Below are 72,089 nucleotides of genomic sequence, written 5' to 3'. Positions count from 1 at the left end.
AAGTTGGATATTACCAAATTCCCTCCCGACCGTCCACACCAGAGGATATGGTTGCGTTAATTTGTGGCGCCAAAGCATCACCATCACACACTCACAGACTCCTCCAACTCTCAAAGGCATAAAGCACGCAAAAATTCAAAGCCCAAAAATCCTCAAAGCCATGATTCTCTGCAGCTGCTACCCATTTCTCTCCAAATCCCCAATCTTCTCCCTCCCGTTTCCTCCCACCACCAAAACCCCATTCCCCATTTCCTCTCTCTGCTGCTCCACAACCCCCTCTTCCGTCCCAGACCCTCAGACCGACACCAATGACACCATCAGCGACGGCGGCGGCGGGCCCAACAAGAAGCGGCTTTCTGACCAGTCCTCGTGGGAGGCCAAGGACTCCGAGGGAAACGACTACTTGTACAGGTTGGGCAAAGAGGCTGATAACATGAACATCGCCGTCGGTGCCCGGGCCGGCCTCGTCGACGACCTCTTCGTCGGAAAGTTTCTCGGCCGAGACTCCGATATCGTGTTTGATTATCGGCAGAGGGTCACCCGGTCCTTCCAGTACCTTCAAGGCGATTATTATATTGCGCCTCTGTTCATGGTATGATCATGTTTTGCTTGTTTCTGATTATTTGGTTTGTATTTGATTCAATAGAGATTGGAGCAATGGTCCTTTAAAGCTTCCATCCAAACTAAACGGTTTAAAGGGGCAAAATATGGATAGTTCTTACGGACTTAGCCAAAAGGACTAATACTCACGAATTTTTAGTTCAGGACCAAAGCTCCAATTGAACTAAAGTTAAGGGACTATTGCTCCAATTATCTCGTGATTCAATTCTTGTGAAATTGATTAATTTCTGATTCAACAGATTTTAAGATGCTAATCCAATGATCAACTGCATTGATTCTGTCGGAATTAATGCCATTACTTATGATTGAATGCGCAATTGGTGGGAATTTTGATGATTTTTCATTATGGGTTTGTCAGTTTAGAACATATCCATTGATGTTTTTGCTTAATTTTTATGTCTTAACGCTTATGAATTTAATCTGACAATTTCTGGTCAGTGATTTTATGTTTCTTTTTTGTTGCCTTTCTGTTTCACAGGATAAAGTTGGTAAGTTCTATGAAACTGGGCAAAAGATTAAAATAAAAATGTCATGATTCAGGTCAGAGCAGTACAAAAGCTTGGTAAAAATCGCTGTACTTTTGTCACCTTCCTGACATGGTTTTTCCAATACTTGTTTGCAGTCATTTTGGTGGCCATGCTATGTGTTTGGACATTTGTTTTGCAAATTTGAACAAAAATAAAAGTTTATCTGGTATTTGATCAGTTTGCTTAGGGCCGAATCAAAATCCTTGTCTTTTCGCATATGTTATTAGTAGCTAAGATGAAAGGAAGGTTATATTAAAATTTTCTAATAAGATTAATTTGTCCATCCACCACCACACCTTGTACAATAACGGTTCATTGTGCATGTCTTTGTCACAAATTTTGAGTGGAATATTTTTAATATTAATAGCTATGTTTACACTATAAGAGCCTGTACCAGATACCTCCAGTTTCTTCATTTACACTTAATGCTTTCCCTCAGGTGTCTAGTTATCAGGATTTTTGTACTCATGATTTGTGTTTCCTTATGGAATCTGTAATTGAAAATTTCTTGTTTTACCATTGGAAACTTTCATGTTTTGCGCAGCTCATCAAAGACACGAGGCTATAGTTATTTGTTGTAATCTTATGTGCGTGTGTTGTTTTTCCCAATGCAGTATGCCATATTGCGAAGAACTACCTTGCTCCTCTTCTAAATACTAAAGTTCCATTAATCCTAGGTATATACAGTAACTATAATCTTTAGCGGCTATTCTTTGTGGGTTCTTGTTGAACTTTTGTTGATAGTTTTCATAAAGCTTTTTGGTCATTGATATTTCATGTTAAGATTACTTGATCATGTTTCATTTTTTTTTTTTCTCCTCTTGGAGTTATCAATCTGATTCTTAAGATGTTTTGACAAATTACTACATATTGAAAAGTCACATTCATTCCTTTTGTAACACTGGTCGTCCAACTTTTTGTATGTGGTTACTTTTAGAATCTTACTTTAAAACTTCTCTATCTCCTAAGTCCTAACCTACTTTTTTAATATCTTCTGAATGAGTGATAATGAGTTTAGTCTTTCGGGGTGACACATTAACAGGATATGTCCTCTGAAAATTTAGCATTTTATCATATAGGTATTTGGGGAGGAAAAGGGCAAGGAAAATCATTTCAGACTGAACTTATATTCCAAGCCATGGGAGTTGAACCTGTAATTATGTCCGCCGGGGAATTGGAATCAGAAAGAGCAGGTAACTTTCTACGATTATAAAGTTACTTCCTAAAATTTTTGCTGTTTTTTTATTGTAGAATTTCCCACAATACATATCTTCAATTGAATTTGTTCATTTCTTTGGGAACTCCTTCTACTGATCTGAAACAAGTAATTGAGCTGGCATACTGCAAGGATAATGGAAGATTTGTTACCCTGTTTATAATTTCTTGTAGAATCAGGCTTTATATAATCATAAGTTCCACTGCAGGAGAACCGGGAAAATTGATACGGGAACGCTATAGAACAGCTTCTCAAGTGGTCCAGAACCAAGTTAGAAGCTCTACTACTTTCACTGTTAATATATGTATGTCTGGGATTATGCAGTTAAATAGTGCTGTTTGACGTTGCCATGCAAGTTTATCCATATGTATGTCTTGGGTTGTGAAGTTAAATAGTGCTTTTTGATCATTTTCATGCAATATTTCTTTGGTTTATGATTCTATATTTTTTTTTCTTTCTGTTATTGAGTTGGGTCTGCGAAAATTACCTGACTTCTTTAGAATAGTTAAGACACAGGGAGGGAGGGAGATGCGCTCTCCCAAAGTATGAAAGAAAGCACGAGCAGAATTAGTTCCTTTTATCTTCCAAATCCTGTGGACGATAGGCCTGCCAAAGAATTGTTTTGCGGGTAGTAGTAATACCTTCGTATTCTTTCTATAAGAAAGTAGATGCTGCATTAAAAGATTAACTCAAAGACTAGCGCATTCAATTTTTCTCTTCTCTGGTGTACGTCATGCATTGATGCATATGTGTCCGACAAAGCTTCTTTAAGTCTCTTTTAGACACTCCATGCATAATATGCGGAACCATCTTGAAAATCAGTGATTACGCCTACAGGATCAATTTAGTGAGCTAAGTTTTAAGATGAAATTTATGTTTTAGACTTTAAAGTATACTGACAAGGCATTGCGGAAGGGTATTTAAGACTACCAAGTTGCCAGAAACTGAGCGAGGTTGCAGAGTATTGAAATATTTGTGAAAATCTACAAAGAAGTTTTTTAGGTGCTTTATGTTTTGTCCTTTTTCTCCTCAATGCTAGGGATGAAATTCTATGCAATCATGACAGTGTTTGAAAGGGTTGGTAGATAGAAGGACACTGATAATGCAAACTGGAAAACTAGGGATAAGTTACACCATATAGAGAAATTTAGAATTGGGACATGAAGCAAAGAACTACAACAACAACAGAGCCTTTTCCCACTAAGTGGGGTCGGCTATATGAAAAACTACGGATAAGTTACACCATATAGAGAAATTTAGAATTGGGACATGAAGCAAAGAACTACAACAACAACAGAGCCTTTTCCCACTAAGTGGGGTCGGCTATATGAATCCTAGAATGCCATTGCGCTCGGTTATGTGTCACGTCTTCCGTTAGATCCAAGTACTCTTAAGTCTTTTCTTATAGTCTCTTCCAAAGTCTTCCTAGGTCTTCCTCTACCCCTTCGACCCTGAACCTCTATCCTGTAATCGCATCAACTAACCGGAGCGTCAATAGGCCTTTGTTTCACATGTCCAAACCACCATAACTGATTTTCTCTCATATTTCCTTCAATTTCAGCTACTCTTACTTTACCCGGATATCCTCCTTCCTAATCTTATCCTTTCTTGTGTGCCCACACAGCCAATGAAGCATTCTCATCTTCGCTACACCCATTTTATGTACATGTTGATGCTTCACCGCCCAATATTCCGTGCCATAAAGCATTGCTGGCCTTATTGCTGTCCTATAAAATTTTCCCTTGAGCTTCAGTGGCATACGACGGTCACACAACATGCCGGATGCACTCTTCCACTTCATCCATCCAGCTTGTATTCTATGGTTGAGGTCTCCATCCAACTCTCCCTTCTTTTGCAAGATAGATCCTAGGTAGCGAAAGCTGTCACTCTTTGGTACTTCCTGATCTCTAATCCTCACCCCTAACTCATTTGAGCCTCCATTTGCACATGAAGCAAAGAACTGCCGTTCTAATTTGTCGCCAAATGCACACTGTGTCAACTCTGCTGCTTTTAAGCTGGAATCGTTCTTCAAGGGCTACGATTCTAAATATCACCTCTTAAAATCCATTTGAAAAGTAATTGAGAGGATCTGTTCAGCTTGAAGATGGGGGCTGTTCTCCGTTAGATCTTTGACCATAAATTGAAGATGGAGGCTGTTGTATGGAACTGTTAATTTTATTGTCTTCTTGGAACTGTTAATTTTATTCACAGATGACAACACAACAAAATAGTTGTTTGTTACAGTCTATATATGTTTGGATCGTGCTAATTATGCTTCATTGTTGGACATCATTTGTTTCATACTGTCTTTACATTTCTATGGATTTTTAATTTTTCTTGACTATTGCAGGGCAAGATGAGCTGCTTGATGATCAATGACATTGATGCTGGCCTTGGTAGATTTGGTGAGAACTGTTTAATTTAGACCAGAAATTCAATAACTTACAAAGAGAGAAAGGAAAGCATTAAGCACATAAATATGATAGTGCCAACTTTTTCTTGGAATTTTCTTTTGTTGGGAAAAATCAGTTATGTATGGTGTTAGTTATACGTTCCCAACATTAGTCATTGGTGTAGGAATGATTGAATTGACCTTTTAGTTTTCATTCATGTTTCACTTTTAGTGATGTGTTATTGTCTATTTTTTTTCTAGGCAACACTCAAATGACAGTCAACAATCAAATTGTTGTCGGAACATTGATGAATCTTTGTGATAATCCTACAAGAGTTAGTATTGGACAAGACTGGCGAGATTCAGATATTACAAACAGAGTTCCTATCATTGTTACTGGAAACGATTTGTCAAAAATATATGCTCCCTTAATCCGTGATGGAAGGATGGAAAAGTTTTACTGGTATGTGATTGTTTAATGAACTTTCATTTTCATTTTGCTGGTATGTGATTTTTAACAAAGGATTAAGAGCTTTTAATTGCTGATTTGCATGGATAAATCAATTTGCAATGACATCTAGCTCCCCTGCGTTGGATGAAAACTTGATGTTTGTTATGAAGTGTTTTAAATATATCCAATTTCTATCTTCAAACTTGCACACGAAAAGGAGAAGTTGATTTGGAGATTTGTGCCTTAACCATTCATAATGGCATCAAAATTTCTTATTGATTTTCCTCTTATCAGTGTGAATCGTTGTTAGAATAAAAATCAAAATATATACATTGAGACCTTTTACATTGAAAATTCAATCAATTTGGTCAAGAAAATCCGTTACCTTCTCATCCATGTTTGTAGGCAGATGGATGCCTTTAACATGCGTTTCCCAGTGAAGTGATTTCTTCCTCATGATGGGCAATAAATCACGACAAGATAGTGAATGACATGCCTCGTATCCATTTCAGACACCTTTTCTTGCCCTTTTTTGCCTGTTCGTGACTCTGTCAAATGCACTGGGCTTTCTTTCTGTAAACATTTGACTAATTTTCCAAAATTACTGTGCTAAAGTATTGTTAGAAATTAATGTAAACCAAATATAGTTCTTGATATTCTGAAATTGATTTGTTGTAGTGTTATTCTTAATTAAATTCTTTTCCAATTGACCACACTGTATCATTTATTATTGTGTTATGTGTCAAATGCTATTATATGTATGTTTGATATTTCCTTTCCTTTTCTCCACGATATGTAACAGATCCATGTGACCTTTGTTTGATATTTATCTGAAACAGGCAGCCTAACCACGAGGACATTATTAATATTGTTCACAGAATGTATGAGAAAGATGGCATATCTAGGGATGAAGTTGTAAGGATTGTGGACACATTTCCTAATCAAGGTATCCCTCTGTTATCGCCTTCTATCTAATCACAAAATCAATGCCTTTAAATTTCTTTTGAGCAAACACATGGAATTTCAATTTCTGGATGTCATGGATTCACCAAAGGCTGTTGATCAAATTTGAAGACTTCTGCATTCTACTTTATTTCTTGTTCTTATTTTTATTATTGTTATTGTTATTGTTATTATTGCTGTTGTTGTTAGTATTATTATCGTCGTGGTTACTTTTGTACTATTCTTATTCTTCTTCTTTTGATGATTGGGCAGCGCTAGATTTCTATGGAGCTCTAAGGTCTCGAACATATGACCGGTCAATTTCTAAGGTATATGACATTCCCGATTTGAAATTTGTTAGACCATTGCAACAAGTTACCATGTCAAATGCAAAGATTCATAGTGTATCTGTCATTAAGCAAATGAAATCCATAGTTTTACCCATTGGCATTTGGGTATAGGATATCGTAGTGCTCATTTTAATTACTGTGGAGGATTGACATGATCTCCGTAGGATAAATAATACCTAAATTGTTGCCGAGTCTTCATATCTAATGCCTAACCTGCTGAGGATCATTTATAGTTTTTAATGCTCCAGCTTCTCGAAGTCTTCCTGCCTAACTAGTTGATGAATAGCCAACAAACGGAATCTCAAAAACTTAAACAGGATAAATCATGTTGTAACCTTTACTGTCAAAGATTTGAGGGACTAAAATGATGAGCCACTGATTAGCACAATAATTATAAGAAACAGAATTTCATATTTCATTTAGATCGTAATTATTTTTTTTGCTTTTAAAAGGAAACCAACAAACGGAATCTCAAAAACTTAAACAGGATAAATCATGTTGTAACCTTTACTGTCAAAGATTTGAGGGACTAAAATGATGAGCCACTAATTAGCACAATAATTATAAGAAACAGAATTTCATATTTCATTTAGATCGTAATTATTTTTTTTGCTTTTAAAAGGAAAACTATTTTTTTTGCTTTTAAAAGGAAAACTTCCACAGAATTAAATAGGAGAAAAATTACAGGAAATTCATTAGCAAAACAATTCATCAACAAATGTGGACCCCTTGCTCATAGAGAGCAAAGTGAGCCAAAACGACCAGCGACCATATTACTCTCTCTTGGCTTGAAAGTTACTGAAATAACCAGCAATTTAGCCAAGACAAGCGTAGTATCTTCTGTCAGATTCCCTCCACCGACCAACACTCATCAGCACAATGACAAAATTAGCCACACTCAAAGAATCCGTTTGACAATCAACGAAAGGACGGATGCATTTGTAGCGGAAGGAATGCCAGCATAAAGAGCATGCAATTCAGTCACAAGGATAGACACATTAGCAGTTGGCTGCCAAAGCACCCATCAACTAGCCTTGTGCATACAAACTACAACACCAACACCACAAAGACCCAAACTAGGATCAACAATCCCATCTATGTTAAGCTTAAACCATCCCCTTGGCAGTGCCTCCCAGGACCCTTATAGGTGATGCATCCCCACCCCAACGGATCTCCTATTTGCTGTCTGGAACTCCTACAAGTCTGCTCCATGTTGATAAATTACCTGGGCTGGTCGTGAATGTCCTTCATGCATTACCATGTTCTTTTCACCTCCACACAACCCACAAGATGTTGGCAGCTAGACAAACACTAATAAGAGAAGGAGCATCACCATTAAGTGGCAAAAACATCAAAGAAAGCCTTAGTCCATATCTCATGTGCAAACAAGAAATTAGTGAACACAAGTTTCCCCTCTTAGGTACACCTTGTACACAGCTGCATCCACAAGTTTACTCTCAAGTCTTGACAGCTCTCCACATAAAATTGATAAGCTTCCCAGGAATTTTAGGCTTCCAAAGATGTTGCCAATATAAACTTAACAATGAGAGTTCTAACAGCTCAAATCTTCCTGTTCTGATTTAAAATTGGTCTGGATTTGCTTGTTTTTCAACATTTTCTGGTACTAGAAGTCATATTATTTCTTGTAAAATTTTCAAATTATTTATGTGCATTTATTGTCTTAACTAATTTCTTTTTTCTCCTAGTGGGTTGATGATATCGGAGGTGTTGAAAGTCTGGGAAACAAACTTATAAAGGGAAGGAAAAATGACAGCCTTCCCGTGTTTACTCCTCCAGAGGTAGTCTTATCAACTTTAACCGATGTTTGCTTTCCAAACCTGCATCCTATAAAAACGTTCAAAAGTTTGATTGATATGATTGTTCATTTTGTACATCCATCAGTGAACTGGTTATACTTTCGCCATCTCAGATACAAAATGTAAATAGATTGAAGTATAGTGCAACAGATTTCTGTTATTTTATAAAATGAATAGGAGTTTAATGATCTACCTTGTCTGGTTTTAGAAAACTATGCAACATATTTGAAGCATTTTTATGCGTCTCGTAACTCATTTGGTTGGAATAAAATTTCTCTAGTAGGATTAATGCATTGAGTGGGTTTGCCTCTCCCTTGTGCAGCAAACAATGGAGGCCTTACTTGAATCAGGTTATTCTCTGATCAAAGAACAGCAGTTGATAATGGAAACCAAACTTTCAAAGGTATACATGAAGAACATGGACGATTAGAAATGGAGATGCCATTGTTATGTCGTCCCATAATGCTTTGTTATGCACGGGTGAGTTCAATGTTTCTGGCTTGTTGTGTTTGCGTAATTGGAATTGTACAAATGTTATGGTCTGCCTTTGTTTCACCATAATCTCCGAACAGGAGAATGTTCGATAATCGCTAATGTTGAACCATGTTTTTCCTCACGTGGATCACCAAATATTGTTTTCTTCTATGTTTCTGCTTTCTGGACTGTTGGTAATGTTAGTGTATCAACATATCATAGGTTTATGACAACTCTTTTAGCAGCAGATGCTCAAGACCTTCTTCTTGAACTGCCTGCCAAGGCCGACAACACCTTGCGAATCAGATTCAGCTAATAAACTAATGCTCAAACGAATGATAATATGAGGATCTTTATTCGATCGCAGTTGGATATCTAAATTGTTCTATTTTTATTCATTTTTGGTGGATGATCGTGTTCGTCGAAAAGAATCCAAAAGCAAGTCAGTGAGAATCCCAAAACCGTATCTTCGGGATGCCTTGAAGTTCTTTCTGTTTATAAAAAGAGGAACCTCTTTAGACGCTTCGGGTCATATTTGGCTTGAACTGAATGTCACTTATCCCTCACTAAATTCAGACAGAATATGTGCTTCAAATTAGGTCAACTTTGGCCCGTTGTGGACACACCAAGAGAGCAATGTGCCCCCTAATTAAGAATCTTGGACAACAAGAAAGCTAGATGAATGGCGCATCGAGGGGAAGAGAAATTAACCTCCACAAATATAGAAGAAATTCTAAGGACCTGCAAATCTCCTACCACTAATTATTTCTTAAGCTAAGATCTTTGTAACTTTGTAACATGGAATCAGTTCTTCAAAGCATAATCAAGGACGACCATATCAAGAAGAGACTGATAGCTTGGTTGATTAAGAACATTCATTATGGCAGTTTAGGTCTTGGTTCTGCAAAAGCCACCACCATCTCTAAAGAATTACAATTTTTTTTATTATTTTTAAAATCTGATTAAAACAGTTTTTATTCTTGCCTACATGGAACCAACTACCAAGGACGTCAATACGTGGCCATTCATGTTTTGGTTTCAATGTTGTCAACTTTTTGTCCCCCATTATCTATTTAAGTGTGCAGTATTATATATTCAGATTATGTAAACAAAAATTCTATATTAAATTTTCATGTGACTTTGAAAATGGAGTATCCAAATTGTATTTATCAAATCACGTCATAGTTTTTAACTGACTCAAATCTGAGGCTGGTTTAATTTTATTATAGCTAAGGATAATGATGACGATAATTATGAAATTTATCTACAAGCGATTTTCAGATGATGAAAAAATTAATGAAAATTAATTATGACATTTGTATAATTAAATGATGTCACAATAAAAATGGAATGCGGAATTTCCTCCTTATTGGGAAGCAGGAACGTATTGTCCTACAACCAATATGTATTGATACATATATGACACGTCATTTAGTGAACAAATTTAACTGAATAAATTTTGTAACATTTTTTGTCAAGGGTTAGCGCTTTGTATCAAGAAAAATGCTAAAAGAATATACACGACGATTTGTGCTATCTGGTTTCATTGGCTATGGATTAATCATTAAAGCATGGATGCCTTTGATAAAGAAAGATGCTTAAAATTAATTTTTTTAATGGATTTTAACTCTAAAATGATGTGGTTCTGATTAATCGTGTGCTTAATATGGGTTTAAGGTTAATTAAGAAAATGATATGATTAGCTGGGATGGCATCACTTGCCCTTCAGCTCCTTTTCATTGCTCAAGAATAAACCCAATGAGGAAAGTAGTAGAGCATGATTGTTCGAAATTTCAAATTTTCAACACCATTGAGAACATGAAAGATGCTTCATCATCATCCTTTTGGTTGGACAAACCATATAATATATGACTGGTTCTAGCAGTATGGTTCTCATTGTTAAAACCACATTACAATATTCTCACACTATCTAATTGAACTCTCTTTCCACCCACACATGTATTTAATCATCTATTTTATATTTATGAGTGCTAGGGTTGGAGCGACACAGTTTTTCTCATACCTACAACTTATGGGGTCGTGTACCCACATGACCAACACTAAATCCTTCTTATTGCAGATTGATCAAGCATGATCACCTCTTATGACTTTATAACTCTGCTGACTAGAAGAGGGGGTCAAACTACAACACCAATCGACCTCGAAAGTAGTGATCACATGATAAATATTTACCAGGTCACGATCTCATGTACCACGTTGCTACATGATGTACAAATACTCAAAAACAGTGATTGCATGATACAGATTCATCGTGTCATGATCTCATGTACCACACAAATAAAAAGCACTTGATGTATTAAGGCATTTTTCCAACTTACCAAAGTACTCAACTTAAAACTCCTCTAATTTCTTTGTTATAACTCAAGATCGCTTACGCAGTCGTGCGATTGAGAACTATCCATCTAGTCCCAAATCAGACCCAAAAGGACAATTTGATTTTTTAGTCCCTCAAAGTCAAGTATAATCCTACTTAGGTTAAATATGAGAATTCAATGAATGAAAGTTAACTAAGTTCTCAAAATCCTTCATTAATGAAATAAATCTTTAAAATTTGAGGCAATAGTTCACCAAAATACTCCTGTTGCGTAATTAATTCAAACCTAGTTCCGTCAAGGAGAAAAACTTATGTGGGGCTCAACGTGACATTGGACAATGCCTAATGGCACTACGACTCAATCAAAATTTAACATGTGGTAAGATTTTTAATTATGATTTTAGAGTTATGTTACCTGTCACATCCCGGCCCGGGGCGGATCACTTCCCGAGCCCGCTCCACCACCGTAGCACGATATGGTCCGCTTTGGGCTTACCATTCCCTCACGGTTTTGTTTTTGGGAACTCACGAGCAACTTCCCAGTGGGTCACCCATCATGGGATTGCTCTAGCCCCTTTCCTCGCTTAACTTCGGAGTTCCAACGGAACCCGAAGCCAGTGAGCTCCCAAAAGGCCTCGCGCTAAGTAGGGATTAGAATATACATTTAAGGATCACTCCCCTGGGCGATGTGGGATGTCACAATCCACCCCCCTTAGGGGCCCGACGTCCTCGTCGGCATATTTCCGGCCAGGGATTGGCTCTGATACCAATTGTCACATCCCGGCCCGGGGCGGATCACTTCCCGAGCCCGCTCCACCACCGTAGCACGATATTGTCCGCTTTGGGCTTACCATTCCCTCACGGTTTTGTTTTTGGGAACTCACGAGCAACTTCCCAGTGGGTCACCCATCATGGGATTGCTCTAGCCTCCTTCTCGCTTAACTTCGGAGTTCCTACGGAACCCGAAGCCAGTGAGCTCCCAAAAGACCTCGTGCTAGGTAGAGATGGGAATATACATACAAGGAGCACTCCCCTAGGTGATGTGGGATGTTACAATCCACCCCCCTTAGGGGCCCGACGTCCTCGTCGGCACATTCGCGACCAGGGTTAGGCTCTGATACCAAATTGTCACATCCCGGCTTGGGGCAGATCACTTCCCGGACCCGCTCCACCACCGTAGCACGATATTGTCCGCTTTGGGCTTACCATTCCCTCACGGTTTTGTTTTTGGGAACTCACGAGCAACTTCCCAATGGGTCACCCATCATGGGATTGCTCTAGCCCCCTTCTCACTTAACTTCGGAGTTCCTACGGAACCCGAAGCCAGTGAGCTCCCAAAAGGCCTCGTGCTAAGTAAGGATGGCAATATATATTTAAGGATCACTCCCCTGGGCGATGTGACGGAACCCGAAGTTAAGTGAGAAGGGGGCTAGAGCAATCCCATGATGGGTGACCCACTGGGAAGTTGCTCGTGAGCTCCCAAAAGGTCTCGTGCTAAGTAAGGATGGGAATATATATTTAAGGATCACTCCCCTGGGCGATGTGGGATGTCACAATCCACCCCCCTTAGGGGCCCGACGTCCTCGTCGGCACACCACGGCCAGGGTTAGGCTCTGATACCAATTTGTCACATCCCGGCCCGGGACGGATCACTTCCCGAGCCCGCTCCACCACCGTAGCACGATATTGTCCGCTTTGGGCTTACCATTCCCTCACGGTTTTGTTTTTGGGAACTCACGAGCAACTTCCCAGTGGGTCACCCATCATGGGATTGCTCTAGCCCCTTTCCTCGCTTAACTTCGGAGTTCCAACGGAACCCGAAGCCAGTGAGCTCCCAAAAGGCCTCGCGCTAAGTAGGGATTAGAATATACATTTAAGGATCACTCCTCTGGGCAATGTGGGATGTCACATTACCTTTTAAAGATTTCATAATTACATAAAAAATTTATATATATATATATATATATATATATATATTATAAAGATTAGTAAAATTAGAAGTAGACTCCAATCACCCAACTAGAGCAGTCCTCCATCATTTGAGAATTCACTCCTCCGGCACAGATGTCGGTATCACTTGACTAAACTTCGAGGTAATAAGCTTTATATTTTCCATTCTCATAGATTTTCTTGTCATGACTAGCCTAATTCTTTGAAAAATAAGGGTGAAATATTTTGTGTTTGCAGAAAATGATTCATCATTGAAATAAATAAATAAAACGAATCTGAATTCAATTACATGTATTTGTTTTCATGACCAAAGTCTATACAATTCCAATTAATCCCTTACTTAGGAAACTGATCAACATCAACCCATATAAAAGTTTATCTCCCAAGTTCTTCCTGTGGAGGAAGTTTGGGTGGGTGTTTTTGTTTTATTTGTTTTAATGTTGGAAATAATATTGTTTTAGTTTTCATGTAAATAGGAAATTGTAGTTAAATTTAACCACGTGTCAAATTTTGACTGAATCGTAATGTCACTAGGCATTGTTTAGTGGCACGTTGAGTCCCGCACAAGGTTTTTTCCCTATCAAGGGATAAATTGGGTCACTTTAATTTTCAAAGATGTATGATTTGACCATACTCAAAATGAGTTGTCTGGTCTTGCAATAGGCAAGTTTGGTAGTCTCACTTTATGCGAGTTTGATAGTCTTGCTATAGACAAGTTTGTTCACTGCGAGAGCGATCTGGTAGCTTTTTACCATAAGATTAAATAAAATTGAATGGTGTATCATGTCTCCGAGTTTGGAATGTGAGATTTTTATGATTCAATCTTGGTACAGATTTTACCAGATTTATGAGTTACGATTTATGGCTTATGATATATGACGATGATGATTTTATGAACATTGGATTTGTTACTACTTATCTTGTGGCACGCATACAACCGTACAAACTTAGAGCATTGTACCACGTTCACGGCCATAAAACACAACTTGCACGTGTATGGTTATATTTTCAGCTTGTCCATATTATGGACATGTCCTTCCACCTTACACTAGCTACCGCTAGTGTATGGTTATATTTTTAGCTTGCACGTGTATTGGGGTACTACATTTATATTTTTAGTTTGTCATCACTTCAGAGTTTTCTTAGTAATGGCATGTTTATACATTTAGAATATTGTATCACGTTCGCGGCCGCAGGACACAACTTGCACATGTATGAGTATTTTCAGCTTGTCCACATTGTAGACATGTCCTTCCAGCTTGTCATTTGTCTCAAGATTACTCAACAATATGACATGCTTATATTATTCAATTTCCGCTAGTTGTGGCTAGTGGATGATATTGTATGCCATGCCACTGGTAAGTAACAACTTAGTATATATGTAACGATTAGTTCTCAGCGTATATAGGAATCAATAGTAGTTGACGTGAGCATCTTTGACGTCAAGGCATCATTTCAAGCAATGACACATCCTTATTGAGTAGGATATCTACTCAGCTTTACCCATAAACTGGTATTAGACAACTGTGCTCTGAACTATTATTGTATTTGTAATTGAGGGTCGGAGACGCATTAAGTGGGGCCCTTAGGTGATGTGTTGATATAAATGTGGTTTTCCTACAGGTATTTTAATTTAGGCTTATCCGTATTTTAAGGGAAGTTTTGTCGAATTTTCGGTGAATTTTATTTGTTATCATTAGTTATATTTTCATGCGTCTCATGGCTATAGGTGATGTCTAGCACACCTCGATTTTGGTGCCTATAGAATTCGGGTCGGGGTGTGTCAAGTCATCTTTGAGAGTTAATACCATGTATTAAAAATGAGATATAATTAGAGTCATTGTCCCTAAATTTTAGCTTAATTGGAGCTTTGATCTCTAAACTAAAAATTCATAAGCGCTGGTCCTTGAACTTATTATAATGTGATGCAATAGTCCTTTGGGCTAATTTCGTTAAAATTTCCATTCATTTTTTACCCCTGTAAACTCTTTATTTTGGATGAAATTTCTAATAGTGTTAATTAAAATAGATTAATGCTCTTTGTTCTGGCAAGTTTAGGGACCTATTTTTAATTTAGGGCCAAAGCTCTAATTGACTCAAAGTTCAGCGATCATTACGTCAATTTTCTCTAAAAATTAAGAAAAATAATTGCAGATCTAGTTCTAACTTAATTAATGAGATCATATATATTCAAAAATATATAAGATATGTTGTGGCCTATATTTAACTGATAGGAGAAGGGGGGCTGGCGGCACAGAGAAAAAAAAAAAAATATATATATATATATATAGAGAGAGAGAGAGAGAGAGAGAGATGTGTTTGTAGGATTGTGTAGAGGATGTGTTATTCCCCATACGTAGTGCCTTTATTTATAGTAATAAGAGAGAGAAGAAATCCTACTCCTCCAAGGAATACAAGCCCTAATAGAGAAGTATAACTACAATCAAATCTAATCTAGGATTTACACAATCACACTTAAATAAGAAGTTTATGACACTCCCCCTTAAGTGTGTAAATACTCAAGTAGATTTGACATCACGTAGAGGTTGAGGAAGTCGACTCGTCAGCACTGATTCTGAGAACACGCTATTCTCAAATAAAGTAGGAACTTGCATAAGGAAGTAAGTCTCACAAAAAACCCTATGGCTATGGTAAAAACCCGAGTAGGGATAAAATCCGTTGTCTAAGGAAAAATGTGTGAGAAATGCAAAGTCAAATGAAACGTCTACAGGACATCATTAGGAATATGATCAACCCAAGGTGGGTGCCTCGTCAAAACCTCGTTAGATAGCAAAAATCCAGTGGGAAAAATACTCTTAATCTTAGGGAAAAAGAGTACATTATGATCAAGCAAGTATACTTCAAGATACTCCCCCTGAGTTTGACATAATTCGAAAGAGAACTAGCAATGTTACAATTGAAAAAGTTTACGCATACTAATTCCTCAAACAAGCTTCTGCAACGTCTCATTCAGTAGTGATTTGGTGAAGAGGTCAAGCAGATTGTCTTGTGAATGGATTTGTATGACTTCAATCTTCTAATGCTCTTGTTGTTGATGTGAGAATAAGAACTTCGTTGCAATGTGCTTGGTGTTGTCTTTTTTGATGTAACCCTTCTTGAGCTGTTTGATGCATGTTGCGTCGTTTTCATAAATCGTTGTCAAGACATCAACGACAGGGTCAAGATCGCAGAAGCTTCGAATATGCCTCATAATTGCTCTCAACCATAAGCACTCCCGAGTTGCTTCGTGTAAGGCGAGAATTGTAGTATGGTTAGATGAAGTGGCAACTAAGGTCTGTTTAGTTGACCTCCAAGAGATTACAGTGCCTCCAACGGTAAAGACGTAACCCGTTTGAGAGTGTACCTTGTACAAAATCGGATAAGTATCATGCGTCAGCATAACCAACAAGGTGAGAATCGATTCAAGTTAAAGAGGGTGCGGCATCACTTAAGGATCTATAGGGATAGAACGAACTCATACCTGTAGTACCTTTAAGGTAGCAAAAATTGTCTTTAACACCAGTCCAGTGTTACGTGTTGGTTGCATTATTGTATCTTGCTAAAAGATTAACAGCGAAGGAGATGTCGGGTCTAATGCATTGAGCTAAGTACAATAAAGCGCTTATTGTACTTAGATAAGGAACTTTAGGCTCCAAAATCTCTTCATCATCCTCCTTAGGATGAAAGGGATCTCGTTTTGCATCTAGCAATCGAACAATTATAGGAGTACTCGAAGGCTTCGCTTTATCCTTGTTAAAGCAACACAACACTTCCTGGGTGTAGTTCGATTGATGTACTAAGATATCATCCGAACTATGCTCTATCTCGAGACCGAGACAGTATCGAGTCTTTCCTAGATCTTTCATCTTAAATTCTGACTTCATGTGCGTGGTTCTCGCGGGCTCTTCAAGAGTTTTAATGAGGTTCATGTCGTCGACATATACTGCAACTATCGCAAAACTGGAATGTGACTTCTTAATGAACACATAAGGGCATAGTTTGTTGTTCACATATCCTTGACTAGTTAAATACTCACTCAAATGGTTATACCACATTCTTCCAAATTGCTTCAAATCGTAGAGTGAACGCGTCAGCTGAATTGAGAGCGTGTTTTGGGGTTTGGAAATATTTGATCCAGTCAATGTAAGTCCTTTGGGAACTTTCATATAAATTTCCGTATCAAGATCTCTATAGAGATACACAGTTACTACATCCATCAACAGCATACTCAGTTTTTTGAAAACTATCAAACTGATAAGGTAGTGAAAAGTAATCATATCCATAACGGGTGAATAAGTTTCGTCATAGTCAATCCCAAGACGTTGTGAGAAGCTTTGCGCAATAATATGAGCTTTTTAATGCACAATTTCATTCTTCTCATTACGTTTCCGAACAAAAACCCACTTGTAGCCAACATGCTTCACATGTAGAGGAGTAGGAGCTACAGGTCCAAACACCTTACGTTTCGCAAGCAAATCGAGTTCAACTTGGATTGCTTGTTTCTAGTTTGACCAATTGGTTCTACGTCGACATTCATTAATGAAACAAGGTTCAATGTCATTGCTCAACATGATCTCAGTAATTACTGTATATGCTAATGCATTGTCGACGATCATCTCATTTCTACACCAAACATCATGCAAGCTAGCATAATAGATCGAAATCTCACGATTCTCGGGAGGTGGATTCGTCTCTTCAAGGACGCTTCTGTAATCTAGAATTTCCTCATGAGTTGGATAGAATGAGTAGACGACAGTCGGATTCACGGTAGGCTCTTTAGGTGCCTGTGTCGTGGGTTTCCTCTTCTGGGTCTGTGAATCCTTTGAACCAAGAGGTCTGCCATGCTATAGGTCAAAGTGGCGTCCCAGGCCTCTACGAGGGAAGTCTGTCGTTCATTTGGTACATCTATCTTTGCAAGCACATTTGCAGCTGAAATATGTGATTTTGTCACTCGCGCTAGATCGGTGAAGCATCTGGCATGCTCACGCTCTAAAGATCTAATATACGATGCACTTCAGTTTCAGGTCATGATAATTTGCGTCGTTCTTCAAGAACGTTAACGTTCTTATCTCCTCCTAACGACAGGAAGATTGTCTTATAAAAGTGACAATCCGCGAAATGAGTTGTAAATAGATCGCCTGTCAAAGGTTTTAAGTAATGAATGAATAATCGAATGAGAATCAAATCCGACATAGATTTCCATTATTCGATGAGGCCTCATTTTTGTACGTAATGGCAGCGAAATCGACACATAAATTGCAAAGCCAAAAATGTGCAGATGTGATATGTTGGGTTTGTATCTGGTAACCAACTAAAGTGCGCTATACAGTTGGGTCGCAACAGGTCTCAGTTAGACCAACATAGCTGCGTGCAATATTGCATGACCCCAAGTAGCGATTGGGAGCTTGGTATGTATGACTAACGATTGAGCAATAATTTGTAAGTGCTTAATGAATGCCTTTGCCAAGCTGTTCTAGGTGTGAACATGGGGTATTAGATGTTTAACTTCAACCCCAACTGACATGCAATAGTCATCAAAAGTTTTAAATATGAATTCTCTAGCATTATCCATTCAAATAGATTTAATCGAATAATCAAGGAGGTGAGCCCTGAGCTTGATAACCTGAGCCAACAGTTTGGAGAATGCAGAGTTCCTTGTGGACAACAAGCACACGTGTGACCAATGTGTGAAAGCGTCAACCAAAACCATAAAATATCTAAATGGTCCACAAGGAGGGTGAATTGATCCACAAATGTTCCCCTAAAACCTCTATAGAAAATAAGAGGATTCGAACGAATCTTGACATAAGAAAGCCTAATAATAAGTTTTCCCATTGAGCAGGTTTGACATGCGATTCCTTGAATCAAACCTAAACTTTGAGTTAGTGGATGCATGTGTGTTGATTTAAGGATACGGTGTATTGTTATTCGTCCAGGGTATCCCAAATGATCATGTCAAAGTGTAATTTCGTGCGCGATCCCAGAGGTAGGGTCGGCCACATAGTGGCTTTCTATAGGGTGTATGGTTGTAGTATACAGACCATTCGAGATACGCTTCATCTTCTCTAGAATACGCTTCTAGCCATATTCGTTGGAAGTTATGTATAGAAATTCAACTCCATTTTCTACATAGGTTTCAGCATGGTAATTATTATCTCTAATGTCCTTGAAACTTAACAACGTTCTTCCGGACCATGGAGAGTAAAGTGCCTCATCAATAGTCAAAATTGTACCATTAGACAACATTATATGTGCCTTACCGTATCCTTCAATCAGGTTGGATGGCCCTGAGAGGGTTGTCAGAGGTGCATTCTTAGGTATGAAGTTAGTGAAATAGATGCATTCACACAAAATGATGTGCGTGGTTGCACTATCTGCCAGACAATTAACTTTCCCACTAGTAATACCTAGAATAAAATGAATTTGAATCGGTCACATGCATAAAAGTTCTAAAAACAAATATCCATTCAAAATAATTTAAGTATTCAAGGACGGTAATTAATTAAAAACTTATTATCCAAAAACAAATCTCCAACAAATAATCCAAATATAAAGGAAAATTGATCAAGAATTAAACCAAAAACAAGGGGGGTTCAGCCACTATGTGGAATTCGGCCCCATCATCTAAATTTCAACTAGAAAACTAGTTTATGTCTAGGATTCTAATCTTCCATAGGGGTGGTATCCTCCTGAAAGTTAGAAACCTCCATCTTGGTACTTTTTGGTTCATCCATTTGCACAAAGTTTGATTAAAACTTATTACGACGAGAATGATATTGAGCTACAATCTTCTAAGGAGCTCAGCAAACACGGAACCAATGGTCCTTGGAACCACAACGATAACACATGTCCGCATCCATGACTTCAGGTGCTTTGCCGTTATTCTTGAAGTTTGGGGCCTTGGGAGCAAGGTTAGGGTGTTTTTGGGCTCGGTTTCCTCCCTTAGGTGGGCCTTGGCTCTATTGACCTTGACAGGGTGGCTTCTAGCCGCCCTTACCCTGCCTATTTTGGCGTTTTGGGCGTTTGTTTGTGCTATAGTGTGCTTCAGGCATAGCAGTCGCCCATGTAGGTCGAGCTTGATGATTTTTCATCAACAGCTGATTTTGCTTTTCAGCGAGAAGTAAAATAGAGATCAAATATGAAAACTTAGTTAACTTATGAGCCCTATATTGTTGCTGCAGTAGTAGTAGAGAAAGTCAAATAGGTCTTATCCAGAAGATCCTCTTCGGTCATGGTCTTGTTGTAGAATTTGAGAAGTGATCAGATTCGACAAACTTCAGAATTATATTCATTCACAGACTTAAAGTCTTGGAAGTACAAATACTGCCAGTTATGTCTTGCTTCAGGCAAGAAGATGTCCTTTTAATGATCAAAATGATCAGCCTGACCCAGAGTGCTCGTGGATCCTCCTCAGCAAGGTACTCTGTTTGTAGTGCATCATGAATATGTCTTCGGATGAAGATCATGGCAGTGGCTTTCTTAGCTTTGCCAATCGGGTTGTCCGTCTCATCTTCAATGGCGGGATGCAAATTCTTTGCAGTGAGGTGGAGCTTCTCATCTTTGACCCACTTGAGGTAGTTTTTTTCTAAAGACCTCTAAAGCGGTGAAGTCGAGCTTGTTCAAAATCGAGACATGTTCATATCACAAAATAAATGGACAAGAAGTGGTTAGTGTAATGGAGAAAAAATCAATCCATTCACATAAGAGTAGAACATTCAGGTTCTGATAGACATGTATTGGTTTAAATTTACATGAAAAAGCTTCGAGTTTTCATGGGTGATGTTTTTAAGGAAAACTTAAGGTTTTCAAACAAGTCATATTTCTAGAAACTCCAGGTTTCAAAATAATTATGAACTTCAGGTTCATATATTCCTACAGAGAAACACAAATAAAATATATATATATATATATATATATATATATATATATATATGCAACAATAAAATATGCAAATAGAACTTTAGGTCTATAATTATAATTGAATTAATTATTTGGACTTCGAGCCAAATTTAAAGTGTGGGTGAAAAATTATAAAACCAAAAGTACCTAAAAAATAGGCAATTAAAATTCAGGATTCAAAAACATGGACCAAAGCCCACTGGTGGGCTGAGTGAACTGGTATTATGAGGTCCATGGCCAAAACTGGGTTAGGGTAGGCACGGGCCTAGCATGTAGGCAGGCACAACATCACAGAAAACGGGCTCTGATATGGTGCTTCACGGACACGGATGCACCTATAAGGGCTGTGATCCGGTGTGTAGCAGGCATATGGGACATCATAGCCCTACAGGCTAGTGTCATGCTTGGACCAAGCTAATGGTTTGGGTCACTACAGGAGTGCCCAAAAAAGGAAAAAAAAAATATTTTTAGGCCGAGAAAAACAAGGCCCAATTGGGTTCAGGTTAGGACCAAAAACACCTCAGTTGTAGCTGGGTGTGCTCGCAAGGGAAGAAGACCGGTGCCACCACTTCAGGCTGCTATGTTTTGGGATAAAAATTCTCAGGAAAAGTTTGTGAGCCAACAGGGATCACGAATCTGAACGGAGATAAAGAAATCTCAACATTTCAATCAAAACCCTAGAAATTCAAATCGAAAATTTGAAAAATCCGACGAGATTCAATAAAATCTCGATCAAGCGTTGTCGAGGGCGAGCTGCAGGTCGTCAAAACGTTGACCCATGGCTGAGGATTGGCTGCAAGCCAACCTGCAACGAATGGGTTATGGGTTTGAACCTGGAGCCCATGGGTCCGGTGGTCTCGTGGCCCGACGTGGTATGGCTGGGGAAGCCAGCAGCTCGCGGTGATGACGAGATGGGTTTTGAGAAACCCTAAAAAAATCTTTATATTTGATGCATGAGCATATATTTGATGAAATGCATGACAATATCAAATTCACATAATTCAACAATTATGGATATAATGCATATCAAATTTATGTGTTTGTAGGGTTGTGTAGAGGATGTGTTATTCTCCCTACGCAATGCCTTTATTTATAGTAATAATAGAGAGAAGAGATCCTTTTCCTCCAAGGAATACAAGTCCTAATAGAGAAGAATAACTAAAATAAAATCTAATCTAGGATTTACACAATCACACTTAAATAAGAAGTTTATAACAAGATGTATTTTGTAGACAAACGTAATTGAGAAGCCTTCGAGCATTTGTAAAGAAGATGTAAAAGTTCCAAGTAAACATAACGCTAAAAAGAAGCAACAAAACTTTCTCTAACCAATGCTTCATTTCTGATGTGGAATAGCGTCTTGGCTCTTACTGCCTAATTTGACGTCTTAGTGAAATTGAGCTTTTGAGTTTTATAATAGATGGGCTCTCACCACTAGTGGAGCCACACTAGGGTCATTGAGTTCACATGACCCCAATAACCCAATGTTTCCCTCTTGTTTTTTCGTCTGGACCCCTGCTAGTTTGGAAAAGAAATGGTTTGTAGGTGTGAGTTTTAGCTTTTTGTTTCTTAACCGGTCTCCTTTTTTGCTGCTACTTCTTCAATTTTCTCCTTTCTTTCCTCTATCTTCTTCTTATGTGGTGTAGCTTCCTCTTAATTCACATTTCCTATGTCCTTTACGATGTGCTTAACTCAAATTCTTATTAATTGACCAAAAAAAAAAAAAAAAAATCCTCATCTTATTTCCTCTTCTGTCCTTGACTGCATATTTCCTGGATGTATTGACTTCTTGATTCGTGGTTTATTGTCATGTGTGGTGCTTGATGCTTTCTTTTACCTTTGAGTAAATTGTAGCAATGGTCCTTTAACTTGTACTCAATTAGAGCAATGTTTCCTCAACTAAAAATTCATTACCATTGGCCCCTCAACTTTAACCCAATTGGAGGAATGGTCCCTCAACTTTAACGCAATTGTAGCAATGATCCTTCCAACATAACTCATTTTGACAAAATTATGATGAAGTTGACAAAAAAGACTATAACTACACGTTTTGATGAGTTGAGGGACCCCAATTAGCAATGATACTTCCAACATAACTCATTAAAATTCTGATGAAGTTGACGAAAAAGACCATACCTATACATTTTGATGAGTTGAGGGACCAATGGTAATGTATTTTTAGTTGAGGGACCATTGCTCTAATTTGATTAAAGTTGAAGAACCATTTCTACAATTTACTCTTTACTTTTTGTTAGCGCTTTAAGGATAAACAAAGAGTATGACAGTGGCTCTCACCCAATATTAAACTTTGGGAAAGGGATCCGCTTCGGATCCCTTTCACCAAATCCATCAAGTCTGGGAATCCGGACTGTTGAAATTTGATCTAACGACTACAAATAAGGAGTTTTTTTAAAAATTATAATAACTGTAGCCGTTGGATCAAATTTCAATAGTTCGGATTTCCGAACTTGATGAATTTGGTGGAAGAGATCCGGAGAAAACCCATTTCCTAAACCTTGGGCTAGTGTAAAAATATGAGTGGTTATCAATTTTTAATATTTATGAGTTGAATAAATACACCTCAAGACAAACTGGTGGGCGTATCATATGTTCTTGCGGGTTTCAAAAAACACTAGTGGGTTTTCAATAGCTCTCCGAGTTCGAAGTCTCCTTCCTCTTGAGTCCCTGTAAAACATTTCTTTGTATCATATCCTAATTGATTCGAGAGAGAGAAGAGGAGAGGAGAGAGAGAGAGAGAGAGAAGGTCTGGCAGGGAGAAGGAGCATATCAGCAGCAATTAGAGGGAGTAGCGGGAAAAGGAAAGGAAGAAAGAAAGTAAAAGTGATAAAAGCAAGGTTGATGGAGTTTTGGGACAAGATGATCTTCCCTGTCCGCCGTCTCTGGCTTGCCGTCTCTACCCGCGTCAAGGATCGCAAAAATGGTCACTCACTCACTTAAATATTATATTGTTCAGTTCTTCTTCTTCTTTCTAAATTTATTTATATATATATATATATATATATATATATATATATATATATATATATATATAGTTTTGTTATATTCATAATTTGCTGCATATGCATCCATTTATTTCTGCACTTGGAAAACTTGGAGGTGGATGGTTAACAATTTTCGTACTAGATTATAAGCTTCATAATTCATATATATTGATAGATGCTCCCACCTTTTTTGTTCTTTTGTTTTTTTTTTTTTTTTTTGTTTTTTTTTAATTCTATCCTTTTCCTCATCTCTGTTTTCTTTTTATGTTTCCTTTTCACTGCGTTCATAAGAAGCATATTTTCGTTTCATTCCTCCTTGTCAAACAATTGATCCTCTGTTTTTTCAATTTCTTTAATGGAAAACAAAACTTCTAGAAATAAGTATTTTTTTTATCATCCCACAATAAAAAAAACTTCTAGAAAATGCCACAATAAAATCTAATCATTGATGATTACACATCATCAAGTTCTCTATTTTACTCAGAAACTGATCATATCCGGATCTTTCTCTCCAAATTTTAGGACTTAAGTGATCTGGACCTTTAAAATTTGATTCAACAGTTAAAAATAAAAAAAATTAGTAAAAACTTTTAAAAGTTACAATAATTTTTTGCTCTTGGATCAAATTTCAAAGGTTCGGATCACTTTATTCTTAGACAAAAGTATTTATTGATGATTACACAATAATATATTTACACTAAAGATGCAAAATTTAGATTGAATCACAACGGTGAGTTGCAATAAATTGCTATTAAACTCTCATTCTATGGAGTCGTATATAGGATTTTTGACCTAGAATAAATGCGAAGTGAAGAAATTATACAAGAGTGGGGTAATATTTTCTAAGTCTTGAATCCTCCATGAGCTTATAGCCATCTCCGCCCTACCGGACCGGATTGCTAAGCGAATGAAGAAGGATTTTGAGTGGATGATATAATGGATTTAGTGGGGAACTAGTGGAGGATATAATACAGTTTAATTTTGTCGGTGGTTGTGGGTGGGTAAATGAATCAAGTTGTGTGCGCCAAAAACAAAATAACAATGTCAAAATCAGTGCCCAATCTTGAATTGTATTGTAGTCATATAAAAATCCCAACTGCCAATAGTAATTCGATTACTCTACATGTACAATACAAAACACTCAATGAGTCTTACCCTAATTTTAGGACCACTTTAATAATTAATTAATAAGTAATGGTAAATGGAGCTAATTGTTATTTCATTTAGGTCAGGAGTAATGTTGAGTAATGTTAGGTAGACCAATTTTTTAGTTTATATTTATATAGTCTAATCGGATAAATGATTTATGTGGTAGATAATTAGGTATATGGTGAGCGTACATCATAATTTATGATTTAAATTGATAATCTTCTTAACACATTAATCAACACTTGATAATTCAATCATCAACCATCATTTTAGTTCACATCTAGTAATAAAGAAACAATCAGCCTCCCCACTAAATTTTTTAATTTTTAAATAACTTTAAGCAATTTGAGAAAACAAGTTTTAATTCCATCATTTGGGAACTCTCCAACATACCAACCAATGATGAATTGCACCAAAACTTTCGTAAAGTTATTGTTTTTTTTTTTTTTCCTTTTTAATTTCTTGCAAATAGGCTCTAAAAGAGCCAAAAAAAAGGGCAGATTTAGTAACATAAATTCAAAATTAATTTTCATTTTACTATCCTAATATTTTATTTTATTTATTTTTTCGCCTTTAATATAAACAGTTTTTTTTTTTTTTTTTTTTTGTTTATCTCCCTTTCGAACTCAAAGTCTCAAACGTTGGTTTTCCTCTCACTTCCATACATCTATTTGCCTATCCGTTAAGTCTGTCACTGATTGATAAATACGAGGCATAAATTTGATGGGACAAACTGCGCCACTTCAACATATACTGAAGGACTAGTCATAAAGATAACTGATGTATGGAAATAGTAGAAAAATCAACGATTGGGTACAAAAGTTAGACAAAATAAACCTTATATACTAACATTAGAATATTTGAAAACTTGAGAGTAATAAAGTAGAAATTACGATTGAACGATCTCATCGCAATTTTGTTACACTAGAGTAAACATACTAGTAAAGGACCAATTCCTTTCATGAAACATACTTTTGAGCGGCCCATAAAATCAAAAGAAAAATTATTTGAAAATTTTGAATTTTAACAATAAGGACAAAATAAAAAGTAAAATAAATAGTACTAATCTAATTAATGATTGACTCCTGCCATCCAAAGTGAAAGATATACTTTTTGGGACCATTCCATTTTCTTTTGTCCAAGTCAGAAAGTAGTGGGACTCTGGTGAGTGACGAATCTTCTGCTTCGTGGCTGAGGCCTAAAGATAAGATGAACATCTACATCTTTACTGATGCAACTTTGCCGTCGAAATCACCAAAAGCACTGTTAATTATTTTGAATATATTCTAGATGTGCTCGTTTGCAAATATTTTAAAATGATTAAAAACATTTTTAATGAAAATATTTTAAAACTAATCTTTAATAAAAATGCAAATGAATTTTAAAAAAACATTTCAAATGCTTTTAAAACTCAAAAATATTTTCTCCAAAAATGTTTTTCAGTAATTTGAAAATAATTTCAAACGGCCTCTAAAAAGGCTGTTGAATTTGGATGGATGATGCAGGTGGTGGGCTTCTGAAGCTTCACGATGATGTGCAAACGTGTGGGTATCAAGATGTGCAAGTGATGTGGCAGATGCTGAGTAGAGAAACAACAGACAACCATCCGCCCTCGGCCAAACGCAAACACCAAAGACCCTTCTGGGGAATTTTCGAGTGGTCTTCTAGCAATACTAGTAGTAAAAACTCAGCTTTGTGATCCGAACACGAAGAATTTTAAGTAGGAGTTTGTTCTCATCCTTAAATAGTCAAGCATGAACAACATTTGCAGTTGCAGGCATGGCTTTGGCACATAACTGTTGCATGTGTAAATATAAATAATATTTTACCTGAAAACCAGGAAAAAAAAAATTAAAGAAAGAACCTCCCTACTTAAATATTTACTTGTGGGAAAAAAATATGGTTTCGTAAACCCACCTATAATTAAACATCCAACAAAAATTCAAATTTTTAAAGATGAGACTTAATTTACATCAACTTGGGAAATTTGGAAAACTAGTCAAAATTTGAACCATGAATAGAATTTTAACCAACCTTTATAATTTATTATAATTCTAATCCAAATTTGATATGAAAATACTATAACGCCCTTCCTTAACTAAAATAATTACAAACTATATCTTCTCTTTTGTTCAATTTCCCTTAAAATACCTTCACGCCTAAATTAATAACAACCTCTCTAAGCAACACAAATTCAGGGAAAGGCCCAATGGCCTCATCCGGTTTTGATGCAAAGCTATGATTTTCTTCCTTCTCAACGACGAGTACCCATTTGAAAATTTCAAGCTCCAATTTTGGTTTCTGGAGGAGGACCTATTTGTGTTGACAGGTTTTCAAGTCATTGGAGGGAGAGAAGCTGCAGAGCAATGTAAGAGTAACCCCGTTGAAGCAGTTTTGAAGCTTCTGATTCAAATGCCTACGAGTGAAGATATTTTTCTAACGAAAAAAACTGCATAGTTTTACAATTATTTTGGTTAAAAAGGGTATTTTAGTAGTTTTATGTCAAATTTTGATTAGTTTTCCAAATTTCCCCATCAACTTTCAGTCTATAATTAACACCATAAAGTCATAAATGACGTGACATTTACATATCACTTGTCATATCAGACGATACACCAATATATAAAATATAGTCATTAAAAAATGAATCACTTTGAAATTCGTAAAAAATAAAAAAGGTTCAGAAATGTTGTTTCATGATATTCCCACGTCCAAACATGGGAAAGTAAATAACTTGACATTCCCACGTCCATTATCCTGCAAACCAAACACCTCCTTAGTGTTATCATCAATGTTACCAGTTGCAACAACTTGGTGGAGAGAATATTTTCTGCCATGAAAATCAACGAAATGCCAATCCCAATCCATAACAAATAAGAGATCAATGCGAGAGGGACAGCTTGATTGTTTGCATTAAGACATATGCTTTTACTTGTATTGATAAAGAAACTATTATGCAACTTTTCTAAAAAATAAAAACTAGACCGTAGCACTATGCAAGTGGAATATAATTCGAGACTCAAACATAACTCATTTATATAAAAGAGAGTTAAGAAAAACATTGAGAGAAAAATAATTCTTCACCTTCACAATGCTAACCACTCCAAGAAAATCCAAGCCAACAGCAAAATTCTGCTAACAAACAGGAACTTCCCCTCCAAGAAATTAAAATCCGAAATCTTTAATTCGAAATGAAAGGGTTCACTTTGACCGGTAAGAGTAGATAACCCGTTCCCTATGTCTTTGTTTCTATTAGATTAATATCATCGAAACAAACTAAACCACAGTGCAAAATCTTGCAAACAAACCCATCCATCAGGTGTTTGGTAACATTACTCTTCCAAATATAAGAGCATTTCAAGAAACATCGTTTAACAAGTACAAAATACACATTGACAGAAAAGAACACAATCATCTCGGTTTAAAGTTCGATTAAAAGGAGTATTGTGAAGGGCCAGAAAATGAAGGGGGAGCGAATAGGCCTTCTGTTTTCTTCTCTTTGTTTCTTTTGTTGTGAGTCCCTACAGATGTACAAAATATTAACTTACTTTTCTTTAACTCGCCTTCTTCCTTCTTCGTCTTCTTTCATTAATCAAATATCCAATGAAACTCATTATAACAAATTTGGCTTTGAAATAAGTATGCCATCCAACCAAAATAGCCTGCCAAACCTCAAACACACGCTCGCCATGCATGTGCAGTCCTATCTACTAGGACGATGATCCTCAAACTGATAATGGAAGTACCAAATGCATATTATATTTCAGTATTTACCTGTACAAGAGATGCATCAAAATGGCTCATCACTTAACCGCCTAGCAGTACCTTCCGTGGGTCAAGTTGTCCGCTGCAGTAACTGGAAGGGATGGCAGATAGTTCCTGCCTTCCTCTCCTTTCTTCACCAGGTTTCAAAGTAACAGGCTTTTCCACAAGCAGCCTGGACACACAGCATATTCTTGTACTCATCATCCCCAAAATCAGTAATTGCATTTGCCTTCTTATCCCACAGATTCCAGACAACTGCAATGGAAAGGACAATCTGATTAGCACAAATGATGAATTTTGCTTTGTATGCCATAAGCCCTTTAACGAAACACGCAGACACTTTCGTTCCGCATTTACTCAATTGATTTAATATCTAGCCATAGATAAAAGATGTGTTCTTATTAATTCTTTTAGAAGTCTGAAAACCTCATAACTGCATGTCTATAACTGCAGATTTTCTTTGATAAGTTCCTTGACATAATAGTTTTGTGCCAAAGAACATTGACTGATCAAAACTCACCAGCATCTGGAAGCCCGTCCTTCCTTAACACAAATGTTCTCTTCCTTTCATGGTCCAGAATAGCAATTTTTGTAGGTGTGCTGAGATAAACTTTGTCCACCTTGACAATAAAAAAATTAAAAAAAAAAAAATCATTCAGCAACAAATAAACATAAAAATGAACCAAAACAACAGTGGAAAACACCAATCCTCCAAATAAGGACAAACGCTAACCTCAGACTCAAATGTTATTGCATCCCCTTGCTCAGTAAATCACTCTTTACTCTTCAGGTTATCCAGATAATCCAGTGTCTCCAGTCCTTCTACCCACACTTCACTATATAAAAGCAACATTACAGTGAATGCACAAACACAAAGGAATACTTTCCAGAGAAGGATTGTTTTGATGCACAGATGCCCCAAGGGGAGTGAGTACCATGGATTATTTTGATGCACAAACAACAGAAAGGAAAACTTTCCAGCCATAGATTAGACGCACATAGAGGCCTCCAATGGGGTTTATACCATGTCTGGCATGATTCATCCATAGGTATGCAGTAAACAGGTATCTGACACACGGAAGAGATGCCAACTATGAAATTCATATATGGAATATCCATATTCGAATAATAGTTACACTTTATTAAATTCTGTCAGTAATTAAGGTATTTACTGCTCTACTACTAATTAAGAAAAAAGGGACAAATACTTTCAAAGGAAGATGGAATAAACACCTTTGGGAAAACACCAGGAATTTTCCATTGAATCATCAGTAAGCAATGGACCTCCAAAATGGCTACTACCATATTTCAAGAGAAAGGTTTCTCATTACACAATTTCAAACAGGGACCTCCATAATGTAATAAACCCATACCTGTATGCACTCATACTTGCATGTCACAGAAAAATGTGTGATAAATTTCCCCTGAAATTCTTTAATATTATTACAATATAAGATTAATTGGCTACCAGAATATGTCTTACAATGTTTAGAAATGGAGTGGCAACCATGCATATCAAAAGTCAAAACTTAAACCTATCAGAGGAATGTTACCCTAACATATCATTTTACCACTTCCATTCTCACCATTCGATATCTGACAGGAATTACAACCTGGTATTTAAAAAAAAAAAAAAAATATGGCTTTATAATGCTTAAACAACAATAAAAACGCCAAGCAATATAACAGCATATGTCTACTGTGCCTTCCGGTTCTGATCAAAGAAAAGTATGTAGGAATGCTAAAATATTTGAATTAAACAATTCAAACAACGGCAAAAAATTGTATCTTTAAACCTGATATCAGTTACAGCCAGATAGGTGTGATAGGCAAATGTGAATGTAAATGACTTTCCATCAGTGTTTGTATTTCGGATGCGAGATGTCAACATCAAATCCCCTCCAGGTCCCAAAGTTACCCTAAGGCGAAATTCATATCTGCAAGTAATTGCAATTACATCATTACTTAACCAAGGAATAATTAGAATTCACCAAACAAGTATCCAGCAACAAAAAATGTGTACCGCTATTCACACACCCATTTTTACTTCTCACACACCCTTGTTAATTTTTGTCCATTGACCTCCTTCAATTCATTTGATCCGATGGCCGAAAATTGAGAGGCGTGTGTGAAAGGTAAAAATGGATGTGTGGATAGCATCACCCTAAAAAGTATGGATAAGAGGAGTTCACATATTTAAAATCTAACACTTCATAGATCATAGAGTTAGTATTTTAATTAACTGATTATGCAAGATAGCTACATAACCATATATGACAAGTGTGTGTGTGTGTACACAAGAGCACAAACTATTCCAGCCACTAGGGAAACAATGGCAGGCTACCTTAGTGTTGGAAACGTGCCCTAAAATATCCAACCATGAGATGATCATTCATTGATATTTCACACATTAAACTAATTTAGTGTAATCTACGGGCAAAAGTTATTATTTAATGTCGTCTTGTTAAATGTTGTACACCTAAACGATAAGTCCAAAAAATATGTAATAAAGAGAATGTAATTTGAAGAAGTTGAGAGTTATTAGACCTACCCTTTTTTTAAGCATATCCTAAACGTTCTTGATCATAGGATTATCAATAGGGTATTGACAATCCGATTAGATGAGTACGTACTATGTCTTCTTTGAATAGAGAGTAATTGGTCTCTAGCAATTAGTGTGCAAGACACCAAGGCAAGTGTGTAGGTACAATACATACTATGTCTTCTCTGAATAGAGAGTGATTGGTCTCTGGCAATTGGTGTGCAAGACACCAAGGCAAGTATGTAGGTGCTTAATAAGGAGTGAATTCACTGAACACGATCAAACCGGAGTTCTCGTGCTAATGTCATATGAGAACTCACTAGTTGGGATAATGCTAAGTAATTCTTTGACCTGAGACACCACAATTATCTTGTGGGTACATCTTTGATCATTTGACAATGTGTCATAACCCCAGGATTTGCTCCGCGCATTGATGGGATCACTAATTTATTCACAAAGGCATGTGAGTGTCCTTCAAACCGTTGAAAGAGAATACTCTATGATATGATTCAAGAGTCTCTGGCGACAACAAATGAATATGATTTCGGAAGTACATTCCAAATCGCATTTACAGTAATCATATAGACAAGAGTATCACATTTGATAGTAGACCGAATCAACCAATGTCATAAAGAGTATCAATATTGGGAAGGACCGTATTGCATTATAATTCCAAACTGAAAAGGCTCTCCACCTCTTCTGCTTAGCTTGTGTACCCATGACTTACCGCTAGGTATCACTCATGGCTGGTGGAAGCCCTTGAAGATTAGCAATCACTAATCTTTATCAAAGGGAGAGTTGAAAGAAAGTTTCAATCCACATCGATTAGTAAAATTTCTAATTGCCCATTGCCTTGCTAATTAGAACCTAATGGATAGTACACCGTGTAGGGTAGAGATTAAAAAAATAACATAGTTGAGTAAGAAAAATTAAACGGTTTAATTGTTTATGGCTAGTATTAATTAATACGTTAATTAATCAAACGAATAAGTTCGTATCTGACCTTGAGTTAGTATTGGGCTTCACGGCCTAATGGGCTTCAAACCGTCAAGCCCATTAACTTAAGTTGTATGACAACTTAAAATCAAAAGGCTTAAAAGCCCAATGAGTATTAGAGGTCAGCCATCCTTATAGAGAGAGAGTGTGCAAGACTTTCTCATTTAATCACTTAAGGGAAGTGACTATATAAAGAGAATTATAGCCTAAGCCTCATTAGGATTCCCAAGACGAAACTGAGAGAAAAACAACTCTCTTTTATCTCTGGGAGGCCGGCAACCAAGGAGAGGATACTAGCATCTTCTTATCCCTTGCTGTGGAGACTTAGAGGCTATGGAATAAAGGCCATCAGCAAAATCCATGGATCTAAGGAGACAAGAAGCAAAGGAATGAAACCCTCACTTTGGGTGATTAGCATTTGCAAATGCAAAGAGGATCTACAAAGATATACTGGATTCTCAACTCTCTCTTGTTGATTTGAGTTGAGTTATGGTTGACCACATTACTGGCCTTTGAATTTCATGGTTAAATTTATTTTTGAGTGCATATGTACTAGCTTCTGCTCTTTAACAGTTATATGCTCATTGTATGTTGCTCAAATGATCTTAATTTAGCCAACATTTTCCTATCACTTAGCTTAAGCAAACATGCAATTATCAACTTTAAGTAAAATACCTGTGAGACCAGATCTTTGCATCCTCATCAGAGGGTTTGAGGATTAAATCAATGAAAGCCTTGTTACCGCTGTTTGTTGGGAAAGGCGGGGGATCATGATCAATACTCCAAAGCCTATTCCTTGCAAATCCATGTTGTTCAAGAGAACCATGACTTCCAAACTGCATATGAACACTATTTATGTTCAAAAAAAATAAATAGGAAAGTAACCAAAGCAAATGAAAGTAGAGATAGTGATGAAGGCCTCCTACTTGAGGAAAACATATTGGGATTCCACCACGGATAGCCTTAGGAGACTTATAAGTAGCCTGCAAGAAGTAAGAATTTATATTAATAAAGGTGGGAGAAAAAACTCACAGCTATGCTAGATCAGTGAGCATTAGATACTAAAACCAAATATCAGACATGGGAGGTGGAACTGACATATTCTCAACATCCATTCTCCTAATTTCCATCATCTGATTTTGGTTCTTTATGTTATATGTCCTCTCGAAGCTACAATGAGGTCTCTCTCTTTTCTACTCATAATAAGCCCGGAGTACCATGATATGGCTGCAACAGGATTACCATGCAAGCTTACACACAAAACTCATCTTCCTACTGCTGCGAGACACTTTCCCATACTTCATGTCTTTCCAAAATCATTCCCTCAAACCTTTTCGATTTGTCTTCATTATCTTAGAGCTTTACAGAAAAAGAGAGAGGCAAGAGACAACAAGGCAACAATTTGTCAGAGAATAGGTGGAGGTCTGAAGCGCCATCGTTGATTATTTACTTTCTCAAAGATAAATAGTCTATGAAAAATGGACTTTATTTATAGTTTATAGAAAGGAAAGGAAATAAAAGGTCACAGAAAATAATTGGTGAATGGGAAGATTGCATTTTCCAAAGCCACCCAACTTCCAATTTTCGGTAGCTGTTTCTTTTTTAAAACATGTGCTTCTTTTTTTTAAGTTCAAACATGCAATTAAAATTTATCTAAAATTGTATTAGCATAAGGATTAATAATTGTCTTCATAGTTTGCTCTATAATAGCATGCTCCATAACCTTTATCAAATTTCAGAGTTATGGGCTTTATTCATTTCTCACTAATCAAACATAACGAGAATATAATGGACACTGGCCTAGTATTTGATCCAACTTTTATTGTTTACTTTTCTTATTGTTTCCTAAGAAGATAATTTAAAGTAGATTAAAGTAAGCAAGAGATAAAGGAATTCAAAAGACAAAATAAAGAATCTGTATCTGCCATAATGTTACAATGTTCAACCAATACGACAACTTACATCTCTCTAAAGTCATAAACATCCAACCCTAGAGAGTTATGATAGCAACACACACAAGAAGCATTTTTTATGATGGCAACAAATATGAAGCACCTTTATGATGGAAACCCTACATACGACATAAGATAATCTGCACTGAAATCTAATACCTTGCTACTAACGAAACCCATATTCATTTTTCCATGATGTAACTTGACCCCCATACAAATATACCTGTTTCAGAAGTATAAACAATGTTTGTCAGTAATCTTTCTGTCAAACTGATGAGCATATTTTATATTATATATTTAACCCTATTCTTAGTATATTTTGGTTAATAATTTGGAAGAATTTTGATACTTTGAATTATATTTCCAATATAGGATTTTCGACTTCCTCTGGAGCAAAAGATGGTCAAATGGACGAATTTTGGAGTAATTTCAATTGGAGGACGTTCGTGAGTCATTTAGCTTGATCTTGTCAAAATATCAGATTTTTCTACCAAGCGAATATTTTCTGGTAATAAAATAAAGGAGCAATGTGCAGTGCTGGAATAGTAACGTTTCGGGCTTGAATTGCATTTTTGGAGCCCAAGATGACCTCGGATGGGTTTGTGGCCTTCTGGAGATGTGTTCAGAATGTTCTTATCTTTAAAACAAGCTATCTTGGCCCGGATTTGGAGGAGATTTGAGGCTAAAACGTGGCTGAACAGTTTATGTGCAGTTTTTCCTAGGTTAATTAGGAATTTATTTTCTATTTTATGTTATTATTATTTTATTTCTTAGTGGGAATAAAATACTTTAGGGTTAGGGTTTGTGTTTTAGCTTTGAGGGAGATATAAAAAGGGTTTGGCCGTTCTCATTGAAGGGGTTTTTTTTTTTTTTTTTTTTTTTTTTTTTTTTTTTTTTTTTTGCAGGAACACCGGAGATCCTCATTGGCGGCTAAGGCGTGCATGGAAGAATGGCCGCGTAGCAAAACAGAGGTATAATGTTCTATCCTTTTGTGGCTGGATCTGTGATTCTGCAAGAGCTTTGTAATTTCTGCATTATATTTCGGCATGGTCTAGAAATGTGGTTGATGGGTGTGTGATTCCAGCCTAAAATAAGTTCTCTGTGTATACATGCTTGTTTGCTTTGTTTGTTGTCTGCAAAAACCCACGTTATGAAATCAGAGATAGATTATAGAAAATACTAACTGTAAACTAAAAATTAAACAAGTAAAATGAGAATTTTTATTATTATTACTATTATTATTTATTTATTTATTTATTTTTTTGAACTTTTTTTATTTTTTATTTTTTTATTTTTAGATGATTGTCGACACTAAATGATAGCCTAGGAATTTAAATGCAGCTAGACGGAAAATAATGAAATAAAAAAAACATAAAGTAATGAAAAAGTTAGAAAATTGGGTTGCCTCCCAATAAGCGCTTTATTTAACGTCTGTAGCTAGACTGAACAGAAGCCTGGTGATTAACTTGCTGGATCCTTCAGAGTTATAGACTCGGCTGCACTGTCAAAGGGTGACTCTAAGTATGGTTTCAGCCTGTGACCATTCACCTTGAATGTGTTGCCATTAATCTCGCTTGTAATATCAACTGCTCCATGAGGATAAACCTTAGTAACCAAGTAGGGTCCATTCCATCGAGATTTCAATTTCCCTGGAAATAACTTGAATCTAGAACTAAATAACAACACTTTCTGCCCTGGCTGGAAATCTGTCCTGAGAATGTGTTTATCATGGAAGGCCTTTGTTTTGTCTTTGTATATGCGTGCATTTTCATAAGCCTCCTGGCGAATTTCATCAAGCTCATTGAGCTGCAGCTTTCTTTTTTCCCCTGCTGAATCGTAAGCAAAGTTTAACTCCTTGATAGCCCAAAACGCTTTATGCTCTAGCTCCATAGGTAAATGACAAGCCTTGCCATACACAAGCCGAAACGGGGACATCCCAATGGGTGTTTTAAATGCTGTTCTGTATGCCCACAATGCATCATTTAATTTCAAACTCCAGTCTTTACGAGTGGAGCCAACTGTTTTCTCCAAAATACGTTTTATGTCCCTGTTTGAAACCTCAACCTGCCCTGATGTTTGTGGATGGTAAGGAGTGGCAACACGATGAGTTATCCCATATTTTGCAAGTAATGCAGCAAACTGTTTATTAATGAAATGCTTACCCCCATCACTAAGTATAACTCGCGGGATGCCAAACCGTGGAAATATGACTCCTTGGAGGAATTTCAGAACCACTGATCCTTGATTAGTTGGTGCTGCAATTGCCTCGACCCACTTAGAAACATACTCAACCCCTACCAAAATATATTGATTGCCATGTGAAGATGGGAATGGTCCCATAAAATCAATACCCCAAACATCGAATAATTCAACAACCAAAATACCATGTTGTGGCATCTCATTCCGTTTGGACTGATTTCCCACTCTCTGACAACGATCACAAGATTTACACCAATTATGAGCATCCTTGAAAAGAGAAGGCCAAAACAGCCCACTTTGTAGAATTTTAGCTGCTGTCCTTGTAGGCCCAAAATGGCCACCACAAGCATAATGATGTGCAAACTTTAAAACACTGTCTTGTTCCTCTTCTGGAATACATCTGCGAATAATCTGATCTGGACAGTATTTGTACAGATACGGCTCATCCCAAAAATAAAATTTTGCATCTGCCAAAAATTTCTTTTTCTGCTGATAACTTAAATCTGGATGAATAACTCCCCTGGCCAAATAATTAACCAAATCTGCAAACCATGGTGTTTTGTGCTGGACAACCAACAATTGTTCATCAGGAAAATTTTCATTGCGAGGCAATGTGTCTTCTTCTGCAGTAGCAGAATTTATTAATCTTGATAAATGATCAGCCACCACATTTTCACTGCCCTTTTTGTCTCTAATTTCCAAATCAAACTCTTGAAGTAAAAGAATCCACCGAATAAGTCGAGGTTTAGCATCCTTTTTAGATAATAAATATTTCAAAGCAGCATGATCTGTGTAGACAATTACTTTAGCCCCAATTAAATAAGAACGAAATTTCTCTAATGCAAAAACAACTGCCAACAATTATTTCTCAGTGGTTGCATAATTCAGCTGTGCATCATTGAGAGTTCTGCTAGCATAATAAATGACTTGAGGAATCTTGTCTTTTCGCTGTCCAAGAACTGCCCCAACTGCATAATCTGATGCATCACACATTAGTTCAAAAGGTAAGTTCCAGTCCGGAGCTGCAATAATCGGTGCTGAAGTTAAGAGTGTTTTCAACTTGTTGAAAGCCTCCAAGCATGCATTATCAAAAACAAACTGTGCATCCTTAGCCAATAAGTTACACAAAGGTCGGCTAATCTTGGAGAAATCCTTGATAAACCGTCTGAAAAACCCAGCATGTCCAAGAAACGAACGAATGCTCTTCACAGTAGTAGGAGAGGGCAACTTAGCAATAACATCAATCTTAGCTTTATCAACCTCAATACCCTTGCTAGATACTAAGTGCCCTAAAACAATTCCTTGTTTAACCATAAAATGACACTTCTCCCAATTCAATACGAGATTAGTTTCTTTGCAACGCTCAAGAACCAAAGATAAATTTTGTAAACAATGATCAAACGAATCACCAAAAACAGAAAAATCATCCATAAATACTTCAACAACTCGTTCAACCAAACCTGAGAATATGCTCATCATGCATCGTTGGAATGTGGCAGGTGCATTGCATAATCCGAAAGGCATTCTTCTGTAAGCAAATGTACCAAAAGGGCAGGTGAATGTGGTCTTTTCCTGATCCTCTGGTGCAACTGGAATTTGATTGTAGCCTGAATACCCATCTAAAAAACAATAGAAAGCCCGACCAGCCAATCTTTCCAACATTTGATCAGTAAAGGGTAGCGGAAAGTGATCCTTTCTAGTACCTGTATTGATCTTCCTGTAATCAACGCACATTCGCCACCCAGTAGTTAAACGTGTAGGCACAAGCTCGTTATTGTCATTTGTCACAACTGTAATTCCAGTGCGTTTAGGTACCACTTGAGTAGGACTTACCCATTTACTATCTGAAATTGGATAAATCATTCCAGCATCTAAAAGCTTCATAACCTCATTTCGAACAACTTCCTTCATGATCGGATTCAATCGGCGTTGAGCATCAATGGTGGGTTTGACACCCTCCTCCATCAAAATTCTGTGCGTACAGAGTGTTGGGCTGATCCCCTTAATATCTGCAATTGTCCACCCAATGGCATCTTGAAAATTTCTCAAAATACGCAGCAATTTGTCTTCCTCAATTGGAGATAAATCTGCAGAAACAATAACTGGCAGTGAAGAATTAGCACCCAAATAAGCATATTTTAAGTGTGCTGGTAATGGCTTCAATTCCAGCTTAGGTGGCTGTATTTTTGAAGGCTGTAATGGTGTTTTTGCTTCTCCCAAACTCTCAAAAACGTGCCTCCACTTTGGCTGGTGTAAAGGGACACTTTCCAAAGCTGTAACATACTCAAAAGCTTCTTCATCTTCAGTTTTGGCGTCTTCAAAACCATGTAAAACTTTTAGCAGTGGATCTGCTGTCAAACTGGACATAATATCTGCATGCATGATGCCTTCTAACACGTCAACTCTCATACAGTCTTGCATATCACTAGGCCTCTTAGTTGCTTCAAATAAATTAAACACAACAGATTGTTCTTGTACTCTAAGCGTCAATGTGCCAGCTTCCACATCTATCAAAGTTCTAGCAGTTGCCATGAATGGCCGCCCCAGAATAATTGGTGTTTGCATATCTTCATCCATATCCAAAACCACAAAATCTGCTGGAAGGTAGAGATTATCCACTTTAATAATAAGATCTTCAATAATACCCCTAGGATAAGCAACCGAACGATCTGCTAACTGTAAAATAACAGATGTTGGTTTGATTTCTCCTTGTCCCAGTCGCTGAAAAACAGAGAAAGGCATTAAATTAATACTAGCACCCAAATCAATTAAAGCACGTTTAAACTCAGAATTTCCAATTGTGCATGAAATTGTAAAACTCCCTGGATCTTTTTTCTTTGGTGGTAGCTTTTGTAATAGAACTGCACTGCACTGCTCTGTGAGAATCACTTTTTCGAAGTCGACAAGCTTCTTTTTATTTGTGCACACATCTTTCAAAAACTTGGCATATGAGGGAATGTTCTTGATTGCATCGATTAATGGTAGATTAATCTGAACTTTAGCCAATGTCTTCATGAAATCTGTTAATTGTTGATCTTTTGCATGTGGCTTCAATCTTTCGGGATATGGCATAGGTGGAACATAAACACGTTTTGACTTTTCTGCATTTTCTGCAGTAGGCACTGCAGTATTTTTGGATCTGTCTAGTGGTTGGGCAGATTCTGCAGAACTTTCAGAACCTGTTTGTGGCTGCACAGGTGCTACCCGTGAAGCTCCAGCACTGTTTTCTTTATTTTCTGCATCACGGTTGTCATAACTTTTACCACAACGCAATATTCTAACAGCATTACAATATGCATTTCCACGTGGATTTGGGATAGTTTGGCTGGGAAATTTTCCTGGTTCTCTGCCCGAAAACTGGAGTGAAAGCGGCCCCATTTGCTGCTGTAGATCTTTCATTGTTGCTTGTATGTTCTGAATGTTTTGGTTGGTTTTTTGAATTTCTTGTTTTGTTGCATCAAAACTTGCCTTAGTATGATCTGCCAATTTTTCAATTGCGACTTCCCAAGAAGGTTTAGCTTGAGCATCAGGTTGCTGTATTTGTTGTTGAAACTGTGGTTTAACCTGTTGATCTCTATTCCACTTGAAATTTGGGTGATCTCTCCACCCGGGGTTGTAAAAATTTGAGTACGGATCATTTCTAGGCCTTTGATAATTATTGAATGCGTTAATCTGCTCTGTAACATGCTCCGGGTATGCGTCCCTATGTGGGCAACCCATAAAATCATGTGTTGTAATGCCACAAATGGTACAGGCGGCTGCAGTAGGCTGCTGGACAGCAACCTGTTGCATAGGTGCTGCCATTCTTTGTAAAAACATGTCAAATTTTGCATCAAAATTTTCTAACTTCTTCTCCATCTTTTCTATTTGTGCAGATACATGAGGTGAACCACTAGACATCTCAAAAACACCCCTGGTCTGAGGTATATCAATTGCCCATTGTTGAGATTCTGTCGCCATGTTCTCAAACAATTGATACGCTTGCAGTGCATTTTTGTCTGAATACGTTCCTCCACAAGAAGCATTAACAAGAGTCTTAGTAGTCAAATTCAGCCCTCTGTAAAATAAATTCATTTGAGTGTCACCATTAATGCCTGAATGTGGACATTTCCTGAGTAGATCCTTGTAACGTTCCCATGCTTCATGAATTGCTTCATTAGGTTTCTGAGCAAATGTTAAAATTTGAGTACTCATATCAAGTGTTTTTGAAGCTGGGTAGTATTTGCTTAAAAATGCAGCACTAAGTTGGTTCCACGAAGTAATGCTTCCAGATGGAAGTGTGAGTAACCATCTCCTTGCACCATCCTTCAAAGTGTACGGAAAAATTCTGAGTTTGATAGATTCTGCTGAAAATTCTCTCACCAAAATGTTTTTGCATCCCATTAGAAATTCAGTTAGATGCATGTTAGGATCATCTGTTGATAAACCATGAAATGAAGGTAGAATCTCCAACATATGATGTCGTATCTCAAACGTAGACCCGTCTTCAACTTCAGGATAGGTAATGCAGCTTGGCACCTCTGTGGCATGAGCAGCCAGAGATTCCCTCAATGGTTGTCCCGCTGTTGGTAGAACAAATGCCATATCTTCCTCGTTGTCCAAAACCCCACTAAACCGATTATGCAAAACTGTTCCCTGCAGTGAAGGTTCACACTGTAGATTCTGCTTTCTAAGTCTCTGTCTGGCAGTACGTTCAGGTTCTGGATCAAAATCTGCAATTTGCTGTTTGTGTGATTTGGTACAGACCATGCACAATCTGCAGAGAATAAATAAATAAAAAAAAATGAAAATTAATTTTTTTTTTTATATATACGGGAAGAATTAATTGAGAATATGACAGACAAAAATCTATTTAAAATCATCCCCGGCAACGGCGCCAATTTCTTGATAAGATTTTTACCACCTGCGTAAAAGGGTTAAAAACATCTAAAATACTTGCAAGAGAAACAAGGTCATTGTAGTATAATTGACTCAAGCAAGGTCGTTCTCCACAAGGATTAATTTAAAGAGATCAAAGAAAAATCAATTCTCAACTAATTAATTAAAACAAAGTTTTTCTTTTGAAAGAGGTGATTTAATGACCTAAACTAAGAAAAACGAATTTAATTAAAAAGATTACTTAAAAACCACAACTTTAAAGAAAGATAAGGGGAACAATTTTTAGGATTCAAAGAGAGAAAGTACTAGGGTTCCGCCGTCACCCTAACAATCCTATGTAGCTTTTCTAAATTACTTATGAACCATACATGTATGTTTTGAAAGTTAGGTTTTCCTACAGTATATCCTACTTGGAACCTCCAACATAGAACGTATATCTAACATGCAACCCGTCCGTGGTGTTCAGATCGAATGTGAACATGCAAGACTCATTAAGTTTTATGAAAACCTTTTTAAAAAACCATATAACCCTTAAAACGTGTCGTCCATCCTAAGAGGTTACACATATTAACCACAAGAAGCTTAGTCAATTTTAGGGACAATCCTCCGCCAAAATTGCATCAAATAACTTTTCCAAATATCCTGATGGTCGCGAATCACTAAGACAAATAGATAGTTTAAAGCACAGTGATTAACATTCCAAAACCTGCATGCATAAATTCATAAGCAAATTAAAAAGAGACTACATATTCTTGCTAAGGATCATGGCCTCGCCCTAGCAAAAAGAATTAGTTACGCATATTCATACTAAAAATCATAGTCTTTATTGAAATAGAAAAAGAATGAAAACACCTTGTAGAATAAAATCTGAAAATCTCTAAACTTTTCCCAAAATCTTCTCTCCACAAGTTGCATAAAAGAAAAAAAAAAAAAAAAAAAAAAAACATTAAGTTGATACGTACTGAGGAGCTATCATTATTTCTATGCAGATCTACGCCATTTAGTTTCGAAGATGCCGGGTATGCCATAATTTAAGTTTGGGGGTGAGTTCTTTATCCGTCCTCCGAACGGGTCAAATCCAAAAAGTTCGCACATATGTTCAGGGGTGATCCAGGTTGTCATTCACGAATATTATAGGGAGAAGCAGTGTTCTAAGTTCCAAATGGTCCGCATACATGGTCCCCATACAGATCTCAGTGTTATTTCTTTTGTCCAGCAACTACAGTGTCCAGTTATTATTTATATCAAGTTTGGGGGTGATTGTTGCAGATCCAGCGCAGAAACATATTTTTGAGCAGTTAATTTTCTGCAGCTCAGTTTTGCGATGCATGGATGAGAGAAGCACAGTTGAATCACATATCCATACACCACAGAACTGAGTGCAGCTATTATTACCAGATCTACAACAACTAAACTTGCAGGGATTTGAATTTTACCTCCCAGATGCACAGATCTGGGTCCTGAGGGCCTTTCCTTTTTTGTCCAGCGAGTTTATGTGTTTACTTCCTTTTTCCCTCGGCTCTATCATGGATCCGCATATCCCTACACACAGCGCACTAATATGAGTACATGGAGGACATAAAACGAACATCTATGCAGATCAGGACCCAACCAAAGTCTGGAATTAATCTTACTTTAACCTTCCTCATTTGCTGCGGCCGAAGCCTTTGCTGTTTATTTTTGACTTCTGGGACCACTGGATCGGCAGCTGAAGGGTTGTTTTCTCCCGGCTCTACCCTGGATTTGAGTATTATTTTTTCAGTCACAGTAGTGGTTTTATTGTTAAAATACCAGATCACACTCGATCAATCAAAAGGGTTACGATTTTTACCTCAAAAGTTGTAGATCCGTGAGTTTGGGGACTATTCGAGTGGGTCTTTTCAGTCTCTTTGTGAATCTCGGGTATCTAATATAGAAAAACATTAGTGTCAGCTTCTTCAGAGATTCATCACAAAAACATAGCTCTCAGATCATTTTCGCTAGCCGAGAGAGATGTATATTGAACCAAGTGGAAGATGATTACCGTTGCATGTGTGAAATGGTCTCGATCTGCATGAATGGAACTCGAATCCATGATGGTTTGAATTTGGGCGACACACTGTTTGGTTGAGAAAAGCTGGCGACTCAGGGTGTATTTCTTGTGTTGTTTGTTTCGGATTTGCAGCAATTAGGGGTTTTCACACAGATGAAACCACATGCACGTGTTAGTTTACCACATAAATCTGAAAAGGAAACAAAATAAATACAGACACACATGGAGGAGGGATTTACTTTCATTCATCTCGGTTTTCATGCTTACTCCACCATGGATGGGTACTCACGGAGGAGTGTCTGTTGCTGGGTTATGGAAAGCTACGGATGCAGCACTTAGAGAGGATCAAGAAGCTGTTGTGAGATGTAAGGGTTGTAATAATGAGCGCTGGTGTGACCGTGCTGAGAAAGATGAGGGGGCTGATTTTCTAAAGAGAACAGAAGGCTCTTTGCGTTTTTTTTTGAGAAAATGAAAGAAAAATGGGAGAGCTATTTCTGATATGGAGGTGTGCTTGGGTTGACAGAGAGGCCTAGGATTTCTCACAAAATAATCTGAAATAAAAATGGGTGGATGAGATGCATTTGTAATTGGAATCCAAAGAAGTTCATTGCCCGGATGCGTGCCATCTGTCTAAATCATGTGCGTTCCGTGCTTTTCTGAGGAGGGTGGTTTTCAAATGGAGAGGTAGAGAGCCGTTGGCTCTGACTGACAGAGGTTGAAGACTGATCGTGACTTTTCGTCCTCGGGGTTGAGACATGGGAACCTGCGCACGCCATTTTCCAATTATCATGCCAGTTGCATGCCATTAGAACCATCTCATGGGGAATCCAATGTTCCCTTGGAGCTTTGCTTTGCGGAATGGTAATCAATTGGCCATGTGTCTCATGGCCCAACGTTTGTCAAGCCCAGGTGTGTCTTTGCATTTTTTTTTATTTTATTTATTTTTCTTTTCTTCTATTTTCTATTTTCTGTTTTATTTTATTTTCTTTTATTGTTTCTCTTTTTTATTTTGTTTTCTTAGGGTATTTTCTTTATCTTTGATATTTGTTTTACATTTTCTAGGATTTAGTAGTTTTGTTTATGTTCTTGTCTCTTCTATTTATTTTCCACACCTTGAGGACAAAGTGTGAAATAAGTTTGGGGGTGGGAAATAACATTTTAGGTTTTTAATTTTTGTGTCAAGTTAAAATTTTCATTCTTTGTAAGTTAATATCCATAGATTATTTTAAACGTTATAACAAATGGACATGGTGAAGGTTAATTTCACAGTAGAGTCTTTTCTATTTATCGCTGCTTAGACACTAATTCATGAATTATACTTTGACAACTTGCACATTCACATCAACATGGTTTGTGGGGAGTGAGATTGAAACACTTACTTTTAGTCTAAGTTCATTTTTAATTTTTGTTCTAAATAAAGTAAAGTTAGTTTGTGTTATAAAGTAATAATTGTCTCACCCGAGACTTTGCCTAGTAACAGGGCCAGTCCTGCCTAATCAGCAGTGATTCTCGCGTCAAACAGTAGAGTTTTGGCATGGGGCAGGGTGGTTAGTTGGTTTCGTAGCCTTTTCAGCTCGGGTTAATAAGTCATTAGGGGTGTTCTACACCTAGTGCCCTAAAGCCCTAGTGGTTTGGGATCATTGACCTAAAGCTCGCTACATGGGTTGGATCGAAAGCTTAAGTGAACCGGCATTGCACGACCACTACTGTTACTAAAAAAAAAAAAAAAAAAAAAAAAAAAATGATCAAGAAGAAAAAGAAAAATAGTTATATTTAAAGTTAGTATGTGTGAAATAAAGAAGGACAAGAGGTAAGGGTTTTAGTCGAGTCTCCTTAGCTATGTTGATTCACTTTACACCAAAGGAAGTTCGTGAATTCTTTTCTAATTGATTCTAAATGGCTTAGACTCTGTGGTGGGATTGGTTGGAACTTTTGAAAAGATGTTATGATTTTTAACATGTTCTATGGATTGCAACTTTGAAGGTGAAAATTTTTGTCAGTTAGTTTTAGTTAAGTTCTAGTTTGTTAGTGTTTATTGTTGTTTTCTAGTTTTGTTGTTTTGCTTGAGGACAAGCAAAAAGCTAAGTTTGGGGGTATTTTGATGAGCATATTTTATATTATATATTTAACCCTATTCTTAGTATATTTTGGTTAATAATTTGGAAGAATTTTGATACTTTGAATTATATTTCCAATATAGGATTTTCGACTTCCTCTGGAGCAAAAGATGGTCAAATGGACGAATTTTGGAGTAATTTTAATTGGAGGACGTTCGTGAGTCATTTAGCTTGATCTTGTCAAAATATCAGATTTTTCTACCAAGCGAATATTTTCTGGTAATAAAATAAAGGAGCAATGTGCAGTGCTGGAATAGTAACGTTTCGGGCTTGAATTGCATTTTTGGAGCCCAAGATGACCTCGGATGGGTTTGTGGCCTTCTGGAGATGTGTTCAGAATGTTCTTATCTTTAAAACAAGCTATCTTGGCCCGGATTTGGAGGAGATTTGAGGCTAAAACGTGGCTGAACAGTTTATGTGCAGTTTTTCCTAGGTTAATTAGGAATTTATTTTCTATTTTATGTTATTATTATTTTATTTCTTAGTGGGAATAAAATACTTTAGGGTTAGGGTTTGTGTTTTAGCTTTGAGGGAGATATAAAAAGGGTTTGGCCGTTCTCATTGAAGGGGTTTTTTTTTTTCTTTTATGCAACTTTTGGAGAGAAGATTTTGGGAAAAGTTTAGAGATTTTCAGATTTTATTCTACAAGGTGTTTTCATTCTTTTTCTATTTCAATAAAGACTATGATTTTTAGTATGAATATGCGTAACTAATTCTTTTTGCTAGGGCGAGGCCATGATCCTTAGCAAGAATATGTAGTCTCTTTTTAATTTGCTTATGAATTTATGCATGCAGGTTTTGGAATGTTAATCACTGTGCTTTAAACTATCTATTTGTCTTAGTGATTCGCGACCATCAGGATATTTGGAAAAGTTATTTGATGCAATTTTGGCGGAGGATTGTCCCTAAAATTGACTAAGCTTCTTGTGGTTAATATGTGTAACCTCTTAGGATGAACGACACGTTTTAAGGGTTATATGGTTTTTTAAAAAGGTTTTCATAAAACTTAATGAGTCTTGCATGTTCACATTCGATCTGAACACCACGGACGGGTTGCATGTTAGATATACGTTCTATGTTGGAGGTTCCAAGTAGGATATACTCTAGGAAAACCTAAATTTCAAAACATACATGTATGGTTCATAAGTAATTTAGAAAAGCTACATAGGATTGTTAGGGTGACGGCGGAACCCTAGTACTTTCTCTCTTTGAATCCTAAAAATTGTTCCCCTTATCTTTCTTTAAAGTTGTGGTTTTTAAGTAATCTTTTTAATTAAATTCGTTTTTCTTAGTTTAGGTCATTAAATCACCTCTTTCAAAAGAAAAACTTTGTTTTAATTAATTAGTTGAGAATTGATTTTGCTTTGATCTTTTTAAATTAATCCTTGTGGAGAACGACCTTGCTTGAGTCAATTATACTACAATGACCTTGTTTCTCTTGCAAGTATTTTAGATGTTTTTAACCCTTTTACGCAGGTGGTAAAAATCTTATCACAAACCCAAGAAATGTTGCACAAAACAAAGAGAGAACACCCAGAGAGACTCAAGGTAAAGCCCAACATTTGAAGAATACATGAGATTGAACAAGGAATACAATAAAAAAAATTCATTACTACATCAATCTAGTCAAGGAAACAAATACTTTTTCTTCTAAATAACAAAATGATAAAACTACATAAAGCAACACCGTCAAGACAGTATTAGTGGTGCTATTTGAAATGGCCTCCAGCACGTTAGCAAATCAATGAAAGCCTGCTTTGCTCACGCACTAGCATAGGAATACAAACAGAGAACAAAGCCCAGAAAATATTCATCTGCTGTGGGAAATTAGAAATAAAAAGGTCTGACAACCAAGGGGGTTAGAGGACCCATAAGTAAAAGGCACATGACTTTGCAAATATCTGTACATAACGGGATAAAGTAGTAACTGGTGATGCACTTTCTTGTTAAGCAAGAAAAACTTCAAATTAATTCAACTACTATCCGTTTTTACCTCTCATGACTTCCCTTTTATTTCCTTACATCTTTTTCTTTTGTTATTCATCAGAGAAACTACTATTAATAGAAGTGGTGTCTCACATATTTGTATAACTGAGTTCACTGCAGAGAAACAAACAAGGCATTCAACAAAATCCCATAACCCATTTATAACCAAAAAAGAAAAAAGACTCTATCCTGAATTGAATGCCATAAGATGTTTCAAATCCTTTATCTATTGAGGACACTAGAAACTGAACCCAGAAGCGTGTTCTCAGTTGATCCATTATTCTTCATCATAAAGAATCCCAGTAGGAATTCCATCTCACCATAACTTCGGTGTAATGGTTACATACTCAAAGTAGCACACAGCTAGTGCTAATATGTACTTACGTAAAAAAAGAGAATATTCAAAAACATAATACACTTCGAAAAAAGAAGATTAGAACAATCTCAGCTAACGAACTGCTACCTCGCACAACTAATAAGAAATTTCGAGAAACCGAAGCTAATCATAATTAAGCAAAACGTCAAAACAGCTATACAAGTGCAAGAAAATAGCTACTGAAACCAAACATTGCCGGGTTGAAAATTAAAATTACATAGTTGTAATTTTAGCTTTCAACTTTTCCTTTTCAATGATTCTATCTGTTATTGTTCATACAAATTGTAATGCTATAATTACACACAAAGTTCATCCTATATCCAAGAAAACTCAGTAAATATAAAAACCCGGAGACAATTTTACATAAATTAAATTGAAAATTTGGTTTCAAATGCTAATAAAGACAGAATGCAATGGCATTCCCTAGACAAAGGACAGATGAAATAATCAAGAACCAAATAAATCAACGATAATAAAACGAGGAAAATCAGAATGGTATAAAGGAGCAGAAATGTTGAAGAACATGAAAAAGGATCGGAGAAAGAGAAGGGTTGGTGGTTGGTGGTTGGTGGTGGTTGGTGGTGGTTGGTACCTCCGCGGAAGAGCCTCGAATCTCTCTGAGAACGACCTTGTCAAGGCCATTCGGGCCCTTAAAGTGCTCCAAAGCGCCCTCTCTCGCTCTCTCGCTCTGCAATTTTGAAATCCTTTCAAGTTGCAACTGTATGCCTCCATCTGTCCCTCGTATATGTTTTTTAAATTCTACAATAAAGTATCTTTTTCCTCTTTCGCTCCAAAACAAAGGGCAATCTTTATATTTTCTTGGGTGATATTGCGATATTCTCTCTTTTCACTCTTTCGGCCCAAAATCACCCTTAGATTCAGCAAGCTCTTTTCAGGAGCTGAGGATTTGACAGATCGTAAAAGGAGGCTATTTTCTACAAAATTTAAAGGTTTATATTTGTTTTTTGCTAATCAGGTACGCTTAAAATATAAGAAGATATTTGAAACGTTCACGAAACATGAAAACATTCCTCATAATGCACAAACCCCTGTATGTTTATATTTTTCATACAATATATATATATATATTGTATATGTTCATATATTTGTCAACATATAGAGCTTTGTTTCATGCATTACGTAATTAAATTACTATGTGGAATTGTGAATCAAAGCATATTAATAAATTAAAAGCAATTTAGGGTTTCCTAAACCCTAGAAATTTCAAAAAAAAAAAAAAAAAAAAAAAAGGAAAGAAAATTGGACATGGTGCGGCACCATTGTCGTGGCACCACCGTCAGCAACCCATGCACAGTCGCTGGCCTAAAACCCAGCTGCTTGGACCACGGCAGTAGCCCTTTGGGCTTACCACTCCTGCACGTAGTAACTAGGCTTTGGCCTAGGGTCCGTTTCGACGGGCCTGAAGCCCTGAGCCCGCCAGCTACTTGGCCCGACTCGCCAGCAAGTTTTTGCACTTGCTGGGCCTTGATTTTGTCCTGGCCCGTAACCAACCTACCAACCCAGTAGGCTGGGTTCCTTCCCCTGGCCTAATGACTAGGCTCCAACTTCGGTTGGGCGCTAGCCCACAAGCCAGCTTCGGCTGGGCTTGTCCCCGCTCGTCCATTTGGCCTAACACTAGCAACCTTGGTTGCTGGGCTTACTTTGTGCACTTGGCCTGTGGGCTGCCTTTTGCAACCAACCAGAGCCCAAATCACTTTTTGGGCTATATTTTTCGAACCAATACCATTATTTTGCTTCCACAATCGACCCTGTATGGCCCAATTTATTGAATTAATTAAAAGTTACCTGCAATCCCTTAATCTGATAATCAATCCAAAATTATTGACCTGAGAATCACTTTTAGACATTAACAATTCAATAATTTATTTTTATACTTTGAACCATTGACATACTTCAATAGTAACGAAGCTTTCACACTTGAGTTCTTGAAGAAACTCAAATCCACTACACTTAAATCAGCATATTGTATTCTGTGTTTCTTGCAGGATGATAGGAGCATATTTATGCGACTTAAATGGCTTGTTCTCGTACATTTACGTTATGTTTCTTTAGTTATTTTAGTACTTTAAGCTATTTTCGTGTGTTTGTAGGTCCAAAGGGCTAAAGGAGCAAAAAGATGCATTTTGGAGACTTTTGGAGCACTTTTGGGCTAAGGACGGATAGCTTATGCTTGAAGCCAAAGTGTTGGACGAAATTGAAGACCTAATTGGAGCCAAAGTGTTGGAACCTTGTTCTCTTTAGTTTTAGGACATTTAAACCTTTCCTAATCCCAATCATGCCATGCATAACACACATCCATTCTAACACATTGTCATTGCACATGCATTTCCTTCATTAGTTAACCCACATGCACTTATCACTTATCATCACCACATATCATATCACTTAATCACTTATCACTTATCATCACCACTTAACCACTTATCATATCATAACCACATATCATATCACTTATCACTTATCACTTAACATATCATCCACCTACTTCACCTACAACATCCACCTACTTCACCTACAACATCCACTTCACCTACAACATCCACCTACTTCACCTACAAATGACATAGCCATATGTTCCCTCCACTACTCCTATAAATACCCTTGCATTCATTCATTCAAAAAGATCTCATTTTCATACACAACACATTACAAACACATTCTCCCTTCCCTAGCCGTGAGCTTCCCATCTCTCCCCTTATAATCCAAACACCATTTTTCCATTCCACACTTCCATCCCCCAAACCAATTATCCCTAGACCTTATGCTATTGTGCCGCAACAAAGAAGGAGAAAGAAGAGAGGAGAAGCCTTGGACGTTTTGGCTATTCAAGCTTGGATTGTTGGAGCGTTTCTAGGTGTATTCAATCTTTGTTTTCAATGTTTAATTTATATTCTCTTTGTTTTGTTGTAAACATGAGGAGCTAAACTTGTTTTAGCTAGGGGAGACTTTGAAACCATGATTATATTTGCAATATGAATTGATTAATTCCAGTTGTGATTTCATAAATTGTGAATGCAATTTACTTAACCGTTTGATGGATAACTTATTCTTGTTTGTTGATTAAGGGTGCACACTTAGTTTGCATGCATGAATTTGGGGCTAGAATATAAGGGAGTTTCACATAATCGTTACAAACTTATATTCACAAGTAGTTAAGGTTGTTTTCACAATCATGTTAAGTAAATTCCTAGCATGAGTATCATGATGTCATAGTTACAAGTGCTTTGTCAATACTTATGATTTTCATAGAACGTAATGATCTTTGATTGTATCTCTATTATGATGTCATGTAGGGGACTTTTGAAGAATGCTTTGGGTTGTCGTATGATGTCATCCAATCCAATAACTTAAGGAAAATCTGAGGGTTAATTAGTGATGTCACGGTTAATCTAGGGTGTTGAGGTTCATGGTTTATCGAAAAGCAACTGGAAATCAATTTGTATGCAAGTGTGTCATGTGTGGAGAAGGACCCTCTAGCTAGCTAATTCATCCATAAATTTCATATTTACATTCTGTCTAGTTTATTAACTTGTTTCGTTATATCAATTTTCGTAAAACCTCAATCCCCCTTTTGCTTTAATGTTCATTTTAGTTAGAATTCAATTTAGTTTGTGTTTTTAAAGCATTTTGAGTTTTTGGTTTGTCTTAGTGTTTTAAACTTTAATTTTGCATTCTTTGAGTCTAGTTTAGTGTTTTAAACTTTATTTTACGTTTTTGAGTCAGTTTCCAAGAGATTTGCAATCCCTCCTAATCCCCGGTCCAGAACGATCCCTACTTATACTTATACTACAATTGTCAAAAAGAGGGTTTAATTTGTGCGCGTATAAAACTCGCATCAAATTTTGGCGCCGTTGCCGGGGATTAGCAACTTTGCTAATCTCTTGGATTGTTTTATTTTCGTTTGTGTGTATATATTTTTAGTTTTATTTTAGACGCAAGACATGGCACTTGATAGTGCTTCTCTTTTGTCACAGCTTATGGAAGAGTACCAAACGCAAAGAGTTGGTACATTTGATCATAATCAATCAAGGAACGACGTGTTTTCCAATACTTACAATTCCGATTGGAGTGATCATTCAAACTCTATATGGTGGGAACCTCAACATGTTCAAGAAAATTGGCAGCCATATGAGGAGTTCTATTCAAGACCTATGCACCCACCACAACCTCATATTCAATATGCCCAACCAAATTTAAGTTCGTCAATAGATTATAATCAAAAGCTTGATGAATTAATTTGTTTGGTGCAGGGCTTACAAAATCAAGACAATGAGGCTCAACAAGAAGGATATTGGCAGCCGTATGAGGAGTTCTATTCAACGCCTATGCAGCCACCACAACCTGCCCAAAGTAATGTAGGTAATTCAAATGATAATGATACGATTTTTCAATTACTTACTACTCTGGAAAAGCAAATTGGGCAGATAGCGGAGTTCGAAGGACAATTTTGCGACCAAGGCGAACTCCCTAGTTCAACCATTGCAAATCAGAAGGGAGAATTTGAAACCACCAATGCTATCATGTTGAGAAGTGACAAGGAGGTTGGAACGGACCCTCAACCATCAAAATCAAATCACAAGGAAGAGGAATACACCCAACCCACGGAAAGGGTGGAAACACCTTTACCGGAGGCACCTATTGCTCCTATGCCACCCAATTCAGGTAAGGTTGTTCCAAAGTTAATTATTTCTAACCCCGTTCCACTGAATGTCCCTATTCCTTGCAGGATTATGCAATCCAAGGAAGAAGAGGGTGAGAAAGGCATCTTCGAATCCTTTCCAAAGAATCAAGAGCAAGATGTGACTGGGGAATGTCTAGAAGAGGATATACTTGAGGCAAACAACCCCAAAGAAATTGAATTTTATGACACAAGACAAGGACCAATACTCACATGCAATCTGGCCAAGTCCAATATCCCTGAAACTTTCCAGGGAGTGGTGTTTATTCTTGAGTTTATGTCGGAGCACACAGGTAAGCCGCCTCCCCGAATTTCAATTTTCTTTTATACTAATATGTTGTTAATGATCCAGGCACCCACTTTAGAATTTGAACCAATGCCGGTTCACTTCAAGTATCACCTTCCATTCAAGGACCAATTCCATGCCGTTTGATTTTATTTATGTAAAAAAAAAAAAAAAAAAAAAAAAAAAAAAAAAAAAAAAAATACTAAACATGGAGAAAGGTGGAGCTTCACAAAGGATGTTTGCGTGAAGCCCCACTACGAGGCGTCGGAGCGGAAGGCATAGAAGCGGGAGGCATAGAAGCGGGAGGCATCGGAGCGGGAGGCATCGGAGCGGAAGGCATCGGAGCTAGAGCATTCCAGGCCTCAATACTTGGCCAAGCGCTGGATGACCCAGGAAAAATATGCCTCTGGAAGTAAGCCGCAAGCCTTTGACGGTCACTTTGCATACGACCATTGGATTCTTGCAGCTCATCAAGCTTCCTCTTCATGCCCGTCGAATAGTTGTTTGCAAGCACATGCAAACTTCTATTCTCGTACTTAAGCAGTTTGATCTCTTGCTTAAGACTTTCCACCTCCGCCATCAATGATTCCACCTGACGGGAGCGGGCAAGCAGGCGTTGGCCCATGTTGGACACAGAACTCGCACACTGAACACTAAGTGCGAGGGACTCTTGAACGGCCAACTCATCGGACCGTCCTGACATCAGCCTACTATCTTTTGGAGTAAGGAGGTTTCTAGCTACTATTGTAGCTGTTGTGGCGTCCTGCATCACGGAGTCTTCACCTGTAAGAAGACCGTTAGAAGATAAAAAAGAAGGACGCCATACATTACCTTGACGGGGCGCAACCGGATCGCTGCTGAGACTCAAATCTAAGCTAAGGTTCGATGGGTTTGCCATTTTTCAAAAGTGTTCAAAGAGATGGGGTGGATGGAGTTAATTCTCAAAGGGCCGGAGTCGATTTTCAAAGAATGGGAAATCTTCAGAGTGTGTTTGTTGCGGTGATCGATACATCTATAAGAAGCCAAGGCGACGCGTCCACCGATTCAAAAAAGCCGGAATTTCCGGCGTAATTTTGGCGACGCTTTCTCGGCTTTTCAGAAGACGTGTGCAACTTTGTCAAAAGTTCACGTGGAGGTCATCATCGCAGCTACACTTTTGCCGACAAGCGTAAATTTCGGCGACGCTTTCTCTGCTTTTCGGAAAACGCGTGCGACTTTGTCAAAAGAGCTCAGACAGAGCCGCGTACGCACTACTACGTGTCGTTCAGAAATCGAAGGGGCGTCGTGCAGAAATCGAAGAGGCGTCCGTTCAAAAATCGAAGAGACGTTTGTCGACACGGGTAAAAGAACAATACCACCACTTGATATTATCTCTATATATGTCGACCTTCGTCTTTTATGGCAAGGCAAACCTGAAGAAAATGCCCAACTCTCCCTCACCTCTGAGGGTGCACTCCCAGCAAAGCCTTTCGAAATACTCAATTCTTTCTTCTTCCCCAAAGATGATAGCAGATGCCTGGAGTACAGATGACCCAGGAGGAAATGGCGGATTGAAGTGTGCTGATTCGTTCACCGCTTCTTCAAAAGCAAAGGTATCTCATATCATCAAGGTCAAAAGCAAAAGTATCTCATATCATGCTCTTTCCCTTTCCTTTTCTTTGTCCTTGTTCTTACTCGCATGGCAAAGTGAAAGAAGCAATCAGCCGGCACTTGGAGTCAGTCTTCCGATCTGGATCCGACTGCCTGGAATTTATTCCTGATTGCTTACCTAGCGTTGCTCTCGAGTAGTCATCTTCAACGGTTGATACACTTCCAGAGAAGGGACCACTCCTGCAAAGATTGAACAAAGAAACAGATAAAAGGGGAAAGCTCAGACCTCCGGGGGAGACCAAAAGAAGCCTGTTGCCCAGTCCAAGAGTAGCACAAAGGAAAATCAACGATGGGAGCAGCGCAGTTCAAGAGTAAGCCTGTGGAATCACAAAGATTAAAGCCTCAATGCAATTACCAAGGAGAAGATGGAATTTACACTCTATAACCAGATTTGCGTCTCTAAACTCTTCTCTTTGTTAATTACATTCTGCCATGTTTAGTATGTTTAAATGCTTTTTGTGTGTTTACTTATGCTTTGTATGATTTTAAGCTTAAAACATTGAGGACAATGTTTGATTTAAGTGTGGGGGGGTAACTAATGTTGTTAATGCAAATTCGTGGGATTTTATCGCCCATAACTTCAAATGTTGTTCCTTACTGTTTTAAGGTGTTTTTAAGTTGTTTTAGAGTGTTTTAGTATGTTTTGTTTTTATAACTCCGAAAATACCATAAAAATTTGAAAAAATTGTTTTGAAAAGCCTAAAAAGAGTGTTTTGAGTCGTTTTTGGGTGTTTGTGTCTTAGGGTACCTTCCAACACAATAATGAGGATTTGGTTTGTAATTGCATGACTGTTAAAAAGAGTTATAAACATGGATGAAAGTTTGATTTACTCTTGGTATATGCTTGGTTATGGTTATAATGTATGACTTCACATGCAATCATAAAAGAAAAATTCGTTTTTGTAACATGCTTGAAGGAAGGAACTCAAACAAACGCTACAACCTTGAGAGACTTGAGCCTATAACGTTCTTTGGAGAGTATAATCTGTGATTTCTTGTTTTCTAAAGTCGTTGCATGATCTCATTATTCCTTGCTTGGTTACTACTTAGAATGCAATTGTATCATGATAGAACTAAATGCTAGAACTTATATCCGTTTCATTCAAAGCATGATATTGATTGCATAACATACAATAAGATGAAGTTGTTAGTCAAGCCAAAGCCAAAAAGCCTATCCCTTTTCACATGTATTGTAGGATTAGCCCTTTTGAGCCTTTTCAAGCTTATTTTCTTTATTAACCCCTTGTTCTTAAAGGATAGTGAAGCATGACTTAGAATGAACTCCTTTTGATCAATATACTGCAGAAAATAAGTGTGGGGGAAGATAATAGGGCACGGCCAAAGAATGAAATAAAGAAAAAAATTGTTGAAAAGAAAAAAAAAAAAAAAAAAAAAAAAAAAAAAAAAAAAAAAAAGAGTTGAAAAATAAGTGAGAATGATCTCACAAGCATTGGTTATTGAAACTAGGGTCCAAAAGAGTGAATTTGACCCTAGTTGTTGCATGAATCTTCCCTTGTGTTTAAAAGTTGATTTCTGCCATTAAAAGTGAGTTTAAGTGTCAATTTCATTACTTCGCTTTCTATTACCTTTGTTTCACTTTACCTTTCTTTGTTAAACCATTAACCTTAGCCCCGTTACAACCCTCAACTTCTATCTTGATGTTATGTATTCAATATGTGGAGTTTGGAATTGGTATGAGCTTATGGTGTCACTGGTTCTCGCGTCTAAGTAGTAGCATTCCATTCATGAGATCATATCTAAACATGCTTATTAACTCCAGAAAATGCTTTCCTTATTATAACATATGTGAGTGTTCGTCTACATGTTTACATCAATCTTCTCACATATACCTAGTGTAGGGTGTGTAGTCAGAAAATCTGTGTGAAAAACGAGAGTACATCTAGTAAGAAATTGAGGGAATTCTCTAAAGGCATGTTACTACATTTGAAATGTGTTTTAATTGCTTAATTGTGAACTAGTATGTGGTGACTATGATTAAGAATGTACTTAAGTGTAAAGATGGCTCAAATCTGTGAGAATAATGATTTTTAACTTGTCATGTGCATTGGAAGTCCCTGATACGATTGTTGGAAGGTGTAGGTTGTGTTTTGTTCTTTTTGTTTTGTTTTTCTGTTTTGCTCGAGGACTAGCAAAAGCTAAGTGTGGGGGTATTTGATAGGAGCATATTTATGCGACTTAAATGGCTTGTTCTCGTACATTTACGTTATGTTTCTTTAGTTATTTTAGTACTTTAAGCTATTTTCGTGTGTTTGTAGGTCCAAAGGGCTAAAGGAGCAAAAAGATGCATTTTGGAGACTTTTGGAGCACTTTTGGGCTAAGGACGGATAGCTTATGCTTGAAGCCAAAGTGTTGGACGAAATTGAAGACCTAATTGGAGCCAAAGTGTTGGAACCTTGTTCTCTTTAGTTTTAGGACATTTAAACCTTTCCTAATCCCAATCATGCCATGCATAACACACATCCATTCTAACACATTGTCATTGCACATGCATTTCCTTCATTAGTTAACCCACATGCACTTATCACTTTTCATCACCACATATCATATCACTTAATCACTTATCACTTATCATCACCACTTAACCACTTATCATATCATAACCATATATCATATCACTTATCACTTATCACTTAACATATCATCCACCTACTTCACCTACAACATCCACCTACTTCACCTACAACATCCACTTCACCTACAACATCCACCTACTTCACCTACAAATGACATAGCCATATGTTCCCTCCACTACTCCTATAAATACCCTTGCATTCATTCATTCAAAAAGATCTCATTTTCATACACAACACATTACAAACACATTCTCCCTTCCCTAGCCGTGAGCTTCCCATCTCTCCCCTTATAATCCAAACACCATTTTTCCATTCCACACTTCCATCCCCCAAACCAATTATCCCTAGACCTTATGCTATTGTGCCGCAACAAAGAAGGAGAAAGAAGAGAGGAGAAGCCTTGGACGTTTTGGCTATTCAAGCTTGGATTGTTGGAGCGTTTCTAGGTGTATTCAATCTTTGTTTTCAATGTTTAATTTATATTCTCTTTGTTTTGTTGTAAACATGAGGAGCTAAACTTGTTTTAGCTAGGGGAGACTTTGAAACCATGATTATATTTGCAATATGAATTGATTAATTCCAGTTGTGATTTCATAAATTGTGAATGCAATTTACTTAACCGTTTGATGGATAACTTATTCTTGTTTGTTGATTAAGGGTGCACACTTAGTTTGCATGCATGAATTTGGGGCTAGAATATAAGGGAGTTTCACATAATCGTTACAAACTTATATTCACAAGTAGTTAAGGTTGTTTTCACAATCATGTTAAGTAAATTCCTAGCATGAGTATCATGATGTCATAGTTACAAGTGCTTTGTCAATACTTATGATTTTCATAGAACGTAATGATCTTTGATTGTATCTCTATTATGATGTCATGTAGGGGACTTTTGAAGAATGCTTTGGGTTGTCGTATGATGTCATCCAATCCAATAACTTAAGGAAAATCTGAGGGTTAATTAGTGATGTCACGGTTAATCTAGGGTGTTGAGGTTCATGGTTTATCGAAAAGCAACTGGAAATCAATTTGTATGCAAGTGTGTCATGTGTGGAGAAGGACCCTCTAGCTAGCTAATTCATCCATAAATTTCATATTTACATTCTGTCTAGTTTATTAACTTGTTTCGTTATATCAATTTTCGTAAAACCTCAATCCCCCTTTTGCTTTAATGTTCATTTTAGTTAGAATTCAATTTAGTTTGTGTTTTTAAAGCATTTTGAGTTTTTGGTTTGTCTTAGTGTTTTAAACTTTAATTTTGCATTCTTTGAGTCTAGTTTAGTGTTTTAAACTTTATTTTACGTTTTTGAGTCAGTTTCCAAGAGATTTGCAATCCCTCCTAATCCCCGGTCCAGAACGATCCCTTCCACGCGACAAAGTACATTGGTGACTAGCCAATCATCTGCTTTGACTCTGAAGCGTGGCAGACCCTTTGGTTCAAAGGATTCACAACCCCGAAAGAGGAAAACGACACCAACAAAGTGACCCTAGTTTGAATCCAACCATCGCTCACTTATCTATTCCAATGCATGAGGCTATTCTAGATTACGGTGATGCTTCAGATGAAACATGGCAGTCTCCCGAGAATCGTGAGATTTCAGTCCACTACGCAGTATTGGATGAGGTTTAGAATTGAAATGAGATGATTGTCAATGATGCATTTGCGTACTTAGTAGCTACTGAGATCATGCTTAGCGATGACATTGAACCATGTTCCCTTGATGAATGCCAGCGTAGAACAGATTGGTCAAACTGGAAACAAGCAATCCAGGTCGAACTCGATTTGCTCATGAAACGTAATATATTTGGACCAATCGTTCCTACACCATCACTATTGGAAATGTGCCCTAAAGCCAATTATATGATGATACTTTACGGACATTTCACATGTTAAAATAGTCTAGTTTAATAAAAAGGGCAAATATTATTGTTTAAAGTCGTCTCATATAAATGTTATATGCTTAAACAATAAGTCCAAGGAATATGTAATTGGGAGAATGTGATAAAAAAAAAAAGTTAGATTCATGAGACCATTCTCTTTTGTAGACATATCCTAAACGTTCCTGATCATAAGATTGCCAATTGGGCATTGACAGTCTGTTAAGATCAGTACGTGCTATGTTTTCTCTTAGATGGAGTGACTGGTCTCGAGTCATTGGTGTAACTGACACCAAGACAAGTATGTAAGTGGTCAATAGAGAATGGGTCCATTGAACACGATTAACGACGAGTTCTCATAATCATGTCACATGAGAACTCATGGTTGGGATAATGCAAAGTAGACTTTTGACCTGAGGCATCATAATTGTCTTGTGGTTAAGTCCTTGATCTTTAACTATGTCAAAGTCACTCCGTCAAAGGGTGTCCATGGCATAATTGGGGTTAAGCCACTTAGCCATGGAGGTAAGTGAATGAGCAACAAGGGATCTCTAACCTTCAAACCATTTGAGGGAGAATACTCTATGATATGATTAAAAATCTCTGGCCAGAGTATGAAAGAGATTTAGGAAATCGTTCCAAATCATATTTAAGGTAATCATGTAAGTAAAAGAATCACATTCGATAATACACATAAATAAACTATCAAACCAAACAATGTGGTCAAGAGTATTGTATTAGAGAAAGACCATATTGTATTGTAATCCTAAACTGAATAGGTTATCCACCTCTTTTGATTAGCTTGGGTAGCCATGACATACTGCTAGGTGTCACTCATGGTTTGTGGAAGCCCTAAAGGTGTATAATCGCTAAAGGGAGAATTGAAAGTAAGTTTCAATTCACAATCGATTTGAAGAGTTCGCCCACTGCCTCGCTAAAAGGAACCTAATGGATTGCACACCGTGTAAGGTAATGTTTGAAGGATTTAACAGAGATGAGTAAGGATAATTAGATGGTTTAATTATTTATGGCTAGGATTAATTAATATGCTAGTTAATCAAATGAATAAATTCATTATAGACCTCGGGTTAGTTTTGGGCTGCAAGCCCCAATAGGATTTGAATGTCAAGCCCATTAACATAAATTGTATGACAAGTTATTGATTAAAGACCCAAAAGGGCCTAAACAGCCCATAGCCTTAAGGAGGCCGGCCATATTGAGAAGGAAAGGGTTTGTGGTTCTTTTAGTCACTTAATTGAAGGGACTATATAAAGGACTTTATAACCTTTTCATCATTAGGATTTTCTAAGAGAAGAAAAGAGAACAACTCTCTCTCTTTTCTCTCTAGAACCGTCGGCCACCATGGAAAAATTTGCTAGCATCTAATTGTTCCACGGTCACTCATCTTCTTCCTCAACCATCCTTAACTTAGAGGTCTCAAACTTTGGTGACTTTTGGATAACCCAATTCTTCCATCCATATCCAAGAAGACATGGAGCCAAGAAGCAAAGTTCCTCCATCCAAATCCATGGAGCCAAGGAGCAAGGTGACAAAGGAAGAAGGCCCTCACATGGGTGATTAACCTTTGCTAAGCAAAGAGGTGCTTCAAAGGTATAAAGTTTCTTAACTCACTTTGTTTTGAGTTGACTCTTGGTTCACCACAACTATTAGGCCATAAATTTCATGGGTAAAGTTTTGTTTTTGAGGGCATACAAGCATGACTTTGCCTTTTAATTGTTAATATCATGCATAGATGTTGCTCAAGTGAACTAGTTTTCACAAATATTTCCTTCAAGTGGTATTAGAGCCTAGGTCTAGTAGTTGGTGAAGCCTTTTAGGTTTTGTAGTTCATAGTCTTTGATTTGAATGTTGTAATTGTTACAAGCTTTATTCTTGCTTCTTTGAATGTAAATTTTGTTAGAAAATTTGCCATCTCAAATGTTGTAGATGTAGTTCATATAAGCATGAATTTTTGGAGCTAAAATTTGGTGCCATGTTTATGGGGAAATTCGGCCAAATCCAAAGGGTAGATTTTTGGATTCATATTTGTCTTGTTAAAAGTTTTTTAAAGCGACTTAGGGAACCCTTAAGTACCCTAGGATGTTAACCGTCTTATGAGTAGTGAAAATTTTGAGTTTTATTGAGTGAAAACATTCATGGAGCTGTTATGGGTTTTCATGGAAGTTCTTCAATGTTCTTGCTTTGTTCCTGTTGTTAATACCAAGAACAAAAAGTTTGTTGTTTTGATTCAAAAAGGTGTTTGGTTATTTATTTGTTTTTGTTAGTGATGAACGGTATGATTTTTCAAACAATACCTATTTTACTATTCACACCATACCAATCACTTACAACTTTCAATTACCTTTCAAACACACAAATCAACTCACACACACCATCACTACTTCACATGGCCGGCCACTCTTATATTGGGGGTACTTTTGGAGCTTTTATGCAATTACATAAAGTTTTGACACTTTTGTATTTTTGTACTTTGACCTGAAAATTTACGTTTTTACGTAAAGGCCCAAAAACATTAAAGGGCAAATTGTTTTGTTCCTATAATGAAGTTTTTGCATTTGTTGAAATTTTTGGGTTCTAGTTGTAATTACATGAAGTAGTGGACTTTTGTGTTTTTACAAAGTGACCTCAAAAGTTTGTGTTTTGCAATATAATCCAAAAGGTTGAGGTTATTGCATTTTAGCCCAAAATAGTTTTGTATCTTTAAATGAGAATTGGGTTTTCATTTCATCTAGCCCCATCTAAATCAATTCTATGGATACAAAAACCAAATACAATGTTGCATTCAAATTTAATTCGTTAAAGCGTTAATTAATTAAAGAAAGGGTGATTATGAACCTAAGCTTATGATAATTGAGCTATGTGAAATGCCGTCTCTCAAATTTGTTTGAACCATGGGAATGTGTAGATTAGATTTTGGTTGTAATTTGATATGATCAAATGTTGTAAAAGAGCATAAGCTCTTCTTTACTTTAAATTAATTAGTTTTGATCAAATGTTGTAAAAGAGCATAAGCTCTTCTTTACTTTGAAGTACTCCTTTCTTGTTTTATTTGATATGCATGAAATTGGAGTAGTAGGGTCTGATAGGAGCATATTCATGCGACTTAAATGGCTTGTTCTCGTGCATTTACGTTATGTTTCTTTAGTTATTTTAGTACTTTAAGCTATTTTCGTGTGTTTGTAGGTCCAAAGGGCTAAAGGAGCAAAAAGATGCATTTTGGAGACTTTTGGAGCACTTTTGGGCTAAGGATGGATATCTTATGCTTGGAGCCAAAGTGTTGGACGAAATTGAAGACCTAATTGAAGACCAAAGTGTTGGAACCTTGTTCCCTTTAGTTTTAGGACATTTAAACCTTTCCAATTCCTTTATGCCGTGCATCTCCACAATCCCATTCATCAACACATGCATTCACATGCTTTCACAACCTAATCCACATGCTTTCCCATTACTTATCATCACCACATATCATACATTTATTACTTATCACTTATCATTCACCACTTATCATATCATACACTCAATCACTTATCACATATCACTTATCACATATCACTTATCACATATCATTCACCACTTATCATTCACCACTTATCATTCAACCAACTTTGCACATGCATTCATCATAACCATGCCGTGCATCCCCTTTACATTTCAGCCATTCCACATGCACTCATTGTCATTCCAACCTTTAATCCACATGCATTCCCATCCATTTCATCATTGCATTTGCAGAAAATCCACTTCCTTTGCACATGCATTCATCATCATCACTCTAGTTTTAATTCACATGCAAGACCACCAACACATGCACCCATCACCAAACACTTACCTTTGTCGTGACTCTTCACTCCCATTTCCAGCTTTTCCTTTGCATTCCCCCTTTAATCAACACATGCATCCACTCACCAAGAAATCATTCATTCCACATGCACCCAGAAATCACTCAATGCCGTGAGTTCCCATTGCATTTCCAGCTTTGCACATGCATTCACTCACCACAAACAAGTCACATGCATTCATCAACATATCTAGCTATCATTCACATGCATTTCATTCATCATTTCCACCCCCACATGTCCCTTTAATCATTCAAACATACACTCCCATTAATTAAACCATTCAACCACATTTTCACCAACAACAAGCCCATGCCGTGAGTTCCCTACATTTCCAGCATATTCACATGCATTCCATCCTTTAAAACAACCCACATGCACTTTAATCATTCAATCACACATCACCCATTCCCCTTTGCCGTGCAAAACATGGACATCCATTCACCCTAGTTCTAATCAGCCAACACATGCATTTACTCATTCAATCAAGCACTCCACATGCACAAACCTCTCATTGCTGTGGCTACCCATCCCAATTCCAGCTTTCACATGCTTTCACATGCATTTTCAGATTGTCCCCTTGCACATGCATCCTTTAATCATTCAAACATGCAGCCACATTCCCTCCTAGCTGTCATGTTCCCCCCATTTCACCTATAAATAAGCATCCATTGCAATGACATTCTCATTCATTCACAACAGAAATTGGTCCCTTGGGGCCGTGCCCTTCACAAAGTCCATCCATTCCATTCATACACACTTCCATTTTAGAAATTCATCCATTGTACATACCACAAACACTTCCCCCATTGCCGTGAGTTTCTCCCTTACAATCCAAACACCACTCCTTTTCCATTTCCACCACTCCCCAAACCATTCACACCACCAAACCTCACCTTAGACCTTGTGCTACAACAACGAGGAAGAGAAGAGTGCCTAAACGTTCATACAATTCAAGTTTGAGTTGTTGGAATGTTTAGGTGTTTCTTTGATTTCAATGTTTAAATTCAATTCTCTTTGTTTTGTACGTATGAGGAATGGAAGAGAAGAGTGCCTAAACGTTCATACAATTCAAGTTTGAGTTGTTGGAATGTTTAGGTGTTTCTTTGATTTCAATGTTATGAGGAACTAAACCCCCCTTTGTTAGGGGGTAATTCGAAATATATGTTTATGCTTGCATTTTGATTTGATTACTTCTAATTGCGTTTCATAAGTTGTGGATTCAATTTGTTTAACCGTTTGATTGATAACTTATTTATGTATGTTTATTGAGAGTGCACGCTTAATTTTCATGCATGAATATGACGCTAGAATATAAGTGAGTTTCACCTAATAGTTACGAACTTATATTCACAAGTAGTGGAGGTTTCTTATAAACAATCGCGTTAAACGAATTCTTGGCATAAGTTTCATGCGTATTCCATAGTAACGAATGCCTCGTCAACACTTATAATTTTCATAGAGCGTAATGATTCTTGCTTGTATCTCTTCTATGCATTCATGTTGAGGACTTGTGGGGAATGTTTTGAATTGTCGTATGCGCTAACCCATCCAATTCAATAACGTTAGGAAGATTTGAAGGTTAATTAGTGCATCACGGTTAACTTGGGGTGTTGAGAATTTATGGTTTATTGAAATGCAATTGGAAATCATTTTATTATGCAAGTGTAACATGTATGGAGATGAACCCCTTAGCTAGGTTCCCATCCATTCTATTCTATCACAATTTCATATTTACTATCTGTTTTTACTTACAATCTGTTTTAATTTCAAATTCGTCAATTTAAAACCCCCCTTTACTTTCTTGTTCTTTAGTGCTTAGAATTTGTTTAGTTTATGTTTTAAAGTGTTTTGATTCAATTTATTTCCCAAAATTCGTCCAAATTCACCAAAGTGCTCAAAACTGCCCAGAAAGTGATTTTAAGGCAGTTTTGAGTGTTTTGGGGTGATGTTTGAGTCTTTTGGTTTGTTTTAGTGTTTCAAGCATTTAGTTTTACATTCTTTGAGTTAGTTTAGTGTTTTATATTGTGTTTTTACGTTCTTGAGTCAAGTTATTACTTAATTTCGTCCAAATTTGTGTTTGTGCTCAAATCTGCCCAGAAAGTGGTTTTTAGGCAGATTTGAGTGTGTTTGTGTTGTTTTGAGTCTTTTGGTTTGTCTTAGTGTTTTAAAGTTTAGTTTTGCATTCTTTGAGTCTAGTATAGTGTTTCATATTGTTATTTTACGTTTTTGAGTCAAATCCAAGTGGTTAACAATCCCTCCTAATCCCCGGTTAAGAACGATCCCTACTTATACTTATACTACAATTGACAAAAAGAGGGTTTAATTTATGCCAAAATTTGATGCGAGATTTATACGCGCACAAATTAAACCCTCTTTTCGTCAAATTGTAGTATATGTATAAGTAGGGATCGTTCTAGACCGGGGATTAGGAGGGATTGTTAACCACTTGGATTTGACTCAAAAACGTAAAATAACAATATGAAACACTATACTAGACTCAAAGAATGTAAAACTAAACTTTAAAACTCTAAAACAAACCAAAAGACTCAAACAGTACCCAAAGTACTCGAAACTGCCTTAAAATCACTTTCTGGGCAGTTTTGAGCACCTTGAGTACTTTGGACGAATTTGGGAAACAAAATGAATCAAAACACTCATAAACACAAACTAAATGTATTTCTAACTAATCTAACACTTTAAAATAAATGGGGGATTGGTTTTGGATGAAATTAAAAACAAAACAAAAACTTGGAAACAAAACAGATTGTAAAACGAATTTGATGGAATAGAATGGATGGGAACCTAGCTAAGGGGTTCATCTCCACATATGTTATACTTGCATAATAAAACGATTTCCAATTGCATTTCAATAAACCATGATGCTCAACACCCCAAGTTAAACGTGATGCACTAATTAACCTTCAAATCTTCCTAACGTTATTGAATTGGATGGGTTAGCGCATGCGACAATTCAAAACATTCCCCACAAGTCCCCTACATGAATGCATAATAGAGATACAAGCAAGAATCATTACGCTCTATGAAAATTATAAGTGTTGACGAGGCATTCGTTACTATGGAATACGCATGAAACTTATGCCAAGAATTCATTTAACGCGATTGTTTATAAGCAACCTCCACTACTTGTGAATATAAGTTCGTAACTATTAGGTGAAACTCACTTATATTCTAGCGTCATATTCATGCATGAAAATTAAGCGTGCACTCTCAATAAACATACATAAATAAGTTATCAATCAAACGGTTAAACAAATTGAATCCACAACTTATGAAACGCAATTAGAAGTAATCAAATCAAAATGCAAGCATAAACATATATTTCGAATCACCCCCTAACAAAGGGGGGTTTAGTTCCTCATAACTTTGAAATCAAAGAAACACCTAAACATTCCAACAACTCAAACTTGAATTGTATGAACGTTTAGGCACTCTTATCTTCCATTCCTCATACGTACAAAACAAAGAGAATTGAATTTAAACATTGAAATCAAAGAAACACCTAAACATTCCAACAACTCAAACTTGAATTGTATGAACGTTTAGGCACTCTTCTCTTCCTCGTTGTTGTAGCACAAGGTCTAAGATGAGGTTTGGTGGTGTGAATGGTTTGGGGAGTGGTGGAAATGGAAGAGGAGTGGTGTTTGGATTATAAGGGAGAAACTCACGGCAATGGGGGAAGTGTTTGTGGTATGTACAATGGATGAATTTCTGAAATGGAAGTGTGTATGAATGGAATGGATGGACTTTGTGAAGGGCACGGCCCCAAGGGACCAATTTCTGTTGTGAATGAATGAGAATGTCATTGCAATGGATGCTTATTTATAGGTGAAATGGGGGGAACATGACAGCTAGGAGGGAATGTGGCTGCATGTTTGAATGATTAAAGGATGCATGTGCAAGGGGACAATTTGAAAATGCATGTGAAAGCATGTGAAAGCTGGAATTGGGATGGGTAGCCACGACAATGAGAGGTTTGTGCATGTGGAGTGCTTGATTGAATGAGTAAATGCATGTGTTGGCTGATTAGAACTAGCGTGAATGGATGTGCATGTTTTGCACGGCAAAGGGGAATGGGTGATGTGTGATTGAATGATTAAAGTGCATGTGGGTTGTTTTAAAGGATGGAATGCATGTGAATATGCTGGAAATGTAGGGAACTCACGGCATGGGCTTGTTGTTGGTGAAAATGTGGCTGAATGGTTTAATTAATGGGAGTGTATGTTTGAATGATTAAAGGGACATGTGGGGGTGGAAATGATGAATGAAATGCATGTGAATGACAGCTAGATATGTTGATGAATGCATGTGACTTGTTTGTGGTGAGTGAATGCATGTGCAAAGCTGGAAATGCAATGGGAACTCACGGCATTGAGTGATTTCTGGGTGCATGTGGAATGAATGATTTCTTGGTGAGTGGATGCATGTGTTGATTAAAGGGGGAATGCAAAGGAAAAGCTGGAAATGGGAGTGAAGAGTCACGGCAAAGGTAAGTGTTTGGTGATGGGTGCATGTGTTGGTGGTTTTGCATGTGAATTAAAACTAGAGTGATGATGATGAATGCATGTGCAAAGGAAGTGGATTTTCTGCAAATGCAATGATGAAATGGATGGGAATGCATGTGGATTAAAGGTTGGAATGACAATGAGTGCATGTGGAATGGCTGAAATGTAAAGGGGATGCACGGCATGGTTATGATGAATGCATGTGCAAAGTTGGTTGAATGATAAGTGGTGAATGATAAGTGGTGAATGATATGTGATAAGTGATATGTGATAAGTGATATGTGATAAGTGATTGAGTGTATGATGTGATAAGTGATTGAGTGTATGATATGATAAGTGATAAGTAATAAATGTATGATATGTGGTGATGATAAGTAATGGGAAAGCATGTGGATTAGGTTGTGAAAGCATGTGAATGCATGTGTTGATGAATGGGATTGTGGAGATGCACGGCATAAAGGAATTGGAAAGGTTTAAATGTCCTAAAACTAAAGGGAACAAGGTTCCAACACTTTGGTCTTCAATTAGGTCTTCAATTTCGTCCAACACTTTGGCTCCAAGCATAAGATATCCATCCTTAGCCCAAAAGTGCTCCAAAAGTCTCCAAAATGCATCTTTTTGCTCCTTTAGCCCTTTGGACCTACAAACACACGAAAATAGCTTAAAGTACTAAAATAACTAAAGAAACATAACGTAAATGCACGAGAACAAGCCATTTAAGTCGCATGAATATGCTCCTATCAAATACCCCCACACTTATCTTTTGCTAGTCCTCGAGCAAAACAAAACAACAAAAGAACACGAAACTAGACAAAACGAACAAAACACAACCTACACCTTCCAACAATCGTCTCATGAATTTCCAATGCACATGACAAGTTAAAAATCATTATTCCCACAGATTTTAGCCATCTTTATACTTAAGTACATTCTGACTCATAGTCACCACATACTAGTTCACAATTAAGCATTTAAAACCATGATTTGAATGTAGTAACATGCCTTAGAGAATTTCCTCAATTCCTTACTAGAATGCACTCTATTTTCACACATATTTTCTGACTACACACCCTACACTAGTTATATGTGAGAAGATTGATGTAAACATGTAGACGAACACTCACATATGTTATAACAAGGAAAGCATTTTCTGGATTTACGACAATGACATGAATATGATCTCATGAATGGAAAGCTACTACTTAGAACGAGAACCAGTGATTCCATAAGCTCATACCAAATTCAAACTCCACATATTGAATACATAACATCAAGATAGAAGTTGAGGGTTGTAACGGGGCTAAGGGTAATGGTTTAACAAAGAAAGGTAAAGTAAAACAAATGTTCTTAAAGTAATAGGAAGCGAAGTAATGAAATTGACAATTAAACTCACTTTTAATGGCAGAAATCAACTTTTAAACACAAGGGAAGATTCATGCAACAACTAGGGTCAAATTCACTCTTTTGGACCCTTCCTTCAATAACCAATACTTGTGAGATCATTCTCACTTATTTTTCAACTTTTTTTTTTCTTTCTTTTCAACAATTTTTTTTTTTTTTTTTTTTCTTTATTTCATTCTTTAGCCGTGCCCTATTATCTTCCCCCACACTTATTTTCTGCAATATATTGATCAAAAGGAGTTCATTCTAAGTCATGCTTCACTATCCTTTAAGAACAAGGGTATGGAAAGTCCTAATCTAGGCTAGGTGAGGATAATGTGGTTAACAAAGAAAATAAGCTTGAAAAGGCTCAAAAGGGTTAAAACTTACAACAAATAAGAAATATGAAAAGGGATAGGCTTTTTGGCTTTGGCTTGACTAACAACGTCATCTTATTGTATGTTATGCAATCAATATCATGCTTTGAATGAATTGGGCATGAGTTCTAGTATTTGGAACTATAATGAAATGCATTCCAAGTAGCAACCAAGCAAAGAATGATGAGATCATGCAACGACTTTAGAAAACAAGAAATCACAGAAAATAACTCTCCAAAGAAGGTAATGGCTCGAGTCTCACAGGGTTGTAGCGTTTGTTTGAGTTCCTTCCTTCAAGCATGTTACAAAAACGAATTTTTCTTTATTGATTGCATGTGAAGTCATATATTATAACCATAACCAAGCATATACTAAGAGTAAATCAAACTTTTCTCTATGTTTATAACTCTTTTTAACAGTCATGCAATTACAAACCAAAATCCTTATCATTGTGTTGGAAGGTACCCTAAGACACAAACACACAAAAACGACTCAAAACACGATTTTTAGGCTTTTCAAAACATATTTTTCAAATTTTTATGTGTTTTTCGGAGTAATAAAAACAAAACATACTAAAACACTCTTAAACAACTTTAAAAACACCTTAAAACAGTTAGGAACAACATTTGAAGTAATGGGTGATAAAATCCCACGAATTTGCATTAACAACATTAGTTACCCCCCCACACTTAAATCAAACATTGTCCTCAATGTTTTAAGTATAGATTCACACAAAACATAAGTAAACACACAAAAAGCACTTAAACATACTAAACATGGCAGAATGTAATTAACAAAGAGAAGAGTTTAGGGACGCAAATCTGGTTATGGAGTGTAAATTCCCTCTTCTCCTTGGTGATTGCATTGAGGCTTTGATCTTTGTGATTCCACAAGCTTACTCTTGAACTGGTTTCCGCCCATCGTTGATTTTCCTTTGTGCTACTCTTGAACTGGGCAGCAGGATTCTTTTGGTCTCCCCCGGAGGTCTGAGCTTTCCCCTTTTATCTGTTTCTTTGTTCAATCTTTGCAGGAGTGGTCCCTTCTCTGGAAGTGTATCAACCGTTGAAGATGACTACTCGAGAGCAACGCTAGGTAAGCAATCAGGAATAAATTCCAGGCAGTCGGATCCAGATCGGAAGACTGACTCCAAGTGCCGGCTGATTGCTTCTTTCACTTTGCCATGCGAGTAAGAACAAGGACAAAGAAAAAGACAGGGAAAGAGCATGATATGAGATACTTTTGCTTTTGACCTTGATGATATGAGATACCTTTGCTTTTGAAGAAGCGGTGAATGAATCAGCACACTTCAATCCACCATTTCCTCCTGGGTCATCTGTACTCCAGGCATCTGGTATCATCTTTGGGGAAGAAGAAAGAATTGAGTATTTCGAAAGGCTTTGCTGGGAGTGCACCCTCAGAGGTGAGGGAGAGTTGGGCATTTTCTTCAGGTTTGCCTTGCCATAAAAGACGAAGGTCGACATATATAGAGATAATATCAAGTGGTGGTATTGTTCTTTTACCCTTGTCGACAAACGTTTTGATCCCGCAAATTCGGCTTTTTGAAATAGTGGCGCCTCTTCGATTTCTGAACGACGCCCCTTCGCTTTCTGAACGACACATAGTCGTGCGGATGCGGCTCCTTTTGACAAAGTTGCACGCGTTTTCTGAAAAGCAGAGAAAGCGTCGCCGGACTTTGCGCTTGTCGGCTAAAGATGTGTAGTTGCGATGATGGCCTCCACGTGTTGTCTGAAAAGAAGAAATCTTTTGACAAAGTTGAACGCGTCTTCTGAAAAGCCGAGAACGCGTCGCCTAACTTACGCCGGAAATTCCGGCTTTTTTTTTTTAATCGGTGGACGCGTCGCCTTGGCTTTTTATAGAGCTATCGATCACCACAACAAACACACTCTGAAGATTGCCCATTCTTGAAAATCGACTCCGGCCCTTTGAGAATTAACTCCATCCACCCCATCTCTTTGAACACTTTTGAAAAATGGCAAACCCATCGAACCTTAGCTTAGAATTGAGTCTCAGCAGTGATACGGGCGCGCCGCGTCAAGGTAACGTATGGCGCCCTTCTTTCTTATCTTCTAACGGTCCTCTCACAGGTGAAGACTCAGTGATGCAGGACGCCACAACAGCTACAATAGTAGCTAGGAACCTCCTCACTCCAAAAGATAGTAGGCTGCTGTCAGGACGGTCCGATGAGTTGGCCGTTCAAGAGTCCCTCGCACTTAGTGTTCAGTGTGCGAGTTCTGTGTCCAACATGGGCCAACGCCTGCTTGCCCGCTCCCGTCAGGTGGAATCATTGATGGCGGAGGTGGAAAGTCTTAAGCAAGAGATCAAACTGCTTAAGTACGAGAATAGAAGTTTGCATGTGCTTGCAAACAACTATTCGACGGGCATGAAGAGGAAGCTTGATGAGCTGCAAGAATCCAATGGTCGCATGCAAAGTGACCGTCAAAGGCTTGCGGCTTACTTCCAGAGGCACATTTTTCCTGGCTCGTCCAGCGTTTGGCCAAGTATTGAGGCCTCGAATGCTCTATCTCCGATGCCTTCCGCTCCGATGCCTTCCGCCTCGATGCCTTCTGCTCCGATGCGTTCCGCTTCTAGAGTTTTGCCAAGGAGTGGGGCTTCAAGCAAACAACCTTTGTGAAAGTTACATTATTTTGCCATGTTATTATTATTATTATTATTTTTTATTTTTTTCAATGTATTGGGTTGCCTCCCAAGTAGCGCTTTCTTTTACGTCTTGCAGCCGGACGAAGAACCCAGTCACTCCAGGATATGTTCACGAATCGGATGAGAACTCCGAGTCATAAACAAGTACCTAAAACAAGAAACAAAACAAGATTAAGAATCTAGAATAAAATAAAA

The 72,089-nt window shown here is 37.3% G+C and overlaps 3 protein-coding genes, 2 long non-coding RNA genes and 2 pseudogenes across 8 annotated transcripts; 4 read left to right on the top strand and 3 right to left on the bottom strand.

The window, feature by feature from the left end:
• Positions 1-38: 38 nt before the first annotated feature.
• LOC137740162 (P-loop containing nucleoside triphosphate hydrolases superfamily protein) lies at positions 39-9,274 on the top strand. Of its 3 annotated transcripts, XR_015966806.1 has the most exons (12): positions 177-592; positions 1,100-1,183; positions 1,763-1,825; positions 2,228-2,341; positions 2,573-2,634; positions 4,715-4,769; positions 5,018-5,219; positions 6,047-6,153; positions 6,423-6,478; positions 8,206-8,298; positions 8,639-8,796; positions 9,013-9,274. XR_015966806.1 is itself a non-coding variant. In XM_068479981.2 (11 exons), the coding sequence occupies exons 1-11, from the start codon at positions 161-163 to the stop codon at positions 8,744-8,746; spliced, it is 1,302 nt and encodes a 433-aa protein (XP_068336082.2). In that variant the 5' UTR covers positions 39-160; the 3' UTR covers positions 8,747-8,961. The 3 variants fall into 3 exon arrangements, 2 of the variants coding, with proteins under 2 accessions (XP_068336082.2, XP_088556453.1); XM_068479981.2 differs by lacking the exon at positions 9,013-9,274 and having other exon boundaries at positions 39-592; positions 1,100-1,109; positions 8,639-8,961; XM_088700327.1 differs by lacking the exon at positions 9,013-9,274 and having other exon boundaries at positions 8,639-8,961.
• A 14,306-nt stretch (positions 9,275-23,580) lies between these two features.
• LOC148694412 (uncharacterized) lies at positions 23,581-26,988 on the top strand. Its single transcript, XM_088700289.1, has 2 exons — positions 23,581-23,915; positions 26,631-26,988. Exons 1-2 carry the CDS (start codon positions 23,834-23,836, stop codon positions 26,822-26,824), a joined length of 276 nt encoding a protein of 91 aa, XP_088556415.1. The 5' UTR covers positions 23,581-23,833; the 3' UTR covers positions 26,825-26,988.
• Positions 26,989-28,850: 1,862 nt separating this feature from the next.
• Positions 28,851-33,864, bottom strand: LOC137740927 (putative glucose-6-phosphate 1-epimerase; annotated as a pseudogene). Its single transcript, XR_015967031.1, has 8 exons — positions 33,794-33,864; positions 33,646-33,655; positions 33,355-33,411; positions 33,104-33,264; positions 30,687-30,827; positions 29,624-29,726; positions 29,411-29,510; positions 28,851-29,145 (listed from the first exon to the last, which is right to left on the bottom strand). The product of XR_015967031.1 is annotated as a putative glucose-6-phosphate 1-epimerase (transcript).
• Positions 33,865-35,299: 1,435 nt separating this feature from the next.
• LOC148694410 (uncharacterized) lies at positions 35,300-40,772 on the top strand. Its single transcript, XR_015966203.1, has 2 exons — positions 35,300-35,351; positions 40,455-40,772. It is a non-coding gene; the product is annotated as an uncharacterized LOC148694410 (long non-coding RNA).
• Positions 35,613-38,200, bottom strand: LOC148694411 (uncharacterized). The gene has a single exon (XM_088699512.1). It carries the CDS (start codon positions 36,775-36,777, stop codon positions 35,842-35,844), a length of 936 nt encoding a protein of 311 aa, XP_088555638.1. The 5' UTR covers positions 36,778-38,200; the 3' UTR covers positions 35,613-35,841.
• On the top strand, positions 40,672-40,776 carry LOC148694409 (small nucleolar RNA R71; annotated as a pseudogene).
• Positions 40,777-42,679: 1,903 nt separating this feature from the next.
• On the bottom strand, positions 42,680-44,024 carry LOC137709716 (uncharacterized). Its single transcript, XR_015966953.1, has 4 exons — positions 43,481-44,024; positions 43,289-43,363; positions 43,098-43,194; positions 42,680-42,999 (listed from the first exon to the last, which is right to left on the bottom strand). It is a non-coding gene; the product is annotated as an uncharacterized LOC137709716 (long non-coding RNA).
• Positions 44,025-72,089: the final 28,065 nt, after the last annotated feature.

This window comes from Pyrus communis, chromosome 9, assembly GCF_041283825.1.
Source record: "Pyrus communis isolate YQ-2024b chromosome 9, ASM4128382v1, whole genome shotgun sequence".
In the NCBI taxonomy this organism is placed as follows: domain Eukaryota; kingdom Viridiplantae; phylum Streptophyta; class Magnoliopsida; order Rosales; family Rosaceae; genus Pyrus; species Pyrus communis.
The sequence above is the reverse complement of the archived record's forward strand: the minus strand, read 5'-3'. Positions and strand labels throughout refer to the sequence as shown.

Excerpts from the sequence above, each read along its gene's own strand:
- LOC137740162 (XM_068479981.2), top strand. The coding sequence starts at position 161 with ATGATTCTCTGCAGCTGCTACCCATTTCTCTCCAAATCCCCAATCTTC. Across the intron at positions 1,826-2,227 it reads TAAAGTTCCATTAATCCTAG|GTATTTGGGGAGGAAAAGGG; the intron begins GTATATACAGTA and ends TTTATCATATAG. Across the intron at positions 2,635-4,714 it reads CTCAAGTGGTCCAGAACCAA|GGCAAGATGAGCTGCTTGAT; the intron begins GTTAGAAGCTCT and ends TGACTATTGCAG.
- LOC148694411 (XM_088699512.1), bottom strand. The coding sequence starts at position 36,777 with ATGCCACAACATGGTATTTTGGTTGTTGAATTATTCGATGTTTGGGGT.
- LOC148694412 (XM_088700289.1), top strand. The coding sequence starts at position 23,834 with ATGGAGTTTTGGGACAAGATGATCTTCCCTGTCCGCCGTCTCTGGCTT. Across the intron at positions 23,916-26,630 it reads CGTCAAGGATCGCAAAAATG|GTGGTGGGCTTCTGAAGCTT; the intron begins GTCACTCACTCA and ends TGGATGATGCAG.